The sequence below is a fragment of the Eupeodes corollae genome, chromosome 1, assembly GCF_945859685.1.
Source record: "Eupeodes corollae chromosome 1, idEupCoro1.1, whole genome shotgun sequence".
NCBI lineage: Eukaryota > Metazoa > Arthropoda > Insecta > Diptera > Syrphidae > Eupeodes > Eupeodes corollae.
This window is the reverse complement of record NC_079147.1, coordinates 284,476,617-284,548,705: the sequence shown is the minus strand read 5'-3', so window position 1 is coordinate 284,548,705 and position 72,089 is coordinate 284,476,617. Positions and strand designations below refer to the sequence as shown.

General features: G+C 37.3%; 1 protein-coding gene across 1 annotated transcript; it reads left to right on the top strand.

The window, feature by feature from the left end:
- The first annotated feature begins 48,128 nt into the window (after positions 1-48,128).
- On the top strand, positions 48,129-53,261 carry LOC129951099 (uncharacterized). The gene has a single exon (XM_056063114.1). It carries the CDS (start codon positions 48,129-48,131, stop codon positions 53,259-53,261), a length of 5,133 nt encoding a protein of 1,710 aa, XP_055919089.1.
- The last annotated feature ends 18,828 nt before the right edge of the window (positions 53,262-72,089 follow it).

The window sequence follows — 72,089 nt, the reverse complement described above, 5'->3', positions numbered from 1 at the left end:
TTCTTGTACAGTATTCAAAGAACAGCTTTTAAATTGATTGGTTACATGAACATCTCAATTACGTCACTCGAACATCGTCGTAAAGTTTCTTGTCTCACGTTTTTTTACAGTTATTTTAACGGACTATGCTGAAACAGCCAGTTGCATTTCTCTCCTTCAACGATTTAACCGTAGGTGATACCCTCGCTTCTAGGAATGACCATCAGTTAAACCTTGATCCGAACTTCGCCCGCACTATGAAGTACAGAGATTCAGTTTTTAGTCGTACTACGCGAATGTGGAATGCCTTGTCACGCTCTATCTTTTCCTATCATTGCAATAATCAGGAATTCACAATCAATGTACACCGACACTTCTTATCCAACCTTCCCTATTTCCTAATGCTCGCACTGTGTCTTTGGCTTTATAAAGGTATAAAAAAACCCTTTTAATGTTCGCTACACTCAGAAAAAAAAGCGTTGTTTGCAACTTAACAACTCGCATTTGAAAAATTTTAACATTTTAATTTTTAACTCAAGAAAGTTTTCTTAAAACAAGAATACTCTATAGCGTATGCGTTGTTTCGGGAGTCTGGAACTCTATTGTCGAACCTTTCTAAACCAGATAGCATCACTGCCATTGCAAGTTAAGTTTGATTTAGAAACTATTTCGAAAAGCACAGTCTCCGGTGAAGAATTGATGGAGAAAGGTAGAAAAAAAGTAATTATGTCTAGTAGTGGCCAAACTTAAATTTCCAGAAGCATAGTCGACCATTTCACTAATAATAATAAACTTTTCTAAAAAATAAAAGATTTTGAGGAAAAAGTAAATACAATTTTTTTTCCAAATTTCATCAAGGACAAAATTTTCTTGGAACCATATAAGATAATGCAATATAGCAAACTTGGAATAAGTAAACTTATTTAACATCTTTTTCAATAGATAGAAACTTAAAACTTTGTGTTCTTTTCAGATTCAAGACACGTTCATTGTTTTCAATTTGCTTCATACAATTATTTTACCACCTAGAATCAACAGAAAATTCAAGCCGTCAATTACCGATGCCCAAAAGGACACGTTTATTCATTTGGTGAGTTTGAACAATTTCAAACAAATCGAAGACTTTAGGGGGAATACCTTTTAAACAAATGGTTTTGTAAAATGCGGAATTGTTTTGAATATACTATTTATATCTTTTGAATTCCAAGAAAATTTTAATTTAGTATGTCAAGAAGTCTTAATTGTGTTTTTTTAAAAAAAGTTTCAGTCTTATAAAATAACTTTAGAGTAGTAAAAATTGAAAAGTGTTCAATGTCTGAAAAGTCTTTAAAATCTTTTGACAATATGGAAACTGTTATTCGTTTTTAAGTCTTATGTATAATGGATTTAATTTGAATGTTTATTATTTTTGTTTATATGCTGCCATGTAAACCTGTAATATGTAAATAACATTTTTATAAAAAAAACACCATTGACAATAATAAATAATACCTTTTACATTAACCGTAAATTTGTGTTAAACTTAAATTATTCCTCCAAGATCAATTGCAGCAACTGCTTAAGAATATGATTTCTTTTTACTTTTGGACTTGTTTTTAGACTAAATGATTTTGGTTTTAGGTGAGTATTAAATGTTTTGAGGTTTTGAGGAAATTATAAAGGTCTTTGGGGCAAGAATCAAAGTTCATGACTATTCCGAAAGAAATGGTTCTTAAGACAACAATGTACGGTTTTAAAAGTAACAATACCGATAACATTTATTTTTGGGACAACAATGTTTATTCTTCGTGTATTGAAAATAATGTTCTTGTTTTAAATATAAAAGTTACATTATTTTGGTTTTAAAATAAGAGTTTTCAAGACTTAAATAACGCCTTACTCTCTTAAGTTAAGATAAAAAGTTGTTGGGCAGATTTTACCCCATATATTTTCTTGAGACAAAGTATAAAACTTTTGCGAACTACACTGATAACTTCAAATCCCGTCTGTCGATTTGTCTTGCTTAAAAGTTTGTAGGTTTTCGTGTTGGGTTAAAAAATTTGTCAATTGAATTATTCTTAAAAAATTAAAAATTACCAACAATATTTTTCTTATAAAGAAATTCTTTAGTTTGAAAATCTAGTTTTGTTAAATAGATTTTAGGCGAAAAAAATGTTTACCAACTTTAGTAGCATTTCTTAAATTTTTACGAATTGGATGGATAAAATTTATTTGAGAGACATCAAGAACCGAACATCAATTTTTACCAAATTCGCGTACTATTTTTTGTAGATTTTATTTTTTATGAAAAAACGGACTGTTGGATTTTTATATAAAAATTGCTGAATATCGAAAACAATATTTTCTGTAAAATAAAACAAGTTTGAAGCCAATATTTTTAATTTTTGAAAAGCTATTTGAGTCGAAAGTAAATTTTTACCAACTTTTATTAATTTTTTTTAGGTTTTTATTTTTTTTTTAAAGTTGTCAATTTGATTTTTCTCAACATTTTGCAGAATCTCGAAAATAAATTTCTTATAAGATAAAATAAGTTTGAAGCCTTAATTTGATATATAAGATATTTCAATCGATATTAAATTTTTACCAACTTTGAGTAATGTTTTTTTAAGATTTTTATTTCTTATAAAAAAAATGTCAATTCGATTTTTCTCAAAATTTTATCAGATTTCAAAAACATTATTTTTCGTTGCACAAAATTGTTTTGGAGATGAAATCATATTTTAGTCGTAAAATTTTAGAGGTGACAATTTTGGTCCAGTTTTTTTGATTTATAAAAAAACCATTAAATCGATTTTTTTTTTTCAAAAAATATACTTCTTTGATATCACGTTACAATATATTATATACAATTTAATTCAAGTCTCTAGCGTTTTTGATTCTTAAGATATTTAGGGTTAACAAAATTTTCAACTTTTTTTTAAATTGCTATGGTAAAAAAATCACCAACCCAATTTTCTTTCTGCATCTTTCTGCCTTATTGTCTGTATAACAAAATTTATTTGAAATCGATATCTCTTCTGGTTCTTGAGCTATGGACGACGTAGGAACACACGCACGCACAGACATCTTTTATTTAGACTCTAGGGACCTTGAAACGTCGAGAAATGTTAAAATTTTCAATTTTACAAATCGGACCCATTACAACAACTTCCTATGGGAAGTTAAAATGACAAATTGGTATTGAAATTTAAACCTCCCTATACATAAAACTCTGTGAAAAATTTAGATTCAAATCTGATATCTCCATTCTGAGTACAAATGTTTACAGCTTAAAGTTCATAGAATTCAAAATTATTTTAAACCTTTACATTTTAAATAAGAATTGAGTTTAATTCACAATAAAATTAACATTTAATTACTCATTCATACTATTTAAACCTTCAAAATAAAAAGTTCGTTAACTTTTCCAGATCCTTCTGTCCAAACCTTTGTGTTTATTGAATGCTTTAATTTTTGACAGCTATTGTTCCTGTTGGTGCTTCAACTTAATTGTGGTCAGCTAGTTGAGATTACAAAAAGTTTGCTACATACGGGGCGTTCAATATATTCTCGGTATCGATATGAAGGAAAATGCGAATTCAATTTAAATTGTTTTTATTTTTCAATATAATCTCCCTAACATCAATGCATTTGTTACATCTTGAGATAAGCTTTTTTAAACCCTCAAAAAAATAAGTTTAATCTTTCCCTGCAAAATACCCATTTATTGCCGACTTGAGTTCTTCATCATCCGAAAATCTTTTTCCACGAAGACATTTTTTCAAATCCGGAAACAGGAAATAATCACTAGGGGCAAGGTCTGGACTATAGGGTGGATGTTGAATTTCTTCAAAACCACAATCTCACACAGCAGCCTTGGAAACTCGTGCCGTGTGAACAGGAGCGTTGTCATGAAGAAGCAACACACCCGCTGCGAGTTTAGCCTGTCTTTTCTTTTTAATTTCCTCCTCCAATTTATGCAAAGTGGAAGCGTAGGATTTGGCGTTGATGGTTTCACCTTTTTTTTTGTACTCAATGAGTAAGATTCCCTTTGAGTCCCAAAAAACTGTGGCCATGAGCTTCCCGGCAGACGGAGTGACTTTGAACTTCTTCGGGGGGTCTGTTCCTTTTTATGCCACTGCATGGACTCTTGTTTGCTTTCAAGGTCATAGCGGTGAACCCATGTTTCGTCCCCAGTAACAATCCGATGCATAACACCGTCCGCGTTCTCACTACACATCTCCAAAAGCTCTCTACAGCATGCTATTCTCACTTTTTTCTGAGGCGCTGTGAGCATTCGTGGCACCCACCTTGCACTCACCTTTGAAAGGTTAAGATGGTCATGAAGGATGGTGTGAATGGTACCAGTCGAAAGCTTGGTGATCTCTGCCATCAGAGATCACCAAGCCGGAGCGGGGGTCGTCTTCAATGCTCTCTCTGCCTCTCTTGAACTCACTTGACCACATTTGCACAGTTGATAATGAAGGTGCGGAACCCTGGTAAACTGCCACCATTTCTTCATTAATAGTTTTTTGACTTTTTCCTTGCTTAGTGAGAAATTTAATTACAGCGCGATGCTCAATTTTCACCATCATCGTCTCAGTTGCCATTATGATTCTGTTTAAATAGAGATTTAACGGTAAATAATAAACACATTTATATGAAATTTTACATGAATGCACTAAAATAATAGTATTGCTTGATAAATAAGTCAATTTATATATTATATAACCACAGCTTCACCCCGATACCGAGAATATATTGAACGCCCCCCTCGTACATGAAAAACCGAATTTGAAAACACATTAGATTCCAATTTCCCAATAGTTAATTAATTAATTAAAAATTCGTAAAATTTGTAATAAAAAGTCCGTAAACTGTAACTTTTTGTAGTACCTATGGTATTTTTGGCTGGTGTGTTTTTGGAATTCTACAGTTTTAAGACTACCGTGATATTTCAAAAACCAAGAAAAATCCCAGATAATTAAAGAAAAATTATCTTTCGCCAATTCTTTGGTCATTCCATGTGATCCCTTCGAATGCGAAAAAAATTAAAGAGAAGTAAGAAATATATTTTCCAAAAAATTACTTTTAAATTTCAACTTTTTGTGTACATTATTTCAAATATCCTCTTTAAAAATAAAATCCATTAAAATAAAAACCCCTAAATTCCTTACCACACAACATTAATTTGGAAAAATAAAATCACAGATGGCGCCCAATTTGGCCCCATTAATCGTGTCGTTTGATTTTTCAATGGCTTCTCCTTTTTTCACGCATTAAATGTACGTATACCTAAAATAAAACCGTTAAAATTATTGATTATGTGGTTTGGTCTTCCCCCATCATCGAAATAGCCATAATTTTCTATAAAGTGTTTATTTTAGAACCCGCGACTGATTTGCTTGTTGAGCCAACCCGAAGGTTAATTGTTGAGGCAATATGGCACGTGTTTATGCGGTTGATTTATGAATTACCAAACCATATATGTGCATACATTTTCTATGGACCTTGGAGAACCACAAACCCTCACTTTTCTTTTCAAGCTTAAAAAATATAATCAAAATCATTGAAAAATTGTATTATATTATTTCAGCATCATCACACGTGCATCGAACAAACACAAAATTTAAGCCTTAAAATAAGGTTATAAAGAAAAATGGAAAATTAATATTTTGTTTATTTTTTAGGAAAAAATTAATTTAATTATAACTAAAACCCACGGGCAATAACATAAGCACGGGAATAAAAAACCCACATCTTAAATAACAACGCATTTTAAAAAATCAGCGTCAGCGTTAGCGTCATCACGTCAAATCTAACCAAACCACCATCATTTCAATTTTGATCCTGAATTCCACATATTAATACGAGTGTGTATAGTAGAAGAGCCGCACCGCACCGCACCGCGCCGAGCCATTCGTCCTTCTTTTAAGCACTGTGTGGTTCGGCGTTTTGTTCAGCCCACAGCACATAGTGGTGTTGGTTTTTGAGTTGAGTGGAGTGTGAGTATGTACGCGGCGGTCCGTTATTCATGTTAAAGCAGACCGCAATTATGCCGCAAGACCCCTGGAGCACCACACTGAGTATCACTACCATACCACCTCTCACCGCTTTGTCAGAGTTAACGAGGTCAAATGTTAAAATTTTCTTCTTCAATGTTGCCGCCATCTCGCCCGTTTGCGTCGGCATTGTTCTCCGTTGTTGTTTTTTTGTGTTACTGTTGTTGCCGTTGCTCTTGAAAACAACCACAAATTAGTTTTTCACCTCACCTTTAGGTAGAATTTTTCATTTTTTCTACATATTCTTCTTTAAGGATAAAAGCAGGTTAGGTAGTTTCTGTTTTTTCTTATTTTTCATTAATACCATCTATCTCGCGTTGGGCGCCATTTATAAAAAAAATATTGTTTTGTTTATTTCAATCGGCTCGCGGCTATGTACAATGAAAATAGAAAGAAAACTAAAAATGCACACAAGGGTTCCCTCGTTCTCTGTTAAGTATTTCTTTTCACGATGAACGTATCCCTCTTTATCGGATGATGCAGGTTACAAAATGCCCCAACGCATAGTCGACGATGACGAAAACGACGAAGCTGCCGTTGACGTAGTGTTGTAGTGGCTATGGCTATGATACTATTCAAAAAATATAAGCAGCGTATGATGTGCTAGTGTCCTTGTGGATTTCACCTAGTGTACCAACTTGGCACTAATTTCTTCAGAACACACCGTATCTGTTTTGCAGGTAAAAAAAAGATGCATATCCGGTGCGGTTGATGTCAGTCACGCATACTTTTCCTCCGTTGCGCTGCTGTTGAACTAGAAAATGAAACTTTTTAAATAAAAAGTAAAAGTGGCAAAGGGAGGCGAGAGTGTTTTTTGAACAACGTTTCTCTCTTGTTAGCGTCAGAAATGTAACGTCAATTTTACTCGTATATCATCGTCATCGTCAACATCCTCCTCGGTGTTTGCTTTTTCTCGTCCTTTTTGTAAATGAGTTCCTATGGAAAGCAAGAGTTTTGCAGGTCTTACGAGAATACCTTCCTATCTTTAAGTTGGCGGTAAGGCTTTCTCTCACTAGATGGCACACATTTAACATCTCCCTACTCATCTATATATGTACGTGAACACAGAGAAAGTGAAGTGAGAGCTCCCTAGGGGCTAACAGGAGAATTCAGTGATGAGGAAGGAATTTTTAATCAACACTCTTCTTGCTTGTGGCAAAGCTTTGGTTTGTGAATATAATAAAGAAAGAACGCTGCGTTGCTAAAGCATCAAATCAACATTCAACAAACGAACGTACGACCGACCAACAGACCAACAGAACGACACAATAACTCAACGCTGACGCTAAAGCTGCTGATGCATATTCGTAAGTCCGTTGTTTGCGTTAATCTTCAGGGATAATGGTGTGGACACTTGGGAAAACCCGGCAAAGAAAATTATGTTTGTGTGAACTTTTTAATAAATATTTTTCTCTCTGCTTAGGTTTATATTTATAATAATTGTTTTTGTGTTTTTTATATTTCCAGATATTTTCTTTATTTTAATTGAGTGCGTAGGTTTATTTTCCAAAAACAAAGGACTTTATAATTGAAAATGGAGGCGGAATTGTTTTATGCAATTCCTTCAAAGTGGGAATCATTATTCAACTAAAAATAACTCAGTATTGTTGAAGAGACTGTTTACTCATCGATAAATACAACTTATGGTTTACTGGTGGAACACAATGGAAGCGTAGGTGCAGCAGCAACAGCTGTCAAAAATGAATACTCCTTTAATAGAACACAATGCAGCTACAGGTGAAAGGGGAGGAGAACTCCCATGATTGCATTTGACATTTATGTATAAAACTTTCATTTGTTGTATAAGCACATGGAGATAAAGCTTAAGCTGAACTAACTGTCAAACTTTTGATGTTTGCATAAAGTGTTTGGTTTATTTGACGTTTCAATATCACGTGCCTTATTTATTGCTTTTCAACTCGTTCCTAAAAGATGTAAGATAAAGTAATTCTTTTTTTTTGTTTTGTGATATTAATAAAATATACATAAAGGATTTCATTTTTTTTGTTTTAATAAAATGGAAAAATATTCAACAATTCAAATCAAAATGGCAGGATTTAATTTACCCCACACACAAAAGGATAGGATATTATTGCCTGCAGCTTGAAATGAAATGAAAAATATGCTAGATTGGCTATGGGTCTGCATCATTATTCATTTTGTTCGCCAAGCACTTGTAGTACAATGTACAATATTTAGGGGAACGACCGGCACCGGAAACCTATGGGTGATATTGTGTATTTACAGTTCACATCCGGCTATATGTATAGGGGTTTGGGTTGAGACTATGTGTAGTTAAAAGCTGGATACAGAGAAACGTTATACAGTCATGGAACACTATATACGCGCAAAAGGAAGAGAAACATAGTTATGCAAGGATAACGCGCGCGATGACCTCAACACTTATATTATACACGGACAATTATTTGTACGAGAGAGAGTATCATCATCTCGAGCCTACTCATGTACCGTTGTAACTCTCTCTATACAGAATATACACTCCGCTTGCACTGAGTAAGTACAAACATTTTTGGAAAACTTATGTGTTTATTCATCGTTTGAATTCACTTGCTGATTCCAAAATACCCTTACTTTCTTTACAAAGCTTGCCTCAACTAAGGACAAAAAGACCAGGATAAGTGCGTCACCCTTGGATTACAAAAAATTAAAAACAGTATTGTGAAATTATAAGGCATCAAACGCAAGAAAGTTTTTCTTTATCTGTTAAAAGGTAAAGACAAAATTGTACAAGCATAGGTTCAAAAAATCCTTAGAGATATGGTTCTTGAAAATAAAAGGTATTGCTTGGGGTTAAGCATTGAAGCGAGAGGCTCTTATCTGGGATCAATTGTAGTTTTATTATTTGAAATTAAAGCTGACGGAATCATAAGAAATGAGTTCTTTTAAAACAGTTTTTTTTTGTTAAAGTAATGGATGTTTTAAGGTATTATATTACAGCCACACCATCCCCAGACAATTTCAATAAAGTTTTTGTTGAGTTACTACGGATCTTCAATTATTAAGCATAGTCTCCATGAAGATACATAAATATTCGCAAATTCAAAGAAGATATTTTTCATGCTTAAATTAGATAATTGCTCCTCATGCCATAATATCACAATGTGAAGTATAATGCTGGGTTGATAAACGATCTTATTTTCTCAATTAGTTGAAATAATGTTAAAAGATTTCAGGATCATACAAATTTAACTTCCTTAAAAAGGAAAAAACACTTGAGGCCATTAATTACGAAATACTAGCAAACCCAGCGAACTCCGTTTCGCCACCAGATGGCTTCGTTTTTTTGTAACATTTCGTTTGGGTATTAAAAAATGAAGACAAATTATTTTTTTTCTTTTATTAAATTTTTATTTCATTTCACAACAGTATTGAATTCATTTCGATTACAAAAATGAAGTGTAATTCAGTTGAACTTCTCTAAGTAAAAAATGAAAGTGAATCCAAAGTAAATAGTGAATCGAAGCGTTATACTTGTCCGCAAATTATTCGTTTCATTAAAGTGCTCTTTGGTAAACCACGATTTTTGTTTTTTGGTCTGACGTTAACACAAACAAAGCCGATTTTTTCCCAATTCGTGAACACGCAACGTTTAGCTGCCCATGTGAAAAAACAACGATTTTCTAAATTTATCTCGCAAGCACTAAACGATTGGCCTTGCGACTTGTTAATTGTTATTGCGAAAGCAAGGCGAACCGAAAATTTCAATTGTTTGTAGTCAAACAGAAGATTAGTCGAAATCATTGGTATTCGAGTAATACTCGTACATACATTTTCACCTGCGTACTTTTTGTAAATAATGGTTGCCTCAATCAAATTCAGCATAAGTCTTTTCACAGCAAGTTGAGTGCCGTTGCAAAGTCGAGGTGCATTCGCGTTATCATAATAATATAATAACTGAACCAATTTATGTGGTGGAAATCTTTGTTACTCCAGAGAGTTCTAAAACTCCGTTGGATAATTTACTACATCATCAGGATTTGTTATGGAATCAACGGATTTGTATGTCAACAACGAGCCAGCGAAATTCAGTGCGTGTACATTATTATTCGCTCGTTGACTTAACCAATCATAATTCTGATAATTCTCACTAATTGTTGGGAAAACATTTTCAATAAGAGCTAATTGAGAGTCCTCAAATCGGCAAAAGTCGTTGGCAATGGAGTGTCGCATCAACTGACACTTTTCCATTTCCAACAGCAGCACTTTGATTATTTTGAAGTTGAACTTTCATATTAGTGGTTATAAATAATGTTCTTACGTTATTCTAAAAAAGTGATGCCTTCAGGCAAGCATTTAATTCATCTACAGGCGTTCCACGGGGAATTACTGGAAACGTCTGACTGAAATCGCCTGCCAAAAATATCATCAAGCCGCCAAAGATGTTGTGATTTTTTTATGTGCCATTGTGCACTCATCCCAAACAATGAGCCTGCATGTTGGAGTATCAATTATATTTAAGTTGAGTGGTACCTTAAGCGCAGAATGTGCAGTACGACCGCCATCTAGAAAAATTGCCTAAGTTCCTAATAACGCCAATTCTATGTCACATCTTGATCGAATAGTGGCCAAAATCAATGAAAAGACAAATGTTTTACCTGTTCCTCCAGGTGCTTCCAGGAAGAATAGACCACCAGTATTATTGTCCACCGCTTGTATTATTGTTTCGTATAATTGTTTTTGCTGTTGATTCAGCAGCGGCACATTATTTCGAACGAAGTTCTGAATTGTATCAACATTGTATTGCAGCTCTCGATTTATTTCTTGGTTCAATGCATCGTGCATCGTTTGAATTGACGCTTCCAATCTGAAATCGAAGAAGTCGATGGACTAGACAAAATCAAACACATATATATCAAAATGATACCAAAGGCTGGGTTTGCATTTTTAGTCTTTTTGGTCAATGCATGCCTAAAAACACAACATTTTCCCAAGCTGGAAAACAGGTAAAGTTGAACATCATTCCTAATGAACCATTTGGGTTTGGAACATTTTACAGTACTACTCAACAAGTGTTGCGAGTATGCCAGTATGTAAAAAAGAATCGGTTGCTTGGCAAATCCACTGGCCTGATTTTACTAGATATTGAAAAAGCTTTTGATACTGTGTTGCACCATGGAATACATAAACTAGTTTGCTTAGGCTTTCCAACTTATTTAATAAAAATTATTCAAAGTTTCCTGTCTGATAGGTGTTTTAGTGTTTATGTTAATAACTGTTCGTCAAATTGTTACAAAGTTGAACATGGTGTTCCACAAGGATCTGTATTAGTGCCATTCCTTTACAATATCTATACATCCGATATTCCCAAGCTTCCTGAAGGGAAAATAAAACTAAGGTACAAGCTATTAGGTACAAGCTATCTTTTTTAATAGAAAAAAAAGATAAAGAAACAAGCGGTACCTAGGGGTTTGAATAGACCAAAAAATGATCATATTGAAAAAACGTTAAGGAAAGTTGGTATTGCGATAAACTACTCCATAATTTTATTATTAGGAAGTCCGGTTTTAGTAACGACAATAAAATAATCTATAATATAAAAATAAGTCGGGTTTTCCGATTTCCATGGTTTTGTATTCGTTGGAAAGGTCTCGGGCTCCGTGAGGTTTATAGCAGACAAAATTCAGGACAATTATTAACAGAAAAGCGGTGAACTCCGTTTAGCTTCCCATAGAAAGCTATTGTAAAAGTTCCGATTTGTAAAATTTAATTTTTTAATTTTTGACGTTTTAAGGGCCCTATATTCTAAACCAAAGCTTACTTTTGGGAACCTTTTTTAGTCAACCTTAGACATGCAAGCCAGTCAACAAGGAAATTCCAACGTTCGCTTCGCAATCAAGGAACCCCAGTTCCAGATTAGCCATATGTAGGTGTTTTTGCGCTAGGTCGCATGTACACTGTTCATCCTAGAAATGATGATTGTTTTTATTTGCGACTGCTGTGAGTAATTGTAGGAGGACCATTTGAGCACTTGAAAACTGTGAATGGCCACCAATGCCAAAAATATCGTGAAGCATGTCAGCTATTGGGTTTGCTGAAGAACGATTCTCATTGGGTTTTAACACTTGCGGATTAGGTTGTTTCATCATATTCCAACCTCATAAAATATGGACCGATGATGCCGCAAAGCCATGAACCGCACCAAACAGTCACTCTTTGTAGGTGCATTGGTTTTTCGACAATTACACTTCGATTATCATTCGTCTAAACGCGGTAATTCTCCTCATTGATGATAAATTCACTTAGTTAAAAATTAGCCTTATCACTGAAGATAATTTGCTTCGAAAATTGATCATCCACAGCCACCATTCTAACCATTAAAGACTCGGGTAATAGTAAAGAGTCTTTAGTCCTTGAGTCAATTGCACCATGTAAGCGTGTAAATAGAAGTCTTTATGCATAATGTTCATCAACGGCGAGCGTGAGAGGTCTAATTGTTTGGCAAAACGATCAGTCGAGGAAGACAATTCTTCAGTAATTCTACCGCAAAAAGCAGCAATATTTTCTGCAGTACGAGCTGAACGATCAAGCACTGGTGTTTTCACATATCATACAGACCTGGTTTGCTTTTGTTTTGAACGACTTTGCCGATTGAAGCACATTTGGACGACACTTAAAAAACACTAAGTAGACAAGTACGTTTTCATTTGAACGCTCATTTTCATAATGCGTATGAATAACTTTGACGAGTTTCTCAACTGTGTATATTTCCATGGTTGAAATTGAATCAGCCTAAAATTAAGAAATGTCAAATAAAATGTAGAAAAATACTTGACGTTTAGGCGTGGTTCACATTTAACATTGGCCCTTAAAATTTGTAACCACCCTTTACAATATTTAAAGAACTTTTTCTGAACCTTAATCTGGTTGGATTTGGTACGAAGAAATTGTAACGTATGAATATGATTTTCTGTCGTACGTTTATTGGACGGAGGTGCGCTGAATGCGTCCGTTCTTATAACTTTATTGTGGATGATCTCTTTTAATAGGGCTTTTTAAATTGAGAGAAAAAGGATTTTGGTTCAAGAACGTAGCTTAGTTCTTAGCGAAAAGGTGAGGAGCTTCGCCAAAAACTTTGTCTTGTTGTTCGCCAGATATGCCATAGAGAAATCTGTTTCCACGAAAACCGACTTATGGGGTTTGCTTTCTTTCGACCTACAAGCTCTACTGAGCAAATTTTCTAGATTCTATGCAGTTCTTATTGACTTTTGGGTTCAGCATGCATAGTTAGGGGAAAACAATGTGAGATGAACTCATCCGTTTAAAAAAGAGATCCGTTGAATTCAAAAATTGAAAAATTTTTCCAATATTTTAAGAAAAATGAATTGTGCACCTTTTTTTCATTAAAAACTGTGCTAAAAGTAATATTTGACTGCTTTTGGGATACAAATTCTATGATTTTTATGAAAAGTTTTGCTAAAACAGAAAAATAATTTGCAGAATGCATAGCCACACCCTAGAACTGCAATATAAACGTCGCCTAATTTGAGTAAAGGCCAGTTTTGTTAGATTAACAGCGAGGTGAGTATTTTGACAATTCTACGAAAATGTAAACAAAACAAAATTCATTCCCAGTAATGCAAATGAAGGTAAAACAATTCAAATAAAAGTATTACTTTATAATAAAAATGTGTAATGAATTTGCACTTAATGTAATCCTCAGATAAGAAAGAAACCAAGAAAGAAGTTCAAGAGAAAAAGTGGAATCCCCCGGGAATGAAGCCACAAACGCCAACTTATTCTGGAGCAAAAAATCATCAGCCAAGAAAATCCAAAACGAATTTGAATTGATTGAATTACTTATTTAAAGATTGTTCCACAATATCTAATATCCAAGACATCAAAATTATCAAGAAATTGATTGATTTTGAATTATACCATTCCCGAAATAGTGCTCGTTAGTCGATCCGTTGATTAAAAAATTGTGGCAAGTCGTTTGTGGCATTCTTTTTTGAGGGAAATTCCAAAATCCCAATCGGACTATGTCAAAAATGCACAATTTCCAATTGTATTATTTTTGGAGATTTTCGGCAGGTGAAGGTTGCGGGTTCTTAATTCTTCTAACATCATTTCAGTAGGTTGTAGGGGCATTCCTATGTTGACGCTCTCTTATGTGGGTCCAATTAGTTGTGTTTAGAATGCACTTAGTTTTTGTGATTCAACAGGTGTTATGTATTTAGGAATTTAGGTTCTATTTTTCCAGTCAATAAGTTTATCAAAATTGCCGAAAATTCTGAAATAGTACATACAAAAATGACGAGATTTTCATTATCACAAAAGACTTAACAATGATTTGCAGAAAGATGCAGAAAGGGCTCTCAAAAAAATTGCGTGGGTGGTTTTTTTTACTATAGCAGTTTAAAAAAAAGGTGAACATTTTAATTAACCCTAAATATCTTACCAACCAAAAACGCTAAAGACTTGAATTAAATTTTTTATAATATATTGTAACGTGATTCCAAAGAAGCATATTTTTTGAAAAAAATCCATTTAACGTTTTTTTTTATAAATCAAAAAAACTGAAAAAAAATGTATCACCTCCAAAATTTTCCGACTAAAATATGATTTCATCTCCAAACAATTTTGTGCAACGAAGAATAATGTTTTTGACATCTGATAAAATTTTGAGAAAAATTAAATTGACAGTTTTTTACAAAAAATAAAACTCTAAAAAAAACAATACTAAAACTTGGTAAAAATTTACTTTCGACTCAAATAGAATTTTAAAAATTAATAATGTTGGCTTCAAATTTATTTTATTTCACAGAAATAATTGCTTTCGATATTCAGTAATTTTTATATAAAAATCCAACAGTCCGCTTATCATAAAAAAATAAAATACGAGTACTTATAGGCAAACTTTAAAGCAAGACAAATCGACAGACGGGATGGGAAGTTATCAGTGTGGGTCGCATACCAGCCTCTTTTTTCCTTCTAGTGTTGGTCTATCGTTTCTTCAATTAAATGAACTTGTACCTCCTTGATTGTAAAGGTTTTTTATCTGAAAAGAAATAAATTCTGTTAAATATTGAGATAAAACAAAATAATTTACAAAAACTTATTTTTAGAATCTCAAATTGAATGTTTTGTTTTTGAAATCGAAATTGTGGAACTGTCATTTTTGACAACAATTCCATAATTTGTTCTTATAGTTCAATCTGACATTTTGCCTTTCCTTTCCCATCACTCACATTTATTCACCAATACGGATTTGAAGAGAGTTCACCTCAAATAAAATGTTAGGGTGTTTCAGGCAATCGGGTATGGTCAGTAAATATATTTCTCTATGAGTTGGGCAAGGCTTTGATGTTCCACTAGGTCGAAGCCACCGTTAAAACTGTTTCATATCCCACTTTTTAATTCCATTGTTATTTCGGGAGTGTGTCTTAAGACACTAGGCTTGAAACTATAGGTCCCTTTATATTCCTGACATCGCATAAAGGAATAGTTAAGAGTCGTTAGTCACTAGGCCCTAGTTCCCAACGGACAATTGTGTCACCTAATTTATTTATAATAAGTAAGCTCAAGAAATTAGTTGTGCTTATTCTGTTGATACGAAGTGTATGACGTGTTTGTGTATATTCCTTGGTCCAGCTGTTCTGTTATCCGATGTAAACGATTTAATTCAATTTATGGTATTGATAGACAAATTTATTGCTATCAGCCATATTAATCGGTTCCACGGTCGTCCTCTTCGTGCGTCGTGCGTCGGTCGTCGTTCTTATGGTGTGTAATTGAATTACAGCATCGCACAAACGGAAATTTCCAAATACTATACCCATAGTCTCTGTGTGTCTGATTGTTCATATGATTATGCAAGGATATGTGTATGAAGGTGCCAGGATTATAGTACCATCATACCTACCATCAGGATCGATCAATGCCCGATAAAACACTCGTATAGTGAGATGAGTGATAGTAAATTTATGCATGTAAATCCTGTGTAATTACTGATTTAGGGTCGAATTTATTATGGGACCATTCGTAGAGGAGGAGAAGTAACGGAATATAAGGACTATGAGTGGGTGAATGGGTGGTTGGGTGATTTTTGGTGGATTTGGCTGGGAATGGCAAATTTCAATCAAGATTCACAGACGATTAGCAAATTGTTGGTATGACCATAGATCACTTTTACGGATGTGTTGTCGGTTTCTGGATGATTAACATCTCGCTTATGTTTCCCTCTCTCTTTTTCTCTCCTTCTCCTTCTATCTGTTTGTCTTGCTTTTGTCTGCTAAGGGCGGGAATGTAATTATTTACAAAGATCTGGGGCTATGTTAAGGTACATAATCATACAAAAGATAATATCTCGCAAGGGAACCATCACGCCTCAATTTGATTACGAGTTATTATGAAAGAGAAAATATATAAATACGAGTTCTATGTTCACTTTTGTTTGGTTATGAGATGAAGATTAAGACACCATGACATTTACCTATATTTGGGGTTTGAAATCGTACATACACAGTTGAGAATGGGTCAATAAATGGGTGGAATTTTAAACTGTAGTTAAGTAGGGTAAAATAGCTCTCTCTTGGGGCATGGGTTTTGCTTAAACACACCATAGATGTTCCTGATACGTTAATTATTTGATTTTGAAGCAAAAACTAAATTAACATGTAACTTCATATAAATATGCATTAGAAAGTTCAAACCATACCAAATTCCACTAGGAATTAAATTTTAGCTTTTCAAAGAGAAGAGTGATATTCTTTTTTTTAATAAAAGCACGCATACATTTTGACAGTTAAAGTCCTCCATTTTGTCTTGATTATTGTTTTGACGTAGGTACAAATAAGCTGTGTTCAAGCAGTTGGACTCAACTACTCTGTGCAGAAAAGTTTTTCTTTTTTGTGTTCATTGCGAAAATGTCTCCACTGACTTATAATGATTTGCTGAATTAGTGTACACTAGTTCTGAATATTCTACATTTCCTTTTGAGCAGATTGGCGAATTGCTATTGTTTATTCACTTCCCTCAAGAGTTATTGTAATGGGTCCGATTTGTCGAATTGAAAATTTTGACATTTCTCGACGTTTCTAGGTTTCAGAGTCGAAATAAAAGATTTTTAGAAAAAGGTCTGTACGTGCGTGTTCGGTAGCGGCGTTTTTTCGTCGTCCATAGCTCAAGAAACAGAAGAGATATCGACTTCAAATAAATTTTGTCATACAGATAATAAGGCAGAAAGATGCAGAAAGGGCTCTCCAGAAAATTGCGTGGGTGTTTTTTACAACATACCAGTTTAAAAAAAAGGTAAACATTTTGGTTAACCCTAAATATCTCATGAAAAAAAAAAATGCTAGAGACTTGAATTAAATTTTGTATAACATGCCTTCCTGGAAGAATGTATTAAACGACATTGTAAGAATTTTATAGGAGACGAAAAAAAACATCCTGTGTAGGCAATTATTTGTGTATTTTAAAGTGATAAGCATAATTTTGATTGAGATTTAGGCCACATTTTTTGTGTACCATTAAATGGACGAAATTTCGATCAGATAAAAAGTTTTTGTCGCTTAGAACATTTTCATGGTCTACAGATTGTCGCTTGATACAGTGGCTAAATGGTAGATCAATGGGTAGTAGGAAATATTACAGGATTCCAAGAAATATTGTCGTTTAGTTTATTTGCTTTATTGAGTTTGTATTATCAACAAAGTTAAAATAATCATTAAAAATAACATTATACTTCAGAAAATAAAAAAGAAAACAATTCAACTTTAAAATAAATAAAAATATTTAACTTTTCAGATATGAAAATTTACAGATCACTGATTCAGTTAATTTTCTGATAAGTCGTCTTCTTCATCAGTCTCTGGTAAAACATCTTCCTTCTCACCAACAATGTCAATGATTTCTCGGTATTCCTTGATATACCGTTCGGGGATAAACTTCTTCTTGAGTAGTGTTTCTAAGCCCTTTTTCTTTGGCCCCGATATTGGCAGTTTCTAAAGTTAGTTTATAACCTCGTAAGGCCTTGGATTTATCCTTGAAATGGCAATCATGGTTATCCATTCCTTCGGCGTCTAAATTGTTCTTTTTTTGACGAATCGCACTATGGTGGCATGAACAGAGTCAATAGGCATATAAGTATGCCCTGGCAAAAGAAAGGTGAGAGAGATTTGATTTCTTTTGAAGAAACAAAAAAATTATTGTGATAAACAGCGCTTATTTGGATGCGGATTCGTCATTGGAGCCAGACTTAGGCAAGAAGTCTTGAGCTATAGGTGCATCAATGAGCGCCTCATGACCATACGCATCAAGGCTAAATTCGGCAACATTAGCCTGATATGCGCGCACGCCCCCACAGAAGAGAAAGACGACAACACCAAAGATATGTTCTTCGAGCTCTTAGACAAAACATATGAGCAGTGCCCTAGCTACGATATTAAAATAGTCCTGGGCGATTTTAATGCCAAGCTAGGAAGGGAAGACATCTTTGGTGGAATAATCGGGAAAAACAGCCTGCACGACAACACTTCCGACAATGGATTCAGGCTCATAGATTTTGCTGCGGGGCGAAACGTCATGGTAGCCAGTACGCGTTTTCCACACCTCAACATCCACAAAGGAACTTGGACTTCTCCAGATCAATCTCCCGTCAACCAGATTGACCATATTGCGATCGAAGCCAGACACGCTTCCAGCATTATGGATGTACGAACTTTCCGAGGAGCTAACATCGACTCGGACCACTACCTCGTTGTAGCCAGGGTAGCACTTCGGATTTCCAGACCCAAGGCAAAACAGGGAGGTGCTGGGAGAAGATACAACGTCGAACGGCTACAATCGCCAGAGATCGCCAAATCCTTTTCCGACCGAGTTACAAGTAACCTCTCTCGAAGTTTTCTGTCGCTAACACAGTGCATCGAAAACCAGTAGCAACATTGCCACGATGCAGTCAGAAAAGCCGCCTCTGATGTGCTGGGTTTCAAAAAGGCACCAACAAGAAACTCCTGGTTTAATGGTGAATGTCAGCAGGCAAATGCAGCCAAAAAACAGGCACGCAAAGTGGCGCTGCATAAAAGGACGAGAGCTGCTCGTGAGCTCTATGAGCAGAAGAGGCGAGAGGAACGCCGACTTTTCAGAAGGAAAAAGAGAGGGCATGAGAAGCGTGCGGTCGAAGATGTTGAGAGGTATAAAAGCAGGAATGAGGTTCGAAAGTTTTATGAACAGGTGAAACGAAATTCACAGGTACATGAACCTAAAACCGAAGGCTGCAAGGACGAAAGTGGAAACATCATAGCGGAACCGCAGTCAATGCTGAGGATATAGAAGGACCACTTCTGCAGACTGTATAACGGCGACGAAGAACTGAATCCCGCTGTCAGGCAGGATGACCCATTCGATATAGACGACGAAAGCCAACAATCCCGTCCTCCCGACTTAGACGAAGTAAAGATTGCCATATCTAAGTTGAAGTCTAATAAAGCCGCTGGAGCGGATGGCTTGAATGCCGAGCTCTTTAAAGCAGCTGGAGATAAGTTGGTTAGGAGCATGCACCAACTTATCTGTAAGATATGGTCGGAAGAAAGCATGCCCGATGAATGGAACCTCAGTATTGTTTGCCCGATCCTGAAAAAAGGAGGCCCTCTAAACTGCACCAACTATAGAAGAATAAGTCTACTTAACATCGCCTATAAAATCTTCTCTGCCATAATATGTGAACGTCTAAAGCCCATCGTCAACAACCTGATAGGTCCTTATCAGTGTGGTTTTAGACCAGGAAAGTCCACAGTTGATCAAATATTCACATTACGGCAGATCCTGGAAAAAACTCAAGAGCACCAAATCGACACCTACCATCTTTTCATCGATTTCAAGGCCGCATATGACAGCATCTACAGGGACGAGCTGTATAGAGCCATGTCTAGTTTTGGCATCCCTGCCAAACTCGTCCGTTTGTGCAGGATGACCATGGAGAATTCACGCTGCTTCATAAAGGTTAGAAACAACTTAACAGAACCTTTTGATGTCAAAAAAGGTTTTAGACAAGGTGATGCGCTGTCATGCGATTTTTTTAACATCGTGCTTGAAAGAATAGTGCAGAGCTCACACGTCAACATTAGAGGCACTATCTTTCAAAAGTCTGTCCAATTACTGGCATATGCTGATGACATTGACATAATCGGAAGAACTCAGCGTGATGTCAATGGGGCTTTTGTGAGTATTGAGGCAGAGGCGGCAAAAATGGGTTTAACGGTTAATGAGGGCAAAACAAAGTACATGCTGTCGTCAAGAAAGGACATACAACACCGACGTTTTGGTCAAAACGTCACAATCGACAGACGTACCTTTGAGGTAGTCAAGGACTTCGTCTACCTAGGCTCCGCTGTAAACGCAGAAAACAACACCAGCGCTGAGATCAAACGCAGAATAACTCTTGCTAACCGCTGTTTCTTTGGACTAAGAAAGCAATTGAGTAGTAATGTCCTCTCTCGAGGGACCAAAGTGTTGCTATATAAGACCCTTATCATCCCCGTCCTGCTATACGGTGCAGAAGCATGGACTATGACAAAAGCGGATGAAAGCACCTTGGGTCGCTTCGAGGGAAAAGTTCTTCCTGTGATCTACGGTCCCGTATGCATCGAAGGGGAGTGGAGGAGAAGATGGAACGACGAACTGTACGGGCTGTACAGCGACGTAGACTTAGCAAGAAGAGTAAAAGTCCAACGACTTAGATGGCTGGGTCACGTAGAGCGCATGGAAACCAATGCTCCGGCCCGGAAAGTCTTCGAATCCGCACCCACAGGACAGCGCAGTAGAGGAAGACCGCGGATCAGGTGGCGCGCACAAGTGGAAGGTGACCTCACCCAACTTGGAGCGCGAAACTGGAGACATCTAGCTAGGGACCGAGCTAGATGGAGAAGTTTGTTGGGTGAGGCCCTAGTTCACACAGGAATGTAGCGCCACCTTAAGTAAGTAAGTAAGCTATCGCAATGCAGGGCAAAGGAAGTCAAAGTTTCTCTGGCATCAATAATACTTAAGTACCTAAAAAGAGTTGAACAAATTTCATTTGCTCCCCGCATTCCATCAATCTCACCCCAAAGAAAAGCATATCCATTTTGAGTTCCACTTTCATAGATAGTCTCGTTATAAAATGAGTAATAGAAGAGCATGCTTTGCGTATGTGGAACGTTTAAGACTTTCTGTAGATCAAAACTAGTACACACGAATTATGGACAGTTTTTGGCCTTTTCCTGATCATCCATAAATAATTTTTGGCTGTTTTCCTTTCGTTGGGAGTGCTTCAAGACAGGAACTTTCTCTTTGTCCTCCAACACGCGGGATTTATGTGCTTCACAAAATGTGCACTTGTCTTTTTTCGGAACGTGGATGCCAATATTATAGGGTTTGAAAATCCTTCGGAATATTTTTTCGGAAACAGCATTTTTACCTTCTTCCACTTGTTTTGATTTATAGTTATTGTATAAATTGGATATGCTAAAGTATTCTGTTGGCAGATAAGTGCGATTGTCGATTATCGGCAATAGTGTGATGGGACTTTTGGCAAGCTGTCTATAAAACTGAAAGCAGCTGCTTTAAGTTCTTCTGAAGTAGCACTTGCTGGAATAGTTTTACCTCTTTTATCCGTAGCTGATGTATTTAATGCAGTTTTTTTCAAGAGCGTACGATACAACCCGGCTCGAAATATCTAGGGTCTTCAGCAAGAACTGCATACAAACCTGTTCTTTCTTTCCTTCAAAATTGATGAAATATTTTCTTGTTCCTGATTTCTTTTCCGCATTTTTGGTTCTTCGTCTTTTGATGGGAACTTGTTCAACAGAAAAAAAATCCAATCTATTCGCTGGACATACGGCAGCTTCCAGTAAAAATTGCAAATGTCTTGCCTTTGCGAATTAGTGAACTTTGTTCCACACTTGTTTTGGCAGCTTTTGCACGGATTTGCTTGCAAATTTTTTTTGGCTTGACTGCCTTTTTAGATCTCGCATCCACCACTCCCTCATTAAAATATGCCTTCTTTTTTGGGAGATGAGTTCCCTTTTCGCTATCACTTGAATCGTCCATGGAATTATAGTGCCAAGAAGAATTTCCATCAGTTTCAAAGGGATCTGATTCTGATCCTGATGTGGATAGCGTTGGCGAACTAAACACAGAGGGTTGAATGGTTTCCAAATGCGTTAACTTAGAAATAAAAATTAGCCTTTTATTTACCGTACCACTAGGCATAATTAAAATAGTACTCTAATACGTTATTCGACTTACTTTAACTCCGTCACATTGTTCATTCTTTTCTCTACTTATTCCAGCATTAGTTTGACTCTTGAAGCCGGCAAATTATCAAAGTTGGTAAAAATTGATTTTCGAATCAAATATCTTTTAAAAAATTTGAGATTATATTATTAATATTGTAAGAAATATTGTTGTCAGCATTCAGTTATCTTTTGAGAAAAATAAAATTGACAGTTTTTTTTTTTACAAAAAATAAAAACCTAAACAAAAAATGAATAAAAGTTGATAAAAATTGATTTCGGCTCAAATATCTTTTAAACAATTTGAAATTAAGGCTTACAACTAATTTTATGTTATAAGAAATATTGTTTTCAACATTCCAAACATTTTTGAGAAAAATCGATCAAAAAGGATATTTCTATTCGTCTGAAAATAACAATCTATTAGTTCCTGTGGAGTGATGGTAAGTTCGTAGAACTGCCATGGAACAGGTCTAGTTGCAATCCCTGCCTGTGTCATTTTTAAGTTTTTTGACGGGTATTGTCTATTGCGAGGTATTAACAAATGCTGTCAGAGTTATTTTTGTAACGGAAAAACATTGATCAGATTTTCCATTGGGATTTAGTATAAAACCATAGGCCCCGTCCCCTATTTACAATTAACATAGTTGTTCCACCACTCATTATGTAATAACTGCTGCTTAACGTTTATATCTATTCAGATTTTAAAAGTTATACATACATTGTTTGATTTTGATTTCGACGCAATTCTTTCTCGTTTTTCAATGTTGTTTATATATAGCTGTATAAAACCGGAAAAGAAAAGAAAATTGAAGCCCATTTTAAATACAACCCATTGTCATTAGAATAATGTTTGAAATACACTTCGATCATTAATTGAAAACTAGATTATTTCATTGATATAATTTACAACCCGTTAGGCTGCAAGGCCCCTTTACACTAAGAACCGAATCGGCGGCTTTGCCGTATTGTGGATTTTACCGTATAAGCCAGTGTCAATACAATTTAAATGAATATATTCGGACGATACGGCATTTAACTGAATACGATTTTGTCATTCGGTTTTGTCTATGCAAATCGTTTTCGGTCGTATGGTGAAAAAAACCGATTCGGCTCATCGTGGCAATGTATTTATAGAAGTGCGTTCAGGCGATACGATATTTTGACCGATAGTGCCTCATTTTTCGTCTGGGCTACTGTCGAATAATTTTTTGCTATTATATATTCGTAGTGGGTCGTCGGTGTAGGGTTGAGTACGGTGTACGGTAAAATTACAGTACCATCTGAACACTCCGAACGAAAGACACCGAATCGAGAAAATATCCGATACGGTGAAAATAGCGAATCGTGTGAATGGGATCTTACTCGAATATATTGCTCTCAAGTAAAATGACATTTCAGTTTCAGTATATTGACGGTTATTTTGGTGGCGCTGGTAAACAAATTCCTTGACAACTGACTAGGTATCACATCATTCGTTCATCTCCATAAGGGCCTTGCACATTAGAGCGAACAACGAATGAACGAATGGACGAACAAACGTCATTTTTCACATTTCAAAAAGTCAATTTTAAACAAAAACACATTTAAATTATAAGAAACCAATTGACACTTATGTTAGGATAATAAAATTTGCATTTTGTTCTCTAAAACAAGACAATTTTGTAAACAAAATATGGTAGCAACGAACTGCAGTGTGGTTGCTACGAACTGTCATACTCTATTCGCGTTCCACATACAATCCACACTTCAACGAATAAAATGTTTGGGCTCAACTTAACCTCAAAATTATACTAGTCTTGTTTTGTTTGTTGAAAAGGATAATTATAAATTGACATTTCGTCACTCGAAATAAAGCTCATGTGAAAGAGAAGTCAAAATATGCGAACATCAACAACAAAAAAATTATAGTTGATACGAACTGTCAAACTTTATTCGCGTTCCACATTATCAACACTCGCAACGAATAAAATAATCGCGCGTACTTAACCTTAAAAAATCATTTTTGTTTTGGTTTCGGTGTTGAATGGTGTTCGGCAGTGGCTCCTTGAAAAAATATGGACAAAAAGGTAAAGAAAATTGTCAAAGTCAAACTTCATTCGCGACGAATTAAAAACTCTCATGTGAAAGAAATGTCAAAATCGACGAATGTTCGTTCTTTCGTTGGTCGTGCTCATGTGAATAGTGCTTTAGCGTTACATACAAGTGTCGTTTATATAAAAGACGTTTTTTGGTCTAAATTTCATAAAGCAAGTGTCGTGTCATTTGTAAGTGGTGTTATTTTGATAATTTCAAATTTCAATGACGTTGGTTGAGCATCTACAGTTTCGCTTACATTTGGTTTGAAAAGTTGAAATTGCATTTAAACGTCAAAATACTCCGTGTTAGAGGTAGGCTTATTGTCAAGTTTCCTTGGGGGCTACGACAAATTGTTTTACACTGAATATTTACAAATCATTATGAAGGCATGTTACTACTTTGTTTAAATAAATTACCTCTCTCGGGCTCCTGTATTTTTTTTTGTTTTTCAATTGAAATGAAAATCAAATAAACCTTTTTATCGATTCCAAACGAAATACGTGCATATACTCTTATAGCACGTTTCCACCAAATAATAATCCGAAATTTAAGGCAAGTGTTTTAAAATAAATCATTAGGTCTTCCCACCTAAGAAAAGGAGATTAATTTGACGTTTGGTTGATGTCATAACAAAGAAACGTCAAATTATTCTCCTTTCGAAAAGCCAAAAATATGAAATTTGTAGAAAAGAATGAGTGTCGGTAACTCAAAACTTTTAGTGTCTCGTCAATTGATTCTTCTCAACAATTTGAAAGTGGTAATGGGTGCTTTGGACAGGAGAATTCATTTTTATAGAAAAAACGCCTAAAGCGCTTAATAAACATTTTGGTAGCTAGAAAGAACTAAAAATCAATCCAAAATACATATTTAAGAAAGCAGCCTATAAGACAAGTCTGTAGATTTTACACATTATTCAGTGGTCTTTCTCCCAGTATTTCATTTATTTGTAAATACAGGCCCCATTGGGACGGAGATAATCCGGAAGGGCTCACCAATTTCTTTTCTTTTCTGTTAGTGAAAAGAATTTAATAATAAATTCTAAAAAGAAAACAAAAAAAGAACTTTACCTATACCGATTCGTTAAGTTGTGAATTTTCACTTCTATTTCCTCTGGAGTATATCCCACCATAATTTCTGCCATTTTCTTGAAAACGTGAGAGTTTGTTCTTTGATCAAGCCAGCGTTTGTCGGCCCACAACTCCAACAAAAGCGTTTCATCGCCCGCTGCCCAGGTGTTTCGTTGTTTTTTTGTATGCGTTCACTCATCATCTGTAAGTAATTAGTTTTATTATATTCTTGTACATATTTATTATATTTGTATACTAACATTTTATTTCTTGAAAGTTGTTTATTGTTTTGAATTTGAATCATATGGAAGTGAGACAGATAGTTTTTGTTGACATTTCCATCTGTCAATAAACGAAATTGGAGTTTAAATGGGTCGGTTCAACAATTATTCTCCGAAAAAAAAGTTTGTTTGATTTGACAAAGTAATGTTTCCAAGTAGATTTCAATGAGTTTGGTAAATCTTCGATATTTCAAGGAGATTTGTGACAAATCTAGCTAAATCTCAGTTAAGTGCCCGATGGAAACGTAGTATTAGATTTAAGTTTGACTTTTATGGAATGCGTCTGGCTTATGTAACTTATTTACTTAAAAATATACCAACTTTTATGAATTGATTGCATAGCTTTGAAATATCTTAGATAAGTACCAAATTTCCTTCAGAGCTTGGATTTTGGAATCCTACTATTTTAAGATCCTACAATTTATACCTAGATTTTGATATTTGTATATTCTTCAATGTCGTCATTCAATCAATACTCAAAACGCTTGATTTTACAAAGACTGTAATAGATTATGATAAACTCTTCACATTTAGAACAATATAAACATAGCCTTATCTTTTATTTTTCGAAAAATTACTCCTCCAATTTTTTAGCTATTTCAAAAGACAAATTTCTCAATTTCAAATTCCACGATATATGAAAACATCATTCCACCAAAAACCACTGTTCTCTTCACATTAATCTACATTTTTCCTTATTCCAACCCTACACGCTCTACGCTCAAAGAATCAATCTATGTCCCTATCGGCCAAATAGCTAAATCTAAGCTTCAAGCTCTCCGGAGTCTGATGGAGATTGTATGTGCATATGAAGGTGGGTACATGTGGAAATCGATTCAACAAAAATCCATACAAATTACACAAATTCAAATTCAGGACAAATTTTTTCTCAAATCAGGATAAAACACAGCTATTCCCTCGTCTCGTCTCACCGTGATGAATTTTTATTCACGGTGTGAGGAGACCAGGAGAACCAGTGTGTGGAAAATTGTATGAGAAGCGAGTTCCTACGGGAAAGCGATTGCAATTTATCACTTCATGTGTATACGGCTTAAATAATGTCTTCTGTGTGTTTGAAAAAGAACGAGAGATAGCGAGAAAGGGAAAGAGTGAGTAACAGTTAAGTTGAGTTGAGTATTGCTGGAAGCAATTTCCGCCGTTCGAATGTCAAATTTATTTGACAAATAGTACCTACCTACTTTCCAGGATGCGAATCTTTTTTTAACTGAACTCAACTCAACTGAACATATAAATTCGACGAAGGGCCAAGACCGACGACGACAACGACGCGACTTGACGCAACAAACACACATATTCCCCCCGTTCGTTCCAAACAGCGTGGCATATGAACAGACTGTGACAGAAGTATTATCAATTTTAAATGGTTTGGGACTTGCGGGACTCCAGATCAAGACTGTGTAGAAGATGGGAATGGGTATGGGAGACGAGGGGGGGAGAGTTATCCTGTTTGTTTCCTGTCGCTGGGGGTGATGCCGGTTTTGTTGGATTTATTATGACATTTTTTCTGTTTCTTCTTTTTTAATCTCTTTTTTTTTATTTCTCTTTTACTTTTTCGTTCCATTAAGAATCCTTATTTAGCGGTAAGGGTCTTTGGAGAACGAACAAACCTTTAAGCCCAGGTTATACGGGTTGTAACTGTAGGTATACAGGAAGGTGTAGGATGTATAAGATGTTTAAGACATGTTCGTTGGTGCGTTACCTACACCTGATGGTTGCGTTGCGTATAACGGTATAAGCAGGAGTTAGAAGGCGTGTTGAGTTTTAGTGAGTGATTGATGTTTTGTTTTGTTTCATTTCATTTCAGATTCTTTTTTTTTGTTAATAATTCCTCGAGCAAAACAGAAACAAATGACAGACATTTAGAGCTTAAGTTTAATGGAAAAGGTAAAAGTAGGGGGCTTATATTCGTCTACGTTGTAAAGTAATATGTGTACATATATATGTACGTGTTATGATGGATTTAAAAATTTAAAATGTTAATCTTTTTTTTAGCATTTATTACGATTTAAAAACAATATTTATCATTAGTATGAGATAGAGTAATACGTGTGCTTTGGTTAATCGTTTTTTAAATTATTGAACTGAAAATTGTGTTTGCCGCCACATTTTATACTTACGATTTTAAAAATCTGGACTGTTTGAAGCTCTTGATCTTAAATTTTTTAATTATTCATCCAAATTCAAACATTTTAAAAACCGATTTTAGAAGTTTTAGTGTTCGATTGGCACAAATTCATAATGGAAGTTATATTTATCAGTCCGGCTTGAAGAAGCGATGTTTTAATGGTAGATATGTGCATTCAAGAGGACACAGGCGTCCACAAGTTTTTCTCAAAACCCACCTCTAGGAGAGGTGTTTCCACTAATGCACCTCTCCTTATCCAGGCGGCAGCGGACGAATTCTCGAGATGAAATCAATGGTGGCCTCTAAATATCCAGTAAGGTTGAACTACTTAGTGAACACCTTATAGGGCTTCTTCAACATATTCGGAGCTCAGGCCTATAAGGAGCGGTTTATCCGGCTCCCCATCTTTGGAATTATACTAAGGATCTGGCCCTCCAGGTTGGGGGTTGTACGTCGGGGTGACTTCCTAGCTACGTGAAAAATACCTTACAAGCCTCGGATACCCACGCAAACGAAATAAGCACCACGAACTTCGGATCTGTACGTAGAATGTTAGGTCACTTAACAGACCACATGCGGCCGAAGAATTAGCGGAGGCCCTAGAACGATATAAAGCAGACATCACCGCCATCCAGGAAATACGATGGGATGGGCCGGGCATAAATAGGATGAAAAACTGCGATATTTACTATGGTGACTGGTACCACGAAATCCAATAGTGCTTATTTGGATGCGGCTTCGTCATTGGAGCCAGACTTAGGCAAGAAGTCTTGAGCTATAGGTGCATCAATGAGCGCCTCATGACCATACGCATCAAGGCTAAATTCGGCAACATTTGCCTGATATGTGCGCACGCCCCCACAGAAGAGAAAGACGACAACACCAAGATATGTTTTTCGAGCTCTTAGACAAAACATATGATCAGTGTCCTAGCTATGATATTAAAATAGTCCTGGCTGATTTTAATGCAAAGCTAGGAAGGGAAGATATCTTTGGCAGAAGGATGGAAAAGAACTGCCTGCACGACATTACTTCCGACAACGGATTCAGGCTCATAAATTTTGCTGCGGGGCGAAACGTCATGTTAGCCAGTACCCAATTTCCACACCTCAACATCCACAAAGGAACTTGGACTTCTCCAGATCAATCTATCGTCAACCAGATTGACTATATTTCGATCGACGTAAGACACGCTTCCACATTATATATGTACGACCTTTCCGAGGAGCTAACATCGTCTCGGACCACTACCTCGTTGAAGCCAATTTAGCACTTCGGATTTCCAGACCCAAGACAAAACAGGAAGGTGCTGGGAGAAGGTACAACGTCGAACGTTTACATTCGCCAGAGATCGCCAAATCCTTTTCGGACCGAGTTACAAGTAACATCTCTCGAAGCTCTCTGCCGCCAAAAAAATGTATTGAAACCAGTGGCAACATTGCCAAGATGCAATCAGAGAAGCCGCCTCTGATGTGCTGGGTTTCAAACAGCCACCAACAAGGAACCCCTGGTTTGATGAGGAATGTCGGCGGGCAAATGCAGAAAAACAACAGGCACGCAAAGCGGCACTGCATAAAAGCACGAGAGCTATACTCATGAGCTCTATGAGCAGAAGAGGCGAGAGGAACGCCGACATCTCAGAAGGAAAAAGAGGGCATGAGAAGCGTGCGGTCGAAGATGTTGAGAGGTTAAAAAGCAGGAATGAAGTTCGAAAGTTTTATAAACAGGTGAAACGAAATTCACAGGTACATAAACCTAGAACCAAAGGCTGCAAAGACGGGAGTAGAAACATCATAATGGAACCGCAGTCAATTCTGAGGATATGGAAGGACCACTTCTGCAGACTGTATTACGGCGACGACGAACTGAATTCCGCTGCCAGGCAGGATGATCCATTCAACATAGACGATGAAAGCCAACAATCCCGTCCTCCCGACTTAGACGAAGTAAAGATTGCCATATCTAAGCTGAAGTCTAGAAGCATGCACCAACTTATCTGTAAGATATGGTCGGAAGAAAGCATGCCCGATGAATGGATTCTCAGTACTGTTTGTCCGATCCTGAAAAAAGGAGACCCTCTAAACTGCACCAAATATAGAGGAATAAGTCTACTTAACATAGCCTATAAGATCTTCTCTGCCGTATAATGTGAACGTCTAAAGCCCATCGTCAACAACCTGATAGGTCCTTATCAGTCTAGTTTTAGACCAGAAAAGTATACAGCTGATCAAATATTCACATTACGACATATCCTGGAAACAACCCAAGAACACCAAATCGACATCCACCATCTTTTCATCGATTTTAAGGCCGCTTATGCAGATTTCTATACCTACCGGATCTTTTTGGGAGGATAGGACATTCTTAGAGGATGAGTCAATTCACTTTTACACAGATGGCTCAAAAACCAAAGAAGGGGTTGGTGGTGGTGTGTACTATGAACGACTGAAATTAAGACTCTCATTCCGCCTTCCCAATCATTGTAGCGTGTTCCAGGCGGAACTTTTGGTGATTAAGGAAGTCTTGTCTTGGCTCAAGAAAACGTGATATCAACATCTGATATCCGTATTTTCTCCGACAGCCAGGCCGCTATCAAATCTCTGGACTCTGTCTCTACAAACTCTATAACAGTCCATAACTGTCGATCATCTCTAATGGAGATGTCGCAACAGTTTAATATTCACCTTTGCTGGGTGCCGGGCCATAGAGACATTCCAGGTAACTGTAAGGCAGATGAACTCGCCAGGAACGGTACAGTACAGCCCATCCTACCACGTCTCGCAAGTACTGGCATACCTTACTTGTAAACTGCTACTAATGAAAGACGCTGCGAGGAGGGCAGGCACCAGGTGGAACAACATCACCACGTGTCAAGCCACAAAAAACATCTGGTCAACACTGGATTTAAAACGTTCAAGGTGCTTGCTCTCTCTAAGCAGATCGCATGTAAGCTCGATAATAGGTGTCATAACCAGACACTGTCTAATAGGAAAGCACGCCACGAGACTAGGCGTATTCTCAAATGACTTTTGCAGAAGCTGTATGGACGAGGGACAGGAAGAAACGGTTCTTCATCTTCTCTGCACATGCCCTGCTCTAGCTCGAAAACGCAAGAATTACCTAGGAGAATTCTTCTTTAACGATCTAAACTATCTAAATCATATCAGTATAATCAGCCTCTCACGTTTCGTAAGGGACTCTAACTGGTTCCATTGAGCTTAGGAGGATGCCTCAAGATTCATGTGGTATCACAATGGGCCATTAAACTGGCCTAAGTGCGTCCGTTTCCATCTTGGACAGCCACTATAACCTAACCTAACCTAACCTAAGGCCGCATATGACAGCATCTACATTGACGAGCTGTATAGAGACATGTCTAGTTTTGACATTCCTGCCAAACTCGTCGTCATAAAGGTTTGAAATAACTTAACAGAAAAGGTTTTAGACAAGGTGATGCGCTGTCATGTGATTTTTTAACATCGTACTTGAAAGAATAGTGCAGAGCTCGCACGTCAACACTAGAGGCACTATCTTTCAAAAGTCGGTCCAATAACTAGCATATGCTGATGACATTGACATAATCGGAAGAACTCGGCGTGAAGTTTCTTTGTGAGTATTGAGGCAGATGCGGCAAAAATGGGTTTAACGGTTAATGAGGGCAAAACAAAGTACATGCTGTCGTCAAGAAAGGATATACAACACCGACGTCTTTGTCAAAACGTTACTATCGACAGATGTAACTTTGCGGTAGTCAAGGACTTCGTCTACCTGTGCTTCGCTGTAAACGCAGAAAACAGCACCAGCACTGAGATCAAACGCAGAATAAGTCTTGCTGACCGCTGTTTCTTTGGACTAAGAAAGCAATTGAGTGCTAAAATCCTCTCTCGAGGAACAAAAGTGTTGCTATATAAGACCCTTATCATCCCCGTCCTTCTATCCGGTGCAGAAGCATGGACAATGACAAAAGCGGATGAAAGCACCTTGGGTCGGTTCGAGAGAAAAGTTCTTCGTGTGATCTACGGTCCCGTATGCATCGAAGGGGAGTGGAGGAGAAGATGGAACGACGAGCTTTACGGGCTGTACAGCGATGTAGACTTAGCCAGAAGGGTAAAAGTCCAACGACTAAGGTGGCTGGGTCACGTAGAGCGCAGGGAAACCAATGCTCCGGCCCGGAAAGTCTTCGAATGCACACCCACAGGACAGCGCAGTAGAGGAAGACCGCGGATCAGGTGGCGTGCACAAGTGGAAAGTGACCTCACCCAATTTTAAGCGCAAAACTGGAGACATTTATCTAGAGACCGAGTGAGATGGAGAAGTTTGTTGGTTGAGGCCCTAGTTCACACAGGACTGTAGCGCCACCTTAAGTAAGCAAGTAAGTCCTGTCTCAGTTTTAACTTTTATGCTAATCAGTACTACATCAGATTTATGAAAGTCGTCAACCAAAGTGCATATCAAGCTATTTTTTACGGCAAGCAAAAGTCCACCTTTTACAGTGCTGATGTCATTTAAGCAATGTCTATCACGTCTGTACACTTGATAATTCGAATCGAAGAGTTCCGTATCGAAGAATGTATGAATAGCTTTCTGCATTTATTTTTTGAAACAGTTTAAATGTTATAATAATGCTTCAACTAAATGCTCTGCAGTTTACCCTTTATTTCAATTTTGTTTATTCTGTGAAGTGCAGATATTCGTTTCTTAGCCGTACATCTCGAATGTGGAATGCCTTACCATACTCTGGTTTTCCCTGTCATTTCAGTTTTTAAGAATTCAAAACTAGTGTACACCGAAATCTTCTTGGCATTCTTTCCAAAAATATGCTACTGAAAAAGTTTTGCAGAAAAAACAGCTCAAATGGCAATCTATTACAAAACATAATTAATTTTAAAATCACCAGTAGTCCCATTTTTTATAATTTACAGGCCCGAATTCTTCAAAAGAATAACGTTTCCATAAAATTTTCCTCTGTCAGCTTTATGAATTTATTTTTCTTAAAATGTAATTGAAAATCAAATGAAAATTTCCCAAAAGATTGAAATGAACAAAATCCTTTTGAGTTCTAGAAGACAAGAGGGCTGAATTTTCAAATCAAATGCAAAATTCCAATAATTTAATACATATTGTTTTAGAATACACCAAAGTCCAAGAAATTTATTTCAAAATTGTTCGTTTGATTTTGGTGTATTAAAAATCTTCATTTACAAGAAATCTTAATTTTCCAAAAAACCTTTATCATATTGTTTCAAACTTAAAGATTCAAAGAAAGAAAAACACCCGCACTCAATTTAAAAAGTTTTAATTTTTGTGTATTCTTTAAAGATTTTGGTTATGTTGCTCCTGGCGGCTGGGCTACATGAATAGAGCTATAGAGCTATACAACACGTGCCCTCAAAAATTGTAGAATTTATGATTCTACTATGGTTCTTCGGCCTCATTTGGCAAAATTCAATCCACCATTCTTGTATAGTATCACTCCACTGGGACTCGCTCAACTCCAGTTAAATATAATATCTGTTCTGGTTCTGATTCTGGAATAAGATGCAGGTTCGGCCCAGCATCATAGTCTCTTATATTCTCAAAAAAACAAAAAAATCAAGACTTACGAAATTAATTTTTCTTAGCATTTATGTTTTAGGATATAGCCCCCGCAGGGTTAAGAATAAAAAGTTGCTATTATTATTATATATATATAATTTTTTCTCTCTTCTTGATTCTCAACCATTGGATTCGTAGTCTTAGTCTTTTTGCTAAGAAGTAATTACCATCTGAAGGCTGAATGGGCGGTTTCAGAAAGGAGATGAATAAGTAGAACGATCTTATGGAAGTAGAGGACTTTTCGTATCAAGCAGAAAGAATCTACACAATAATGGAAAAGACGAGCGATGAAATTAAGACCAAGAAGAAAAAAGAAAACAGAAAAACATCACCGACCCACAAAAGAAATGGAAAACATAAAACAATTCGTTTTTCTTATTCTTCAAGGAAAAAGGTTTCATCTTCATATTATTATTTTTTCCAGGTTGGGGCATACCGAACGGGTAGGTACAAATATCCATACACACAGAAGGGGGAGGTCTTCTTGGGAGCGGCAGTTGGGCGTGAGAAATAATAACAATAAAAGATAGAAATACAGAAAAAAAATGTACACAAACATTTCTATACCTAGGTTTGTGTCCTACCAATGATGGCTGGATGCTCTATTCCTACCTAGGTACTCCTGCGTTTGGTCCTTTATTCTTGAACTGGTACTGAACTGCCATAAAGTTTTCCTCAATGGTTATGGTAACATGGTTATTATTATTGTTATGGCAAACAAAGCAGTTTAAACCAAACCCTATGTCGAATCCAAACGAGCGACGACTACTCCTGGACACAAAAGGTGGTCGTGGTGGTACCAACAAAGCACAAGGATCTTCAGGATTTTGTTATCCTGTATTCCTGATGGTGCGGCGCACGGCGGCGGTGCTTTCTTTTTCTGCAATTGATTAAGTCTAAGGGAAAACGGGGAACAATTAGTTATGAACTATAGAGTACACATAGCAGCTAGCTGCTCGATGTAGCCTAAGGCGATAGAGCTTCTTCTTTTTTTCGTTCAAAGTTGGTATAGAGGACGAAGATTGGTTTGGTTAAAAGTAAAGTAAGATGGATACAAAAAATGTTCTCAGCGCAATTTGTAAGCGAAAGAATAAGTTGGCATCATCTCCTCTGTTCCTTTTGTATACTTTACCTATAGTCTATGGAAGAGCTAGAATAGAAGGCTTTTCTGGTTCTTTTTGTCTTGTTTTGAATTTTTCTGTTTTCCAGTTTTTTTTTCTTTGAGATAATTATTTCAATTTTTTGAAAAGAAAGCGTAGTAAATTGGAAGAAAACAAACAACCGCACATCTGCTTTGGAGAATAATGCCTTAAGGGCTTAAATGACTAACGAGGATAGTATCTGTAGTAGAGTTTAGTTTGCTTGTTATGTTCTTTTGATATTTTTAGTACGTTCATTGTCCTGCAAAAAGTGAAAAACAACTTTAATAACAAGATTTTGATGAAGTACTTTTTTGTTCTCTTCATGTTTTTAACGAAAACAACATTTTTTTACAGCGATCATAAAATTCAAATCATATATTTTACACTTCAAATTTATATGAATATGTACTTGGGGTGCCAGAAGGTTCCAATTTATCACCTGATCTTTTAGAAATCTCAGTCTCTTGTATGAAGTTCAAAAAAGAACTATGAATGAATCTGAATGTCAGTTAAAACTGTATTAGAAACAAAAACCAAAATTAAAGTTTTGTATTTACAACAAAAAAAAAAACGAACTAGTCATGTATATTCGGGCTCAGGTTATAATATCAAAAATTTGTTCAGCCGCTCCCTTACCCTTGTTTGAACTGTCACTTGTTTATATCGCTGTGTATTTTTTTATTTCAGGATATTCAAAAATTGGTCACAAAGTTCAAACATTTATTATTTTGAATTTGGGTTTTAAGAAGTAGAACTTGGGCTTTGTGATATTCATTTTGGGCATTACGACAATTATGATTTCTTTCGTTTCTTATGTCTCATCACCCAAAAACACATAACCCAAATCAAAAAATGACAAAAAGCCCAAAATCAACTTTTAATGTCGCAACGCAATAATTTAGAAATTTCAAAACACCCATCATTTTGATCATTTTGTATTTAGCAAAGGTTTTTTGGTGGTTGGGCTTTGAGACTTTTATAAACAGTAGGTATGCTGTGTCAGATTGCCCAAATGTTTAAACATATGACATCTTTTATGACATGTGTCAATGTGAAATTTAGGTGTTATGATATTTTAAAATTAATTTGGGCAATATGAAATTGATTTGAGCTTTGTGGCATTTTCTTCTGAAAAGTTTTTTGCGGTATGATGCGGTTTTAGGCGAAAAAACCTAACGCCATTTTACTTTTGCAAATAGTGCTCCGAAATTTGGGCAAGATTCAAATTAGATAACTTACTTACTTACTTAGTTCCTCAGACCTGTTAAGTCCGTTGGGGACCCTTTAAGGTGTATTGGGCTTCTACTAAGCCTACGCGCCATCGTGTACTGTTTCCGGAGATGTGTTTCAGCTCCCTCCAACTCTTGCCTAGTGACGCTGATTCTACTTCCACTAATCTGCGCCATGTGCTTCTCGGTCGTCCATCTCTTCTTCCTTCTTGTGTGAGCGGATTCCACTGCATTGCTTGGCCTGCAATGCAGTCGTTACCTTCTCCAAGCGTATGTCCAATCCATTGCCATTGCTTCGTAACATATAGGTGCATAACCTGTCTTTCTACGAAGGACCTTATTTGAAATACGGTTTGGTCAGAAAATCCTTAGGATATTACGAAGACATCTATTTACAAAGGTCTGTACCTTTCCTGTTATGGCTGAAGTAACCTGCCAAGTGCTGCACCCATAAAGAAGCACAGATTCGGCATTTGTGCGAAACAGCCGTAGCTTTGTTCTTAAGCTGAAAGAGTTATTCCTCCAAATTTTTGACAGCATACCGAAAGCCCTAAACTGCTGCAAGGCAGATATTACAGCCATCCAAGAAGTGCGATGGGATGGACCGGGCAACGCAAACTAAAAGAGTGCGATATCTACTACGGCGACTGCTACCGAGAACAAAGACAGCGTTTTTTTGGGTGTGGATTTGTTGTTGGAACTAGGCTCAGGCAAAAAGTCTTGAGTTTCAACAGTGTGAGCGAGCGCATCCCGACAATCCGCATCAAGGCTAAATTCACCAACATAAGCCTAACATGCGCGCATGCCCCAACAGAGGAGAAAGATGAAGACACCTAAGACCAACTACAGAGGCACCAGTCTCCTTAACATTGCGTTTAAGATCCTCTCTGCCGTATCATGTGAACGTCTGAAGCCATTCGTCAACAACCTGATTGGTCCTTATCAGTGTGGCTTCAGACCAGGAAAGTCCACTATCAACCAAATATTCACACTACGGCAGATCTTGGAAAAAACCCAGGAGCTTCAAATCGATACCCACCATTGCTTTATCGATTTTAAATATAGATAGGGAAGAGCTCTACCGAGCAATGTCTAGTTTTGGCATCCCTGTCAAACTTATCCGTTTGTGCAGAATGACGATGGAGAATGCACGCTGCTCTATCAAGGTCGGAAAAGATCTTACCGATGCATTTGATGTCAAACAAGGTTTTAGACAAGGCGATGCACTGTCATGCGACTTCTTCAACATCGTTCTGGAAAGAATTGTGCAAAACTCAACTGTCAACACTAGAGGCTCAATCTTCCAAAGATCCATCCAATTACTCGGATACGCAGATGATATTGACATAATTGGAAGATCAAAGCGTGATGTCAGTGGAGCGTTTTTGAGCATTGCGACGGAAGCAAAGAAGATGGGTTTAGTGGTCAATGAGGGCAAGACCAAGTATATGCTGTCATCAAAAAAGGACACTGAACGACGACGTCTTGGACAAAACGTCACCATGGACAGCTATAACTTTGAGGTAGTTAAGGATTTTGTTTACCTAGTCACCGCTATTAACACAGACAACGACACCAGCGCTGAAATCAAACTAAGAATAACTCTTGCAAATCGCTGCTTCTTTGGACTTAGAAGGCAATTGAGAAGTAAAGTCCTCTCTCGAGCATCTAAATTCACCATCTATAAGACACTCTTCATCCCGGTTCTCATTTATGGCGCTGAGGCCTGGACCCTGTCAAAGAAAGATGAGAGCGTCTTAGGATGTTTCGAGAGAAAAATTCTTCGGGTGATTTTTGGTCCCGTACATAGATGGAGAATGGAGGAGCAGATATAACGACGAACTGTACGGGATGTACAGCGACACCGACCTAGTTAGCAGAATTAAAGTCCAACGGGTTAGATGGCTAGGCTATGAAGAGCGGATGGACATCAACGCTCCAGCCCGGAAGGTCTTCGAATCCAATCCCGAGGGACGGCGCAGTAGAGGAAGACCGCGACTCAGGTGGCGCACCCAGGTGGGAGAGGACCTCAACCAACTTGGCGTGCGAAACTGGAGACAGCTAGCTAGGGACCGAGCTGGCTGGAGACGCATGTTGGTTGAGTTCTAGGTCCGCCCCGGACTGTAGCGCCACCTTAAGGAAGTAAGTATACCGAAAGCCACTTTTGCTTTGCCGATGTGTCAGATGACATCTTGTTCGGTTCCGTCTTCGATGGAAACGATACTTCCAATGTATTGAAAGCTCTCAACTTTTTCCACCGGTTGCGAGAAAATATTTATTTGACAGGATGTAGTAGATTGCATTTGAAGAAGCTAAATACGATGATCAGAAGGATCATCCCAAAGAAAGCCTTTTAAGGTAAAGAGAATGGAATTATGTTGAATTGATTCAATACTTTTTCTATGAATTTCGTAAAAGAAAAGGGATTCCATACCTGCGAATCATATTCAAGATGAGGACGAACATGACAATCATACAAAGAAAGAGTAACAAAGGGATCGTTGATCCCCTTTGCCCATAGTTTTTTTTAAAACCAAGCATAGAACTTGCTTTATTAACAATATAAAAATGTGATATAAAATAGTCAAATACGCTACTGATTAGTTTTTTTTTGTAAAAGTTATCGTTTGGTATTTTAAAGGGTTGAATGCAAGGCTATTTTTCTAACACACAAATGTTAAACTATCAATGTCGGCTTGTGAAATAATATGATCATGGGTGGACTTTATCGTTTAAGAAATCTTCATTTCGTCAGCAAAAATGAGAATTTCAATTGGGCGTAGACATGACGTTACATCGTTAAAAGACAAGATAAACAAAAAAGGGCCAAGATGTCGTCCCTGAGGAACACCAGATTGAGCCACAAAATGTTCTGAATGACAATTTGTAAATTTTACCTCATAGAATCTGTTTTCAAGGTATGATTTGATTAAAAGCTAAGAAAAATGGTGGAAATCCAAGAGTCTTTGATTTAAATAAAATAATTCCGTGGATAAGTTGGTGAAACGCTTTAGAGAAGTCAGTGTATATACAGTCAACTTCATAACCTTGTTCTAAAGCGTTTGAACATATGTTTGAGAATGTAAGGAGATTTGTAACTGTTGATCTTTTTTTCACAAAATCATGTTTCTGTTCGCAAATGAGATTTTTACTAGAAATGCTACACTTTCACAAACAACTTGTTAAAATACTTCAGGAATGCAAAAAAGCTTTGCAATGGGCCTGTAGTTTGTTATATCCGCCTTCTGACATTTCTTGAAAATTGGTGTTAGAAATTACTTATTCCATATGCTGAGAAATTTGCCTGTTTAGTGTTTTTAGAGAATGTTTGAATATGAACGTTAGGTGTTTAACTAAAGCATTTCTACACTTTTTTAATACTATCGGAGGAATACCATCGGGACCGGCTAAGCCTCATTCAACACGAACAAAAGATCAAGGACCGTGCTCTGTAGCACATATGTAGATGTGAGTACAGCTAGATTGCGAAAAGAAGTGAAGATTATGGAAATATACTTCATCAACTTCTTCAGGGCTATTAACAAATGGCTGTTAAGTTAATTGGAATGCCATATGATTATTTCTTTAAGTTTACAAGTTCTCAACATTTTTTTGGATTTTTTTTTTAAAGAGGTGCCCTGCCCATAATGTAAGTGATATATATCATTAGTAGTAATTGCTGATCTAGATTCTATTACAAGAGTGCAAATAGCGTCAAAAGAAAATACTAAATCGAGAAATTAATTTTTGGGTTCTAAATACAGCTCGTTTGCTGTAAGTCAGTAGAAAGGATTTTATCAAGAAAAGATAGAGAGAGGTTTCAAGGCAAGATTCTTCTTCAGATGTAATCCAGTCAATGTGCGATAAATTAAGATCACCTAGAAGTAAAATATTGGTATCAGAGCAGGACACACTGATAAGAAAGTCTAATTCCAAGGAGAGTTCGCTATAAACAGACTCTAAATTCTTTGAGAAATATAATTGTTGAAAATTAAAATAGTCTTAGTCCTTACACAGACCAGTTAAATTGGTGGAATGAAAAAGATACAAAAGAAGAGAAATGTGTATTTTTTACCGCTATAAGAACGACTTCACCTAAATCCTTTACATTACCAACATGATCATTTCTATAAACTTTGAACTTAGGTACACAAGATATGCTCTTGGTAGATAGATACTAAGTGAGAAGTTAAACTAAGCCACTTACCGAATCTCACTGAATCGATAGGATACCTTGAATCAGAGGTGAAAACCTTTGAAACTTTTATAAGTAAAGCTTTTAGAGTCTTTTGCCCAGTTAAATATAGCCGTAACACCCTTCCTTCTTGATGGAATGAAGAACTGTCCCGTCTAAGGGAAATGACGAGGACAATTTTCAATATCTGCCACAAACATAAGTTTTACCAACCCTATAAAGACTCTCTTAAAATTTACAAGCAAGTCCTGTCATCAGCCAAAAGACAAGGCTGGAGAGAATCGTCAATCAATCGAAGACATAAAGGCCTCCGCAAGGCGCAGCAAAGTTTTATCGAAGGAACATTGTAATCCTTCATTTCCAAAAACGCCTGATGGAACCTGGACAGGCTCGCCAGCCGAATCTCTTGAGCTACTGATGAAGACGCACTTTCCGGGTTCCGAGAGTGATAACCCCGAATCGCTTGAAACCACAGAGCTAAACATAGCTCATGTGGAGCCAGTCAATTCCGTTATAACCAGAGAAAATATTTTGTGGGCCGTCAATACTTTGTCTCCATATAAATCCCCAGGCATGGATGGCATACTGCCAGTTATGCTTCAAAAGTTGCATGATGTGGCAGCTCCATGGCTGGAACAAATTTTCAAAGGATGCCTTCTTCTCAAACATGTGCCCATGTCGTGGAGACAGGGCAAAGTAGTTTTTATCCCAAAAGTGGGTAGACGAGGTCACGAATCCGCGAAGAATTTCAGACCAATAAGCTTAACATCTTTTCTGCTTAAAACCTTGGAGCGCATTCTTGATTACCATATTAGAGAAATCCTAGTTGGACGGCCTCTCGAAAGCTCTCAGCATGCTTATCTTAAGGGCAAATCTACGGAGACTGCCCTTCATGAGGTGCTTTTAACAACGTCCTTACAGAATCCATAGAAGAATCGCTCGTTAGGTACGGTGTAGAAGACTTCATTCGAGAATGGATTATTTCCATGCTCAGTGGTAGGAAGATTCGAGCCTCTCTAGGCAATACAATCGCAACAAAACACGTGAGTAGGGGAACACCCCAGCGAGGCAGGCTTCTGGTCATGGATACAATTCTCGTAAATTAGAGAGATTTGGAGTGAAGGCGGTAGCCTATGCGGATGAATTGGTGCTATCGGTGTCAGGAAAGTAAACCTTTGTGATTAGTGAAATTACGGAGTCAGCTTTGAAGAAAGCTAGCAACTGGGCCACGAGTTTTGGACTAGGAGTTAACCAAAGTAAAACTGAACTGTTGCTCTTTACCACCAAAACTAAAGTACCGCCCTTCACGCTACCTCGACTCAACGGTCTAATCAGATCATTGTCTTCCAGTGCAAAATATTTTGGAGTTATACTCGACCCTAAACTAAACTGGAAACTAAATATTGAAGTACGGGTTAAGAAGCCCTGTGTTGCCTTCTACGCCTGCAGCAAAACTTTCGGCAAAAGTGGGGACTTCAGTCGAAGATGATTTTATGGACGTACACAGCCGTAGTACGCCCAATCTTAACATATGGTTCGATTTTGTGGTGGCCTGCTCTTAGCAAAGCTTATAATATTAATAAGCTAAAGAAGGTTCAGAGAACAGCTTGCGTGGGCACCACAGGGGCCAGGCGTACTTGCCCAACGGACGCCTTTAACGTTATTTTGGATCTTCTACCAATCGACCTTTTTATTAAATACATAGTTTCCTGCTGCGCTATTAGGCTGAAGGAATCAAACAGCTGGTTGTCAAAACCTTATGGTCACAGCAACACAACGAAATTGATTCCCTCAGATATTATCTCGGTAGACACTAACTACTGCACTCCTACTTTGAACCCTAGTAAAGGTTTTAAGGTTATTTTCCAATCGAGAGAAGATTGGGAGGATGTCATCGTGTCGATAGGTTTCGACACAACCATCTTTACTGACGGCTCAAAGATGGAGTGCGGAGTTGGTTTTGGGATCTTTTCTGAGTCCCTAAATGTAGCCAAATAATTTAGGCTTCCTGACTTTTCTAGCGTTTTTCAGGCTGAACTGCTGGCAATAAGGGAGGCATATAAGATACTTAAACAAAACCCAAACAAAAACCGCAATGGGCTATCTTTACAGACAGTCAGGCAGCTGTCAAAGCCATTAACTCGGCCATATCCTCATCTAAATTGGTCCAGCAATGTCGCGATGAGCTTGCGAACCTGAATATTAACCTCGGTGTTACCCTGATCTGGGTTCCGGGCAATAGTGGTATCATGGGAAATTAACGGGCTGACGAGCTAGCCAGGCAAGGATCGGCCCTTCATAGCTCACTTGCGGAAATGGTTAACATTCCTCTTGGTGCTATGAAGAGTAAAATCTTTTCTATCTACCAAACTGAATCAAACCGAAGGTGGTGCAATTTACCCAACTGCATTATATCTAGGAAGATATGGCCATTGGCCACCTATAACAAAACCCGTACAAACGATCTTCTATGCGGCCAAGGCAAGACAAAGCCAGGACTGTTGCGGTTTGTACCGGACATTGGCCTATAGGAGTTCATGCAGAGAAGTTGGGTATTTCTTACAACACCTTTTGCCGTAGCTGTGGTGATCAAAGAGAAAGTGAAACCATAATCCATTTCCTCTGTAAATGTCCTGCTTTGGCAAACACCAGAATGAAATGCTTTGGAAATATTCAGAAATTCAAAACCCATTTGCACCCATAACTCTTTTCAACCCTTCTCTTAATCACCTAGTGCTCACACTAGTGTTCATAAAGTGTGTAAATAAAAAACAAAATGGACAAGTTTCTTGCAACATTTGGTTTATAAGGGCAAATATATCAAATGGTGGATTGCTTGATTTTGTGAAAGAAAATATGTGTAACGTCTTGAATAGTTTGATAAGAATTTCAGATGTGCGTTATTAAGGGCATATCAATGGGAAGTTGATCCTTTAGGCCCACATCACAGCTTTTTTTGTTGCATTATAGACTTCTACAACGCAAAAGGCTTTAAACTCATTTTAAATGATTTTGGAATACGTTATTATTAGAACGACCCAAGCTGTTAATAGTTAATCTATGATAATTCTAACATTTATTTTCATAAAATGTCTGCCTAATTTGTTATCAATTTGATATTATTTCAGCCTAACTTTTGTGTGTTTGACAAATAAGATCCTTTTTGAATGTCTTTTTCATCAATATTTAGGTTATCTCTACTGTTTTTAAGTTCTAAAACCCCAATTGCCAAAACTCTGAAAATAATAATACAACTACGTATGACTTTCTACTCCGAACAATTGCCTAAATATTGCTTAAGGTATTCTGCGTTGCACCCTATTTCAAGAACATGCAGAAGAAAACAATTTTCAGGATAATTGAAAATAAACAAAATGTGGGTGTATCATCTATAAAAAGGATATCTAGACATCTATGAATGTAGGTTTTTAAAAGAAAATGAAAAGTCAATCATTTGCATGCTACAGTAACACAAATTTCAATATGCACTTACGAACCATCATCCTTTTGGCTTTTGTATTATTAATCCTTGATCTGCGTGCTTTGGGTGTATCCTGTCGTATATGTATATTTCTCTCTCATTTTTAAATGCAAATATAAGAATAATATAACGGTATGTATGAACAAATGTAGATTATAAAACATAAAGACAGTATAAAATGTTCTTCCTTTGAATTGCAATCTTGATTTTTGACATGCAACTGTTCTTGAAAGGTCCTTTTTATTACAAAAACAAAAAAAATATTTTACTCTTCCTGGGAATATACAAAAATGTATGAACATATTGATGTTCCATTAAATGAATCTATAGGGTGTTCCCTTTTTTCATTACACTTAAGTCGAAGAGGACGAAATCAGAGTTTTGTAGAAGACAAAGGCGTGTAGCTTGTTTTATTTTTCACTGGAATTTGTATGATTTAAGTTATTGAGGTGCAGCACATGAGAAAGATAAATTAAATTGAAATAAGCTTTGTTTTAGGTTTTATTCATGGGAATTTCTAAGTTCTAAGAATTCCAAAAAGGTCAAACCCTGTATCTATATTTTCCTGAACATAAGACATCATGACTCAGTTTTAAAATCTTAATCCGATTTTTAAAGTTCACATAAATGTAAGTACGAAAGATGTATGTGGAAGAGTAAGTCCCAATCAGAACGTCACATTTTTGTCTGAATTTCATTTCAATGTGGATTAGAAAATAGGTATGCAGGTATAGAGTAACTATACTAGACAAGCTTTTTGTAATAGAATTCTGGAGAAAGGAGATGTTTCTATTTTGATAAATCATTTTTTGAGTAGGGAGAGAAGTGTAGTAAATAAAATGGGATGAATTTATTATTAAAACGTCTCTGTTCTTCGGAAATTATCAACTTGTTCTATTTGAACCTTTTGCACCAAGGGTCATAGAAAGATACTCGTTCAAGAAAAACACTTACAAAAGACAGATATGCATCAGGTTAATCGAAAGTTTAAGCTTGAAAATAATTACTATTTCAATATTTCTTGATCTTAGTCGTTATTATAAGTTGATTTCTGATTTTAGATAAAACACATATTGACAGACACCAGGAACCCCTAAAAGATTATAAAAAGGATTCAGAATTTTGAAAACTATCGCAATGTTGGACAGTACTATACAAAAAATTTGATTTTAAAGCTGTTTTTGGAACACAAAAATAAAATTGTTATGAGTTGATATGTGCATATCTGGCATTTGTATCTTGATGGCTGTGTTCGTTGTGCATTTGGAATCATGTGTTTTCCATTGGTGAAGAAATCAATCTGTTACTGTTGATATAATTTAGTTTTATTAATGAAAATTGACTAACTAGGCTTATTTTGCAAGAGAAAACAATAGAACAGATAAATACGTTTTGCTATGTTTCCACCAAAAGTTTATCTCAGTTTAAATTAAGTAAATCTTTTTGCTGTTCCCACCACACAAGAAGATTTAAAAATGATAAAGTTTGACAGCACTTTCCAAAATGCAAATAAAACAACTCCTCCACACAGGTTTTTCTTTACAAATTTTGACTCGATTCCGGTCGGGAAATCAAGCTCATTTCAACTCGATTCAGGTATACAAAGAATTGAGGAGTGCTTCAAGTTCGCTTCAACACCACATGTTAATGTAGTAGTCTACGAACAAATCCCCTTCTTGAAGTTTTTATTTTATGTCAAATTGTTTGGTTAAAATTTTGAAATCGTCTATTACCTTACACAGACGTATTTTCTTGATTTTGATTGTCAACTCTTAAAAGATCAGCTTACTCGATTTCACCCCTGGTCTGAATTTCGGTATTTTTTTTATCACGACTAAGTTGCATACTTACTTACTAACTTAAGGTGGCGCTACAGTCCTGTGTGAACTAGGGCCTCACCCAACAAACTTCTCCATCTAGTAATTAGCTAGATGTCTCCAGTTTCACGCTCCAAGATGGGTGAAGTCACCTTCCACTTGTACCCGCCACCTGATCCGCGGTCTTCCTCTACTGCGCTGTCCTGTGGGTGTGGATTCGAAGACTTTCCGGGCCGGAGCATTGGTCAGAGGCGGCTCTACGCGACCCAGCTCTACGTGACCCAGCCATCTTAGTCGGTGGACTTTTACCCTTCTGGCTAAGTCTACGTCGCTGTACAGCCCGTACAGCTCGTCGTTCCATATTCTCTTCCAGTTCCCTTGGATGCATACGGGACCGTAGATCACACTAAAAACTTTTCTCTAGAAACGACCCAAATTGCTTTCATCCGCTTTTGTCATAGTCCATGCTTCTGCACCGTATAGCAGGACGGGGATGATAAGGGTCTTATATTGCGACACCTTGGTCCCTGTCGAGAGAGGACTTTACCACTCAATTGCTTTGTTAGCCCAAAGAAACAGCGGTTAGCAAGAGTTATTTTGCGTTTGATCTCAGCGCTGGTGTTGTTTTCTGCGTTTACAGCGGAGCCTAAGTAGACGAAGTCCTTGACTACCTCAAAGTTACGTCTATCGATGATGACGTTTTGAACAAGACTTCAATGTTTTATGTCCTTTCTTGATGACTGCATGTACTTTGTTTTGCTCTCATTAACCGTTAAACCCATTGTTGGAGCTCAAATCATCATAAATTACTTTATTTTTGAATTAAATTTTGAATAATTAACTTACTCTTAAATTGAATAAATTCTACTACTTTTATTACATTTATTTTTGAATTTGGCGCTTCATTTATACCATTCGCCATAATAACTTATTGTTGAATTCGCCTTAAAAATGTTACTTAAAAATAACATAATTTCTCTCTCTAAAAATCTGCAATAAAATGTATGTATAAATAGAAGCTTTCAACTTTAATAAAATCTCTTTTCTTGTTCAAAAACCCTTAGGGGAAAAATCGCGGGATTTTCATTTCGTCGTTCGCTACAAGTTTATAGTTTCGCTTTTATAGTATATCGGCTATAATATAGTAATTTAAAAGTTATAGGATCTAAAGTAATTTCGCTTAATTTATCTCAACCAGGATCTACCTATCTTTTTCATAGAAAAGACAAAATAGAGTTCCCAGGTTGACGGTCAAGGTTGTTTGATCGTACATTTTTGGCGCCCAAACGTGTTTAAAGTGGTAATCCACATAAATTCCTATACAAAATTTAAAAAGAAATAAATTCTGTGTGAAAACTTATATATATCTTGCACTAAAAGTGACTATAAAAACTATAAACTTAATCAAAAAACTATAAATTAGTGCATTAAAAGTGAAAATTTCATCGGTTACGTCGCGCTATCGGTTTCGTGTCGCGAGTGCATGGTGTTGGTGCTAAAATCCAGGAGAAGGGAGAACAAAATCCAAGGAGAAAACTCTCATCAATCATCCCAGAAGAAGACGAACCAGCAGGTTAAAAAGCCAGAGAAAATTGTGGGAAATAAGTATAAAAATTCCCACCCAGGTATGTCCGGTCTGAATTTTATTCAAATGTGCGTTGTTCCAGCATCATAATTCATAATTTTAAAGCTAATTACAACATAAAAGCTAAATACAAAAAAAAAAAAAAAACGCACATTCGACATACAAAAAAGACCATTAACTTGCTATTACCTAAATCTTCAAATGTACATTATATATATATCTAAACTATATACATACATAAAATATATTCTAACTATATTTAAATAAAACTATGAACAACATATCCTGCTTTATAAATAAATTTCATAAATAAATATTTAAATATAAAACTACATAAACTAAATAACATATATCGAACATAAATTCATTCGCTAACCATAATCAGCATCCGCATAATTTATGGTGCTTTCATCACGTAAAAATTGATAAAATCCACAAAAGTGTAATTACGATCCACTTTTGGGCGAAACACACACACACATTCACACAATATTAAAAAGCTTTCGTTTCCAACATATTTTCGAAAACTAACCCATTGACGCACTCACCACACCATTGCATAATATCGTTTCGCTCTATTCGCTCGTTCTCTCGTTACTTACAATCCACAAATAGGATCCATAGTATACACACCTGATTTCGATTTCAGTGCACAGATCAACATTTCGGCACACAACATCATTGATTTCATTTATCGCTTTGCTCTATTCGCTCGTACTCTCTTATCGTAGCCACATAACATCTCCATGGTATACACACCTGATTCGATTTCAACTTGATATCAGTGCATCGATCTTCATTTCGCCAATACATCATCACCCAGGTCGTCAACGTTGTCATCATCGTCATCATCGCCATCATCGTCGTCGTCGGGGGAGATTTTTGCTTCATGATCAATTCACTGATAGAGCTTTTTTGAATAGCATTTTTTTGTCGTTGAAATGCATTAAACAACTTTTGCCTTTTCGTAGGTTTAACCTTCAATGCTTTGAAAAGAAATTCTTAGTACAGAATAAATTCGCTTGTTAAAATTGGATTTTGGATTAATCTCAATTCTCACAATCTATCTTTGAATTCAACTCGCCGTGAGATTTTATTTGTTGGGACAGTTTTTTGTTGGGAAATTTTATTCTTTACAACAGGGTTGCCACCTAGCATTTTTGATTTGTTGAATAAATTTAATTGAATTTTCAATAAATTATAATCGTTTTTGTTTTACTGTCGCTGTTTAAAGAATAATAGAAAATTAAAAATCTAAAATGGCTGAACCAACACTTGATGAATTAAAACAACAACGAGCTTCTACTAAAGGAAGTATATCTCGGATAAAGAATATCGTGGAATCCAATTCTAGCGCCCTAACTTCAACTGAACTTGAATGTCGTCTAGGAATTTTGGAGTCGTATTTTAAACAAATATTAGCATATCAAACCAAAATAGAAGTTTTATTACCAACAGATACTAGTAGAGGTGAAATAGAAGATTTGTACATCACCGCAAAAACTAAAATTCTTTCGCTTTTGGGTACTGGTAGACGAAGTAGTATCGCAGACATGACAGTTTCTACTGTCCCACATACAATTAGTCATCTTCCAAAACAACGTTTACCAAAGTTTAGTGGAAGATATTCAGACTATAAAAATTTTATAAATTCGTACAACAATTTGGTAGAAAATGATTTAAGTTTGACAAAAATAGAAAAATTTAATTACTTGCTTTCTTGTTTGAGTGATCAAGCTCTTGGCACAGTTAAGGCTTTTCAAGTCACGGAAGCCAATTATCCCAAGGCACTTCTTAGTTTGAAAGAGCGCTATGATAATGATTGCCTCATTTTCTTAGAATATATCTCACAGCTGATCGAATTACCTAAGGTTCAAAAAGCTTCTTCTGTTTCTCTACGGAGCTTGGTAGACAATATTTCGGCGTTGATTAGTTCGCTACTTTCTATAGGATCGCATGAGAATATTTGTAACGCAATAATAATTCATATTGCGATGTCGAAGGTTGACACAGATACACAATCGAAGTGGGATGAACAACTGGACTATAAGAAGTTGCCGGATTGGAAGGATTGTGCAAGCATACTCAATAAACGGTGCCAATATTTGGAAGCAAGAGATAGCAAGCAGATTCGTTCGGAACAATGCGTGAAGACATTCAACAAACATTCATCAACAAAGCCAACAATAGTAAATCCTCATCGCCCACAAACTTCGCTTGCTGCAAACCAACGATCCTGTATCTTATGTCGAGACCTTAACCATTCAATTACAAATTGTAAAAAATTTCTTGAGCTTTCGGTTATGGATAGATTTTGGAAAACCAAAAAACTAGGCTTGTGTCTGAATTGTTTAGGGAAGGGTCATAGTGTATTAAGATGTCCATCGTCTTATAAGTGCAAGACTTGCAAACAAGCACATCATAGCCTTTTGCATAGGACTCAACCTGCAGACACCAATTCTGGTATTAATCCTCCCTCAGATACATCTGGTCAAAGCACATCAGCTGCAACTCATTCCGCAATGGAAAAAGAGCAAGTTCCTGAAGCACAAGTTATTTTAGCAACAGCATTAGTTCTTATCAAGGACTCATCGGAAGGCTTTCAACTCGGTAGGGTTCTACTAGATTCTGGTTCACAAGTCAATTTTATTAATGAAAAGTTCGCCAATTCACTTGGTCTAAGGAAACATCGTAAGAATGTTGACATCGTCGGAATAGGAGTGACTGAAACAAAAATAAAATATCAAACTCAATCAACAATCCGTTCACGATATAGCAACTTTGAAATTTCTCTCGAGTTTTTAGTTGCACCTTCCATCACTGGGTATCAGCCTGAAGCATCTCTCAATGTAAGCAGTTGGAATCTACCTTCTAATTTAGAGCTTGCTGATGAGAATTTTAATCAACCGTCACAAATCGATTTATTATTAGGGGCTGAAGCTTTCTTCGATTTATTAGAATCAGGTCAGATAAAACTCGGAGAGGGTCTTCCATCATTGCAACAAACTGCATTAGGATGGATTGTATCTGGAAGATACAAATCAAAATACAACACTACAAAGAAAGCATCGTGCGTAGCCAATACACTTGAAGTTGGTCTGGATAAATATTTTGAAAAATTCTTTGAATTTGAAGAAATTCAAGGTCTACGGTCAATATGGTCTGAAGAGCAGAATGAATGCGAAAAGCATTTCATAGACACAATTAAGGTGCTTCCTAGCGGTCGGCTTATGGTACAACTACCTTTCAAAAAACATCCTAGCTGTCTTGGAGGCTCTTACGATATTGCTTTTAGAAGATTTTTGTCGCTTGAGCGTAGGTTATCCAAAAATGCATCAATAAAAAGTCAATATTCTGATTTCTTAAAAGAATACGAACGTTTAGGTCACATGTCTCTAGTTCCCAATCCAAACCTTGATGAAGATCATTATTATCTTCCGCATCAATATGTATTAAGGCCTGATAGCGTATCAACAAAGTTACGTGTAGTCTTCGACGCATCTTGCCGCACATCATCACAAATTTCTTTAAATGGAATACTAATGGTGGGTCCTACTATACAGGATGAGCTTTTGATTATTTTGCTACGTTTTAGACTTTATCGATACGCGCTAACTGCAGATATCGTTAAGATGTATAGGCAATTCCTTGTGCATCCATCGGATAGGAAATTCCAATTCATCTTATGGAGAGAAAACGAACATACCCCAATACAAACTTACCAGCTCAATACCATAACTTACGGCACATCATCTGCACCCTTTTTAGCAATTCGCTGTCTTCAGTATTTGGCTGAAATTAACGTCGAACGTTTTAGTCAAGGTGCTGCTGTTCTTAAGTCGGACTTTTACGTTGATGACATGCTAACTGGGGCAGACGACTTGGATACTCTTTGTCAAAAACGGAATGAAGTCGTTTCAATTTTGAGTACAGCTGGCTTAGAACTTTCGAAGTGGAACAGCAATCATATCGCTTTAATTGAAGAAGCTACACCAAAGGACATCAAATTGACTGAATCCAATCTCACCAGTACGTTAGGTATTTCTTGGAACCCTCGTGCTGATGAATTCATTTTTTCATACAAACCTAATCGGGTCTATACAAAATACACAAAAAGATCTATTCTCTCGCTTTCGTCGTCTCTTTTTGATCCAATGGGCTTGCTTAGTCCAATAATTATCCGGGCTAAGATACTGCTACAACAGCTTTGGATAGAAAAATTCGATTGGGACGAAAATATTTCTCCAAATCTCGAGACAGAGTGGCGTCAATTCATGACAGATCTCAACTCAATTCAAAATCTTCCAATTCCTCGATACGTTTTTCTAGAAAACAATATCAGATTCCAGATACATGGGTTCGCAGACGCATCTATGAAAGGGTATGGCTGCTGCATTTATCTGCGGAGCATTGACAATAGTGGGTCCGTAGGAGTGAAACTTTTAGTCGCCAAATCCAGAGTTGCTCCTGCAAAGAAGAGAACACTTCCCCGCCTAGAGCTCTGCGCAGCACATCTCTTATCCAAACTTTGGGTAACAATACAAAGGGTCATCGTCAAGCACTACAATGAAACTTACTTTTGGACTGATTCGTCAATAGTTCTGCACTGGATATCCACACATTCTTCGAAGCTAAATACTTTCGTTGGTAATAGAGTAGCTGAAATCCAGGACACAACAAAGGAGGTGGTCTGGAAACATGTTCCAACTTCTGACAATCCAGCAGATATAGTTTCTCGAGGATGTACAGCGGAAGAGCTTAAAAGTTCAATTTGGTTCAGGGGTCCAGATTTCTTGATCGAGGATGAAGAAAGGTGGCCATGTTCATTAGGAGCTTCTCCTCCTCCAGAAGATTTATTGCTAGAACACAGGAAAACTGTTTTAGTTTGTCAAAAAGACAAAAACTATTATCTCAATTTAATTGAAAAGGTTAGCTCGTACACCAAAGTTTTGAGAATCTTTGCTTACGTAAAAAGATATCTCAATTTACGATTACTGAGGATTCCATTCCCAGGTCGATACCTTACAGCTGGGGAGTTAGATTATTCGTTACTCACCATAGTTAATGTCATACAAATGGAGTATTTTGCGAAGGAGATCCAGGCAGTAAAATCAAACTCAAAACTTCAAGGATCGACAAAATGGTTATGTCCTTTTATCGAGGACAGAAATGGTCTTTTGTTGTTGAGAGTAGGTGGCAGATTGAAACATGCTGACATTCCAGAGGAAAACAAACATCCGATGTTGCTTCCAAAAGATTGCAATTTCAGCAAAGAACTTATTCGACATTTGCACTATTCTAACTACCATGCAGGTCCAAAGGCTCTTGTGGCGCTAACGAGACAAAGATTTTGGATCATCAATGTTCGACAGTTGGCACGCAGCGTTATTCGAAGGTGCACTCATTGTGCAAGATATCGACCGAAGTTATATGACCAAGTAATGGGAGATTTGCCTGCAGAAAGATTAACATCTTCACGTCCATTTTTATGCTGTGGGGTTGATTTCTGTGGTCCTATTTACACATACTACAAAATCAGGGGGAAGGTGCCTTATAAAACCTATGTGGCAGTTTTTGTCTGCTTCGCTTCGAAAGCGGTTCACTTAGAAGCTGTATCAGACCTTTCAGCAGACGCTTTTATAGGAGCATTAAAAAGAATGATAGGTCGTAGAGGTATTCCCAAAGACATCCACTGTGACAACGCGACAAATTTTGTTGGCGCACAGTCAAAACTAAGCGAGTTGCGAGATATGTTGTTCAAAAAATCCAACCAAGAAAATCTCATTAATTATTGTACTAATTCCAATATAAATTTTCATTTTATACCCCCCAGGGCACCCAATTTTGGTGGAATTTGGGAAGCTGCAGTTAAAGTCGCTAAGGGTCATTTGTATCGCAGCCTTGGAAACGCCAAATTGTCATTCGAAGAGCTGTCAACTGCACTTGTCGAGATTGAGGCCATCATGAATTCGAGGCCTATTACTTCTATATCAACAGATCCAAACGACTTCGAAGCCCTAACATCAGCACATCTCCTGATCGGATCCTCTCTCAAGGCGATTCCCGAACTATTGACTGAGGTATCCGACATAAGCTATCTCGAAAGGTGGCGGCGAATTAACGCTGTCAAAACTCATTTCTGGAAGCGATGGTCCAACGAGTACGTCACTGAACTGCAAGGTCGTGGAAAGTGGACAACATCAAGTCCAAATATCGCTATCGGCAGCTTGGTCATCATTCACGAAGACAATTTACCACCCCAAAAATGGCTCTTGGGAAGAGTCACCAAAGTCATCGAAGGTCCTGATGGGCGAGTAAGAGTCGCCGATGTTAAAACTCAACGAGGAACATTTCGAAGACCTATTCGCAAATTGGCGGCGATTCCGTCTTGAAAGGTGATCCTTTCAAAGGGGGCGGAATGTTGGAGCTCAAATCATCATAAATTACTTTATTTTTGAATTAAATTTTGAATAATTAACTTACTCTTAAATTGAATAAATTCTACTACTTTTATTACATTTATTTTTGAATTTGGCGCTTCATTTATACCATTCGCCATAATAACTTATTGTTGAATTCGCCTTAAAAATGTTACTTAAAAATAACATAATTTCTCTCTCTAAAAATCTGCAATAAAATGTATGTATAAATAGAAGCTTTCAACTTTAATAAAATCTCTTTTCTTGTTCAAAAACCCTTAGGGGAAAAATCGCGGGATTTTCATTTCGTCGTTCGCTACAAGTTTATAGTTTCGCTTTTATAGTATATCGGCTATAATATAGTAATTTAAAAGTTATAGGATCTAAAGTAATTTCGCTTAATTTATCTCAACCAGGATCTACCTATCTTTTTCATAGAAAAGACAAAATAGAGTTCCCAGGTTGACGGTCAAGGTTGTTTGATCGTACACCCATTTTTGCCACCTCTGACTCAATACTAACACAAGCCGCGTTGACGTCACGCTGGGTTCTTCTTATTATGTGAATGTCATCAGCATATACCAGTAATTGGATAGACTTTTGAAAGATAGTGCCTCTAGTGTTGACGTATGAGCTCTGCACTATTCTTTCAAGTACGATGTTAAAAAAATCACATGACAGCCTATCACCTTGTCTTAAACCTTTTTTGACATCGAAAGGTTTTGTTAAGTTGTTTCAAACCTTTATGACGACGAGTTTGGCAGGGATGTCAAAACTAGACATGGCTCTATACAGCTCGTCCCTCTAGAAGCTGTCATATTCAGCCTTGAAATCGATGAACAGATGGTGGGTGTCGATTTGGTGTTTTTGGGTTTTTCCAGGATGTGCCGTAATGTAAATATTTGATCAACTGTGGACTTTCTTGGTCTAAAACCACACTGATAAGGAACTATCAGGTTGTTGGCGATGGGATTTAGACGTTCACATATTACGGCAGAGAAGATTTTATAGGCGATGTTAAGTAGACTGATGCCTCTATAGTTGGTGCAGTTAAGAGGGTCTCTTTTTTAAGGATCGGGCAAACAATACTGAAGTATCTCCGGCTGCTTTGAAGAGCTCGGCATTCAAGCCATCAAGCTTAGATATGACAATCTTTACTTCGTCAGAGTTGGGAGGACGGTATTGGTGGCTTTCGTCGTCTATGTTGAATAGATCATCCTGAACAGATCAGCCTTACAGCGTAATTCAGTTCGTCGTCACCGTTGTACAGTCTGCAGAAGTGGTCCTTCCATATCCTCAGCATTGACTGCGGTTCCACTATGATGTTTCCACTTTCGTCTTTGCAGCCTTCGGTTCAAGGTTTATGTACCTGTGAATTTCGTTTCACCTGTTCATAAAACTTTCGAACCTCATTCCTGCTTTTATACCTCTCAACATCTTCGACCGCACGCTTCTCATGCCATCTCTTTTTCCTTCTGAGAAGAGGCGAGAGGCTCTTCTGCTCATAGAGCTCACGAGCAGCTCTCGTCCTTTTATGAAGCCCCGCCGCTTTGCGTGCCTCTTGTTTGGCTGCATTTGCCTGCCGACATTCCTCATCAAACCAGGGGTTCCTTTTTGGTGGCTTTTTTAAAACCAGCACATCAGAGGCAGCTTCTCTGATTGCATCTTGGCAATGTTGCCACTGGTTTTCGATACAATGTGTTGGCGGCAGAGAACTTCGAGAGAGGTTACTTGTAGCTCGGTCAGTAAAGGATTTGGCGATCTCTGGCGATTGTAGCCGTTCGACATTGTATCTTCTCCCAGCACCTCCCTGTCTTGCCTTGGGTCTGGAAATCCAACAAGGTAGTGGTCCGAGTCGATGTTAGCTCCTCGGAAAGTTCGTACATCCATGATGCTGGTAGCGTGTCTGGCGTCGATCGCAATATGGTCAATCTGGTTGACGGTAGATTGATCTGGAGAAGTCCAAGTTCCTTTGTGGATGTTGAGGTGTGGAAAACGCGTACTGGCTACCATGACGTTTCGCCCCGCAGCAAAATCTATGAGCCTGAATCCATTGTCGGAAGTGTTGTCGTGCAGGCTGTTCTTCCCGATTATTCCACCAAAGATGTCTTCCCTTCCTAGGTATTAAAATCGCCCAAAAAATCAAATCAAATGGGGTGGCACAACAGTCAGTTGTGAACCAGGGCCTAGTGACTTACAACTCTCAACCATTCCTGTGTGCGAGTACTGTTGTCAGGAATGGAAGGGACCTACAATTTAAGGCCGAATCCGAACGGCTAATTTGAGAAAGCACTTTTTCATGACAAGAATTACTCTTGAAGGATTTGTCAATTCCTCGCAAGAGGCAGTACCCGCGAAAATTATTTTTTTTTTTTTTTTAATTAAGCTGGCACAGGCAGGGATTGAACCCAAGACCCCTTGCATGACAGTCCAACGCACTTACCATCATGCCACGGGTACTACATTAAAAAATGATATTAAAATCGCCCAGGACTATTTTAATATCGTAGCTAGGGCACTGCTCATATGTTTTGTCTAAGAGCTCGAAAAACATATCTTTGGTGTTGTCGTCTTTCTCTTCTGTGGGGGCGTGCGCGCATATCAGGCTAATGTTGCCGAATTAAGCCTTGATGCGTATGGTCATGAGGCGCTCATTGATGCACCTATAGCTCAAGACTTCTTGCCTAAGTCTGGCTCCAATGACGAAGAGGCATCCAAATAAGCGCTGTTGGTTTTCGTGGTAGCAGTCACAATAGTAAATATCGCAGTTTTTCATCCTCTTTTTGCCCGGCCCATCCCATCGTATTTCCTGGATATCGGTGATATCTGCTTTATATCGTTCTAGGGCCTCCGCTAATTCTTCGGCCGCACGTGGTCTGTTAAGGGACCTAACATTCCACGTGCATATCCGAAGTTCGTTGTCCTTTATTCGTTTGCGTTGGTTGTCAATAGTAAATCCGTCCGTATCCGATGCTTGTTGGTGCTTCGCAACTATGAAAGCTTTTACGTGGCCAGGAAATCACTCCGACGGCACAACTAAGTTGTATGCTGTGTGCTTAAGTTCTCAATATAGCTGCATCTATTAGGTCTTGAATCGATTGTGGAACTTTGGTTTAAATCTTATCCTGTACTTAAAAGCAAAGAAATAATATAAGATCTTATTGGCTAATTGTGCACACCAAATGCAAAATTTAGTTTTCAAATGATGCAGTTGCTCGCAGGATTAGTATTTGTGACAGCCTGAGCAACTTTTCCATCTATCATTGTTAGATTAAGATGGTGTATAACTTTGATGGTAAGTGTGCCAATATTTATCGCGGTCATTTCCAATCCCTGTATTTCATTTTCCTCACGGTTTTTTTCTTCACGTATCAAGTCAAGTGTTTCCTTTTGTATTCAAATTTCAATGCTCTTCAATATCGTGTTGAAGACTGACGGGAATTGATCCATATGGGATTGTTTCTGTCAGTTGGTAAGGTCGTTTTGAGGGGCTCCTTTTTACTTGGTAAATATAGGAACTATAAGGAAAAACTTTGCATTCGTGCAAAATTTCTAACTTGAAATTTTAATCAAACATAATATTACGATGTTAGAGAAGTAAAAAAAAGAGGGTCCCCGTCCTGTCTGTTTTGTCTATCAGTCCACACTCCTAAATCCTAAACCATTGGGTCGATTGAGTTCAAACTTGGAAGTTAAGGTTTTGAGCAGATTCGCGTTAGGATTTTTTTTAAGATAAAAACTAACAGTGGCCTCCAAATAATTTTTTTGGTCAAAAAACGAAAATTCTAATTTTCTCAAAAACAAACCGATATATTTTTTTTAATTTTCTCCAAAATTTTATTTTTTAATTTGGCTTCTTTTAATAAGAAAAACATATTTTTATATTGCTCATGAAAGGTACGGCTCGTAGAACCGTTATTTTGTTTTTTAATTTTCTCAGAAACTTATCAACCGATTTCATTAACTTTTTTTGAATAAGCTCTCATCTTGCCTTAACAATATTTGATTATCAAAAGTGGAATTTTTTATTGTTTGAATTTTTAAAAAAATATTGATTTTTTTTTTTTTTAATTCGATATCTCGAAAACGGGTCAAAATTTTTTTACGAAATTCAAATGTAAAGCGTATTTTAAGAATCACTAAATAACTGAATACCAAAAATATTTTTAGAACATTTTTGGTCGGCAAACCAGGGGTTTCGCTGTGGTGGCCGTGTGAAACCTAGCACTTCAGAGGCGGCATCTCTGATGGCTGCAACGTCGAAACTTCTCACAGTACTTCCTTGTTTTGGCTTGCATCGGGATATCCGTAGCCGTATACTTTGGCTACAACGAGGTAGTGGTCCGAGTCAATGCTGGCCCTTCGGAATGTTCGGATATCCTGCATACTGGAGAATGTGGTCAATCTGGTTGACGGTTGATTGATCAGGAGATTTGCATGTCCCTTTGTGGATATTGAGATGTGTGAACTGCGTACTATCTACCAGAACGTCTCGTCCCGCAGCGAAATCGATCAGCCTGAATCCGTTGACGGAGGTGGGGTCGTGCAGACTATTTCTCTCCATCGTGCGGCCACCAAAGATGTCTTCTCTTCCTAGCTTGGCGTTAAAATCTCCTAAGAAAATTTGAAGGTCATAGCCATATGGTCTCAGCATAGGATAACCCACGTGAGTAGTGCCCACATGTCTTGTCCAAGAGCTCGAAGAATATGTCTTTGGTGTCTTCATCTTTCTAATCTGTTGGGCATGCGCTTACATTAGGCTTATGTTGGTGAATTTAACCTTAAAGCGGGTTGTCGTGATGCGCTCACACTCTTGAAACTCAAGTTCCAACAACAAAGCCACACCCAAATAGACACTGCTTTTAGTCTGGGTAACAGTCGCCGTATTATACATCGCAGTCTTTTAGTTTAAATTTCCCCTGTCTATCCCATTACACTTCTTGGACGCCGCGGCGATAATATCTGCCTTTCATGTGGTCTATTAAGTTACCTAACAAGTTTAAAGTTCGTTGTCCTTTTTCCGTTAGCTTAGTTCGTCATCAGTAAATCCGTCTGTATCCGAGGCTAGTTGGTGCTTCTCAAATAGGATATTTTTATATGTTCAAAAAGTAACTCCGGTTTGCTCAAATTTTTTAAGGATTGTTCCGATTGTTCACAAATTTGGACAGAATACAATCTTGTAGTTTGTAGTGGACGATATGGATTTTGATTTGAACGCCCATTTTCATAATAATCCTGAATATTTCCATATTTCAAAATGAATTAGTCTGAAATTGAGAAATGTCAAATGAAATGCAAAAAAAACTTGACGTTTTGGTGTGGCTCACATCAAACATCGGCCCATAAAATTTAACCACCCTTTATAAATGTTATAGTTTAACTTTCTTCTAATTCATCTTTAAGTTAGAGGTTCTTGAAAATTTTGTTGTTATCCCAATTAAACCAAAATCTCTCAATCTTAAAAATTAATTTTCACCAAAAAATTCAACTAATCTGCTAAGTATACAAGTTGGGACATCAGTTGTCGTCAAAATATTTTAAAACGTCTGTTTTAATAAAATTTTAATTCTTCTTTTTTGTCACCAATTAGCTTCATATATCCTTTTATACAAATGACTAGCCCAAGTGTGGTACATATAGGTATGTGAAAAGTAAGTAAAGGTAGATACCTACCAACAACAGAAAACACACACAATCCTTTCACCATCATTTCCATTTCCATCACTCTACTGCACTTCCTTTGTCACTCTTCAATTTACTGGATTACTTTCGGATTACTGTCATACTCCAATCGGAAGTGATTCGAAAAACGAAAATTCGCCCAAAAATTGTCAGGCAGTATATGTGTGTGTACCCGCCACCGGTAATACGGGCTGCAAACAGCCCGTACTTACTTTGTTATCCAAAAATAACGAAAAAAGCTCAAAAAAACAACGAAAATAAGTTTTATCGTCTGGTTTAATTTTTTTTGAGTGTGTTATACTTTTAGCCCCGTGCGTCAATGCTTTGGAAGGTATCCTTGCTTTGCTGATGCCGATGCCGCTACTGCTTTTTGCTATACTGCCATTGCCATCATCATCACCATCTCACCTCTCTCCCAACTCAACTCAATTCAGCTCGACAGAAAAACTTCAGCGAATCAACAAACGAACGAGAAAAGAAATCCTTGAGTAGATGTCATCCACAAGGATTACGAGAGTTTTATAAAATTTTACTGCCTGCCTTCTTCGCCATCTTTTATTCTTTCCCATCTTTTTTCCTTTTGGTCCTTGTTGTACGCGGAAGTTTACTTTTTGAATGCAACTTTTCTCTTTTTCAAGTTTGTGTTTTTTTTTTGCAATGTTGTCCCGAAAGTTTTTGGGACCTTTATACCGCACTCCTTGCCCCTCCCAACCCCTCTGCTCAGTGGATTGTATACCTACCTAATCCCTCATCGGGTTGAGTCCTTTCGAAATCGCTGAAATTTTCTTTTATAGCGGAACGGTTTTCCATTTGTTTGAAGGGCTTACAAAAACAGGATATATGTTCTATAGGTACATCATATACGTTTCTCCCTTAAGGTTCTTATGCCGCTGGCACTGGCAGGAGGTATTTAGTCTTCTCAAGAAATAATAAAAATATTTGTTCCAAACTTTTACGATTATTTGATGGAGTTCCTTCGAAAATTATTTCTCAAAAATAAAAGAATAAAACCTCTGACGGATATCCTTATTTCTGGACTAATTACTGACTTCTGAAAGAACTTTGTTTTTCCTTCATATTTTTCTTCTGAGCAATATTCTTGAAAATGTCGTAGAATTCAAAGTTCAAACTTTTCAAATGTCCAAGTCCAAGGGTTTAAAAAATTACAAGATATTCATTTGTAATTCTTTTCTATTTAAGTTTGAATTGAACGAAGAAATTTGTTAAACTTAACGAAAGGAAAAAAAGAATTCTATCAAATGGTCATTTCATCTGGAAGTGACAGATCTCTCTTTGAAAATGAAGACAACTAAAAAGGGGATGGAAAATCTTTTAATTGATTTTTCTTTCAGTCTTTGAACTTTTTTTAATACCTTGGGTTAGGTGCTTGAAATAGTTTTTAAATGGGGTCTTAAACTCTGGTCATGTAAAAATAAAAACTCCTGTTACAAATTGTGTTCGTGTGATTTTTGCTATTTTTGCTTGACCAATTTTTATGTGAGGTGCTGATGCTGAGGGTGAAAAAAAACACAAGGATTTCTGTTTGCCACTTTGTCATCCTTTTTTGTTTTCGTCCTCAACCCAGCTGGGATAATAAACTAAAATGAAGTGGCAATAAAATGCGATTTTATGAGAAGCTTTTGAAGCTTTTTACGTTTTTTCTTTCCTCTGCTGTTGATATTGTTATAGTGTCATGTGGCTCCTCTTGTTTTTGTTGTTGTTGTTTTTTCGTCATTGACAGGACAACATATGGTTGCGAGTTAAGTGCATATGGTGTTAAGGGATATCCAAGCCTTGAAATGGGAGGATTCCATCAGCTTGTAGGTGGGTAGGCGAAGGCATGCGACTGCGAGGATAAACATTTTTTTGTACCGATTTGTTGTAAAAATATGTTTATTATTTTATTACCTTCGATGGATAAAAAATAACATTGTGGTTGAAGTATGTACTAAAATAAAAAATGTTTATTATTTTATTCAAATTTGTTTTTACATATTTCATATTTTTTTAGTTTTTGTTTTAAAAAATTGTCCCCCAATATTCTCTATACAAAAAATTCCATTTTTGTTTACCCAGATTTAAGGATTTTGGTGGTATTTTTGCGGAGTGGAAATTATTCTCACATTCCAGGGATTCATTCCTTTACAAGGAGACTATGTAATTAATTCCAAGAGTTTATTGAGGACTCACGCATAGTTGATGAGTTTAACGGTAATTTTGATTTTTTTTAAAATTGTTTTCTATTGTATAAAAGTTTAGCCCAACACAAGTTTCCTTTTAAACATACGATGAAATGAACAAATTAATTCTAGAGAGTTTTCCAATAACAGTTTTTGCGTTTGGATATTAAAAAACGATTGTATCTATATTTATACGTTCGTTATAAATTTCAAATTAATAAGAACTTCCAAGAAAATCCATAAAGTATCGCAATCCTAGCTGTCATTTTGTGTTTCCTACAAGCAGAAACGTCAATTGACACGCATACATCTAATGCTCTCATGAATCTATCACACACATTCAAAATTGGTATCAATTTTCCTCGAATTTGTCAAAAATTCGTGCCACCATTGTTCAAAAGGCATTATAACGAAAAGAAGGAATCTAAAAGTGAATACCTGACCTTATATGGACAAGTTGTTTTCAATAATTGGTTGATAACGACAAATTTGATAAATCTCATTCAGAATGTGGTGATTATAAACTAATTGTGATGAGTGGAAAATATCTGTTTAGTTTTTGTTACCTTGAATTAAATAGGTTTTTTTCTTTTTCAAGAGAGAAATGCAATATTTAAGTATATATTTTTTCAGTATCATGGTTAGTGGTGGACAAACTTGAGGATAATGCGGAACATGCTACAGGAAGGGGGGACACAAGGGAGCTGCATAAAATCACTAAGGACATTGTTGGACAGCGTAGTAGCACTGACACTAACCATGCCGTGTTAGATTTGAACGGCAACTTTTTAGTGACGATAGAAGATCAGCTACAAAGATGGAAGGGGCACTTCTGTGAGCTGCTGAATGATGACCACAATGCAGAATTGAATCCACAATTGAACAACATTCGCAGATCTTCTAGGGGTATTGACACCAGTCCTCCAACAAGTGCAGAGATAAGTAATGCGGTACATCTTTTAAAGAAAAACAAAGCATCAGGACTTGATGGTATTCCCGCAGAATTCCTAAAAGCAGATCCTGAGACAGCTTCCCGTATTTTGCTGTTCTGTCCATTTTTCCGAAGTTAATGGCAAATATTATTCTCGGGAGGATTAAATCAAGGATCGAGTCTACCCTCAATAAGCACGAAGCGGGGGTTTCGCAGTGGTCGATCGTGCGTCGACCACATCAAAACCTTGCGAATCAATCTCGAACAATAATCTGAGTACCAATCACCGCTGAACCTAATGTTTGTAGATTTTGAGAAGGCGTTTGATCGGGTCAATTGTGAATGTATCTGGAGATCGCTTATTGTGCGAGGAATCCCTGAGAAAATTGTGGCTGTTTTTAAAGAATCGTACAACAACGCAAGGTGTTTTGGGTTGCACAATGGACAGCTTTCCGAGTCCTTCGATGTGCGTCAAGAAGTGAGACAAGGAGATGTCTTGTCACCAATTCTGTTTTCGCCGGCGATTGACGATGTGATGACTGCCACTGTGGGTACAAATGAAAGACACGGTATCCAATGGAGTCTGTTTGACAAGCTTAGATACATAGATTATGCTGACGATATATATGTCTCATGGCAAACAACATGGCAGGCTTAAATCAGATGTGCCATTCCCTGCAATTGAATGGAGGGGTGGCTGGCTTAAAGATTAACACAAATAAGACCAAAGTAATGACCACGGGCAGTTTGATTATCTGGGAAGTTTTATAGCTCTCGATGCCGGAATGGAGCTGGATGTTAACAGTAGAATAAACAAAGCCCGTAGTGCATTTGGAATCCTTTCTCCTGTTTGGAACTCTAGCAAAATATTGCTAAGCACCAAGTTAAAACTCTTCGAATCCAACGTCAAATCAGCGATGTTAAATGCTTCTGAAACATGGAAATGCTCTGCCAACATCTCGAGCTGACTACAAGCTTTCGTTAACCGTTGTCTGGGCTCTATTCTGAAGATCCGGTGGCCTCAAACTATTTCTAACGTTGAGCTGTAGAATACGACCGGGCAGAAAAAATTGACGTGACATCAGCGGAAATGGCGTTGCATAAGCCATATACACTGAGGAAACCTGACGACAATATAGCAAAACAATCGGTCCAATAGAATCCTCAGTGTAATAGACGCGTTGGAAGACCAAAGACAACTTGGAGGTCATCAGTTTTGAAGGAGGCTTAGTCTCAAGGTATTCAATCGTGGCCACAGCTGAGGTCAGTTGCGGTGAATCGGGATAGGTATAGGTGGAAGGATCTTGTTACTGCCCTGTGCTCCAGGAGGAGTTAAAGCGCTGCTGTACTTGCAGCCGGACAACATTAAATATGTATATATAAAACAAACATTATGGTTAGTTGGTAAGAATGGAAAAATGGCACAAAGTTTTTATACTTTTATTATAGCAGCAAATGTATTGGGTTTCTAATAGTTACTTTAACAATTTTAAATTAATTTGTAAACGACCTTTAAACTATCATTGTCAATTTATTCATTAAATTTAAAATTTTCATTACGGTAAAGTACACGAACGGGCAACGTCTGCAAAATTTTTCTTCTAAAATACGGAGTTGATGACTATAACTTTAAGAGCGTTTACTCCAATGTTCTGGCGTACATTTTAATTTCATCCAATTTCAAAATTTAGCTGATTGACATAAAATTAAAACAAAAATTAAGCTTTTCTCTTTCATTTGTAAAGTGTGCTTAGACCATTACAATCAATCATTTTAGAACACATCCCTCATGCATTTTTCTGATTTGAATAACACAAATTCAGCTGTCAAAACAAAACAATATTCCACTTATATTGTTATTGCTTTGAAGTTAAAAATTCGAGCACTGTGTCAAACTTACTCTATAGACTATCTGACCCATCTTTTAAATAAATAATTAACCTTAAATTTAACTTTTCTGGCTAGTAACTCCCTTCCGTGAATGAATCGTGATTTTTGCAATATGAAAATATTTCTGTAATAATTCACAATGAATTAATAAGTGCAATGAACGCATTCAGCGCACCTCCGCCCAATACGATGTTGCATATGAACTACACCTAAACGATAAGTTTTTTTCTGCATTTCATTGAAATGAAAATCATGCAAAAATTTGAGCTAACCGGGTCTGTAGGAGATATGGAAATCCCAGTCCATGCTTGCGTTTTATCTCACATGGTGGCGATGTCAATTGGCAGACAAGATCATGTGATTGGACTTATTTATAGCAAAAACTGTTCAAGAGTTAAGGGATGAGTAATTTGGCACATTAGTGGCATATAACCTTATTAACGCCTTAGCGTCATTGAAAATTTTTTGGACTATCGGATGAAGGTGTGCCGCCAAAGTTAAGGCGGGTTTTTGACCAATATAGTTTCCTATGCATAATTGAATTAAACCAATATTATCATAATAAAAAGAAATGACAGTAATTTCTTTAATAATTTGCATTTTATTCAAAATCAACATCGGCCCTTAAGACTTAACCAACCTTGTTGAAATATGACTTGAGTAAACGTTTATATTGACATTCCGTATTAATCTGAACGATCGTAAGTATGTGGACCTTCAGTCACACATTCCAAGGTTCCTCGGTTACAAAACTTTAATAAAGTTCATAATCAGATTTGTCTCTGATACAGTATTTTTTTGCTTAACCAAAGAATTTAGATAACTCAAGATTTCTTTTTGAATATCACCTTTTCTTTGTCAACTTTCCAAAAAGTAAATAGTTTGAATATAAAATTTTAGGTTAACCTAAATTTTAAGGGTTTCAAAATAGTTTCTACTTCGTGGAACCCAAAAATGAATGTTTAATTCCTCACACAAAGAATGCACTCCATACTGATATCTGTCTTAATAGGTTAACTACATACAAGGCTTACCATCAAAAACCCTCCAATACTATAATTGACTGTCATCAACTAAAAATTCTCATTATTTCTTTAAACTTATTTTAATTTTTTTTTAAATTGCAACTTATTCAAAAAAACTTTTCTTTGCCACAAAATTCAAAGCCATAGCGATAGTCATCTCATCCCAATTCCATCATCAGGAAGTTTCACATAATTTGCCTAAAGGTAAACACGTCCTTAAGAAAGACGAACGTAACTATTTTCATCATATATTCGTTCCTATATCTTGCCTACCTATAGTCGCATACTATTTTAAATTAAAAGAGAAAAAGAAATACGAACAGAGAATTCAACCTTCCAAGTACTTGAGTAAACTCAATCCTTTGAGTTGCATAGCATAAAATTAAATAACCACCACACTCACCCACCCACCTCCCCCAGTTAAACCCTCAACGTTATTTGATGTCCTTATAGGTATCGCCATAGGTATAGAATAAGAACTAGGATATTAAGAAAGTATAGGGGAAAAAAAGACAAGAAATAATACAAAATCTCTTGTTTTCGTTGTTGTTGTATTTTGGTTTTCCAAAGGAAAAATCTTGATGAAACTATTTTCAAAACATGTATAAAATAAAAATACATACAGATAAAAGGACGAGAGAAGAAGACATTTTCCGTATGCCTTCTCTTATGGTAAAAGCAAAAAGGCTTAGAAAACTATTCTGTACTTAACAATGGTTTTTCATTTGGCTTTTTAAAGAATGTCTACAAAAATACACACACAAATGCATTTTTATATTCACATTTCATAGTTTCCTAGAAGGAGCTTTGTTTTGTGTCCGTCCACTTGCTTTGGATTTTAAACTTTAGATTCTTCCTTAAGTGTTTTTCTTTCAGGATTTTCTTGGAAGCACTTCAATCTGCATAGATGAAAATCTGAATATGCTTCATGTCCTTCATATTTTGGCGTTGGCTGGTTTGGGTAAGAAATAAGCAACAGTTTCTCAGTTAAGTTGGAATTTTCCTCATTGAAGCGTTGGAAATCCTTTTGCAAGGACATAAAGTCAGCTGGCCAATATTGACAACAAAATGGATACTGGAAAAAATAGTGTTGTTAATTATGAAAGGTCATGGGTTATGAGCTAAGGGGTTTATCTTGCTCTTTTGTATGGGATCTTAAACCATTTTATTAAGCTTTGAAATTTGTTTAACATTGTGATGAGCAAGAGCATGAACCTTGATATTTTGTATGCTTGCTACGTTTTTTTCATTGATGAGCTCACATTCCGAGGAAACACATTTTTATAATCTAAAAGGTACTTGGCTTTTAAACTTTAGATTCAGGTTTCTTAAAAATGGACTTAAGCCCTATTCCAGGGTCGAAAAGTCAGACGTTGCATTGGATTTTCCAATAAGAGGTTAATTTCCTTTTAAAGATAAAGGTATCCTACAGCTATAGAACTATATCCTTTAAATGAAACTGTCCATAACTAATTCGAACAAATGTGCCGATCTTCGATAAACTTCACGATTTCCTGTATGTTTAAAGTCTTAAAACGATTAAAGCATTTTCAGAAACTTCATTCTTTATTTGGCTTAAAACAAAAAGGTTTTTTTAAGGTTTTCAATCTTAATTTTGATTCCTTCTTCGACAAATTACACGATCAGTAAAGTTTTATTGAGAGATTGCCTCTTTTGGGTGCTGAAGTCTCTTTAAGTGCTGAGCCAAATTTTGGCCATTAAAAATCATTCATTATTGCTTTTTAGTGTCAACCATTTACAGAAACAGTTGCACAAGCTTCGTTTTGAATAAGTAAGTTCTTATCTGAGGCTGTTTTATAATTAGTCTTAGATTTTCCGTGTCCCTAATATAACTTTTCTGCTAATTAACTAAATCTCCAAGGTTAAAATGGGTCTATATTACCTGAGGATGACTTTTCGATGCAATACCATGGAAACATGTTCACCTGCCTCATAACTGTCCATCTATTCGACTCGGACGCTACTGCAAAACCTGGAATTTATCAGTTAATCTTGCCAAGTCGAAAATTATGATTATGAGAAGGGGGTTGGCAGGTTTTCGAGGAATGAAAAGTGAACGTTTGAGGAGGAACCAATAGAGATTGTTAAAGAGTACAAGTACCTAGGAGTCTTATTTGCTTCTAATCTAAACCTAAATAAGCATCTTCAATACAAACTGTTTGAAGCTAAACGAGCTATGAATTCTGTGTGGAAAAGTTGTATTGAAAGGAAAAACATATCACATGGAGCAAAGTATCAAATCTTTCGTAAGCTGCTTTATCAATTCTCTTCTACTGAGCCCAAGTATGGGGACATATTTCCTTTGAGACTGTCGAAAAATGTCTTCGTTTTTTTATACGGAATACTTTCACACTGCCTGGTAGTTCACCAAATTATATGTTATACGTAGAAACAGCTATAGCACCGCTATTTTTACTTACTTAATTATGGTGGCGCTACAGTCCTGTGTGAACTAGGAACTCACCCAACAAACTTCTCTATCTAGCTCGGTCCCAAGCTAGATGTCTCCAGTTTCGCGCTGCAAGTTGGGTGAGGTCACCTTCCACTTGTGCGCGCCACCTGATCCACGGTCTTCCTCTACTGCGCTGTCCTGTGGGTGTGGATTTAAAGACTTTTCGGGCCGGAACATTGGTTTCCATGCGCTCTACCTGACCCAGCCATCTTAGTCGTTGGACTTTTACCCTTCTGGCTAAGTCTACGTCGCTGTATAACCCGTACAGCTCGTCGTTCCATGTTCTCCTCCACTCCCCTTCGATGGGACCGTAGATCACACGTAGAACTTTTTTCGCGAACCAACCCAAGGTGCTTTCATCCGCTTTTGTCATAGACCATGCATCTGCACCGTATAGCAGGACGATGATGATAAGGGTCTTATATAGCCACACTTTGGTCCCTCGAGAGAGAACTTTACCACTCAATTGCTTTCTTAGTCCAAAGAAACAGCGGTTAGCAAGAGTTATTCTGCGTTTGATCGCAGCGCTGGTGTTGGTTTCAGCGTTTACAGCGGAGCCTAGGTAGACGAAGTCCTTGACTACCTCGAAGTTACGTCTGTCGATAATGACGTTTTGAACAAGAAGTCAATTTTTTCTGTCCTTTCTTGACGAGTGCATGTACTTTACTTTGCCCTCATTAACCGTTAAACCCATTTTTGCCGCCTTTGCCTCAATACTCACAAAAGCCCCATTGACATCACGCTGAGTTCTTCCGATAATGTCAATGTCATCAACATATGCCAGTAATTGGACAGACTTTTGAAAGATAGTGCCTCTAGTGGTGACGTGTGAGCTCTGCACTATTCTTTCAAGTGTGATATTAATAAAATCGCATGACAGCGTATCACCTTGTCTAAAACCTTTTTTGATATCAAAAGGTTCTGTTAAGTTGTTTCCAAACTTTATGGAGCAGCATGAATTCAAACGGACGAGTTTGGCAGGGATCCGAAACTTAGTTATGGCTCTATACAGCTCGTCCCTGTATATGCTGTCATATGCGGCCTTGAAATTGATGAGAAGATGGTGGGTATCGGTGTGGTGTTCTTGGGTTTTTTCCAGGATCTGCCGTATTGTTAATATTTGATCAACTGTGGACTTTCCTGACCTAAAACCACACTGATAAGGACATATCAGGTTGTTGACGATGGGCTTTGGACGTTCACACATTACGGCAGAGAAGATTTTATAGGCGATGTTAAGTAGACTGATTCCTCTATAGTTGGTGCAATTTAGAGGGTCTCCTTTTTTCAGGATCGGACAAACAATACTAAGGTTCCATTCATCAGGTATGCTTTCTTCCGAACATATGTTACAGATAAGTTGGGGCATGCTCCTAACCAACTTATCTCCAGCTGCTTTAAAGAGATCGGCATTCAAGCCATTTCCTCCAGCGGCTTTATTAGATTTCAGCTTAGATATGGCAACCTCTATTTCGTCTAAGTCGGGAGGACGGGATTGTTGGCCATCGTCATCTATGTTGAATGGATCATCCTGCCTGACAGCGGAACTCGGTTCGTCGTCACCTATACAGTCTACAGAAGTGATCCTTCCATATCCTCAGCATTGACTGCGGTACCACTATGATATTTCCACTTTCGTCTTTGCAGCCTTCGGTTCTATGTTTACGTACCTGTGAATTTCGTTTCACATTTTCATAAAACTTTTGAACTTTATTCCTACTTTTAAACCTCTCAACATCTTCGAGCGCACGCTTCTCATGCAGTCTCTTTTTCCTTCTCGTCCTTTTATGCAGCGTCGCTTTGCGTGCCTGTTGTTTGGCTGCTTTTGCCTGCCGACATTCCTCATCAAACCAGGGGTTCCTTTTTGGTGGCTTTTTTAAAACCAGCACATCAGAGGCAGCTTCTCTGATTGCATCTTGGCAATGTTGCCACTGGTTTTCGATACAATGTGTTGGCGGCAGAGAGCTTCGGGAGAGGTCACTTGTAACTCGGTCGGAAAAGGATTTGGCGATCTCTGGCGATTGTAGCCATTCGACATTGTACCTTTTCCTAGCACCTCCTTATTTTGCCTTGGGTCTGGAAATATAAAATGCTACCTTGGCTACAACGAGGTAGTGGTCCGAGTCGATGTAAGCTCGTCGGAAAGTTTGTACATCCATGATGCTGGAAGCGTGTCTGGCGTCGATCGCAATATCGTCAATCTGGTTGACGGTAGATTGATCTGGAGAATTTCAAGTTCCTTTGTGGATGTTGAGGTGTGGAAAACGCGTACTGGCTACCATGACGTTTCGCCCCGTAGCAAAATCTATGAGCCTGAATCCGTTGTCGGAAGTGTTGTCTTGCAGGCTGTTCTTCCCGATTCCACCAAAGAAGTCTTCCTTTCTAGCTTGGAATTAAAATCGCATAGGACTATTTTAATATCGTTGCTAGGGCACTGCTCATATGTTTTGTCTAGGAGCTCGAAGAACATATATTTGGTGTTGTCGTCTTTCTCTTCTGTGGGGCGTGCGCTCATATAAGGCTAATGTTGCCGAATTTAGCCTTGATGCGTATGGTCATGAGGCGCTCTTTAATGCACCTATTTCTCAAGACTTCTTGCCTAAGTCTGACTCCAATGACGAAGCCGCATCCAAATAAGCGCTATTGGTTTTCGTGGTAGCAGTCACCACAGTAAATATCGCAGTTTTTAGTTAATCCGTCCGTATCCGAGGCTTGTTGGTGCTTCGCAACTATGAAAGCTTTTACGTGGCCAGGAAGTCACCCCGATACGGACGGCAAAACTCCAACCTGGAGGGCCAGATCCTAAGTTTAACTCCAAGGATAGGGAGCCGGATAAAACCGCTCCTTATAGGCCTGGGCTCCGAATAAGTCGAAGAAGCCCTATACGGTGTTCACTAAGTAGTTCACCCTTACTGGAACTGTAGACGCCACAACGACGGCACCGTTGATTCCATCTCGGGAATTCCTCCGCTGCCGTCTGGATAAGGAGAGTTGCCTTAGTGGAAACACCTCTCCCCCCCTCTCTCGTTTGCTGACCTCAACAACTTTCCACTGGAGTTGGAACCCAATCTGCAGTTAAAGTACTAGGACCTGATAGACAGAGGTGGGTTTTGAGAAAAACCTGTGGACGCTTGTGTCCTCTTGAATGCAATGCACATCATCCGGTAAAACCGCTATTTTTGGATACGCTAAAAATACATTTCGATTATGTGACAAGAGTAATGTCGATGGGAGAAGAAAGGACTCCAACACTGGTTCTCATGCAGCTGATACATTCTGGGGGAACTTGCGTTACTGAGTTGAACAAATTGGCCAACGAATCTTCAGCAGATTTTACAGTATCAACCACTGATAATAATGAAGTCATGAAGTAAAAATTCAAAAATTTACTATGGAAAGTTGGAAAAATGATTTATGATAAGTTCACTACGGAACCAGAGCCGTCGCAATACAAAACCTACTACAAGCTGAATCATTTTTAAAATACAAATAAGTATTTCTTGGCATAAAACACAACAGAACAAATCAGTATGGTCTAGACGAATGGAGAGAGCGGTTGGGACCCCCTAGTTTGAAGCTTTTCGAACGCTTTTCGTTACAGTAACCAAATTATGCAACTTGTAAAACTTGCATATTTGTGTCCGTTTTGAAAATCATGGACGATACAACTACAGGATTGTTGAGGCAACAACGAAATAAGGAGTCAGTGGCCTCAACTTTAAGAGCTTTACGTCCCATTTATGGTCATCATAATCGTACTAGCAGATCAACAATTGAGCGTCTCGTGGACAAATTTGAACCTAGTGACACTTGAATTGCTGAGAATATTGCTGTTGTGGTGTTGAGAATATTGCTGCTCCTGAGGCTTCAGTTGCAGAAAGCTCAAATGTGTCTCTCACACGTCGTTATGAATCTTGGCCTACATGCTCACAAGATTTAATTGACGCAAGAACTAAAGCCGCTTGACAATCAGAAGCGTCGCGTCGTATGTTCGTGAATTGGGCTGAGTAACAACTTGAAAACGATTCGTATTTTCATCGAAAAATCATCTTCAGCAATAAGGTTCATTTCTGGCTGAATTGCTATGTCAATAAACAAAATATACGGTATTAATCAGGCAGCAATCCACACGTACTCCATGAGGCATCATTGCATCCCTAAAAAATTACGGTTTGGTGTGTTTTATGGGCCGGCGCGGTGGCGTCATTGGGCCGACTTCTTCCGTGATGATCAAGACCGCCACGTTACTGTGAATGGGGATCGCTACCGTTCAATGATAACCGAATGTTCTTGGACCTAATTGGATGATATGGTCTTGGAGGACATGTGGTTTGAGCAGGACGGGTCTCGAGTTACACAGATGCAAGTCAGCAAACTTGATGACGGAACATATGTGTTACTTCGCAACCCATAATGTAATTCAACACAACTTTCCGCTGACAATCGATACATTGCAATATCCGAAGGCCAACGGGAAGTGCATGCATTGACCTTAGCTTTAAGTGATTAATTCATAATTTTAATAATAAAACTAATTCAGCAGTCGCAATCGACCCGAAGAACAAGTAACACTGTTTTCTTTGGAACAAAATATGTATAACTCTCGCCACAAGTCACAGA

Excerpts from the sequence above, each read along its gene's own strand:
- LOC129951099 (XM_056063114.1), top strand. The coding sequence starts at position 48,129 with ATGGCTGAACCAACACTTGATGAATTAAAACAACAACGAGCTTCTACT.